The 72,089-nt window shown below is 41.2% G+C and overlaps 1 protein-coding gene and 1 pseudogene across 3 annotated transcripts; one reads left to right on the top strand and one right to left on the bottom strand.

The window, feature by feature from the left end:
* Nucleotides 1-17,759: 17,759 nt before the first annotated feature.
* LOC116884798 (cytochrome P450 4A12) lies at nt 17,760-52,109 on the bottom strand. 3 transcript variants are annotated; one of them, XM_032886033.1, is made up of 13 exons: nt 51,921-52,109; nt 51,577-51,591; nt 50,243-50,375; nt 49,597-49,641; nt 49,039-49,166; nt 26,159-26,283; nt 25,689-25,843; nt 25,169-25,275; nt 24,884-25,074; nt 24,650-24,783; nt 23,708-23,772; nt 23,484-23,560; nt 17,760-17,928 (listed from the first exon to the last, which is right to left on the bottom strand). In XM_032886033.1, exons 1-13 carry the CDS (start codon nt 52,107-52,109, stop codon nt 17,760-17,762), a joined length of 1,533 nt encoding a protein of 510 aa, XP_032741924.1. The 3 variants fall into 3 exon arrangements, with proteins under 3 accessions (XP_032741924.1, XP_032741923.1, XP_032741925.1); XM_032886032.1 differs by lacking the exon at nt 51,577-51,591 and having other exon boundaries at nt 50,243-50,384; XM_032886034.1 differs by lacking the exons at nt 49,597-49,641; nt 51,577-51,591 and having other exon boundaries at nt 17,826-17,928; nt 23,484-23,542; nt 23,707-23,772; nt 50,243-50,384; nt 51,903-52,109.
* LOC116884891 lies at nt 47,173-47,558 on the top strand (annotated as a pseudogene).
* Nucleotides 52,110-72,089: the final 19,980 nt, after the last annotated feature.

Here is a 72,089-nt window from a genome sequence, read left to right as displayed (position 1 = left end):
GTTCTTTGTATATTTTGGATATAAGCCCTCTATCTGGTGTAGGATTGGTAAAGATCTTTTCCCAATCTGTTGGTTGCCGTTTTGTCCTAACAGCAGTGTCCTTTGCCTTACAGAAGCTTTGCAGTTTTATGAGATCCCATTTGTCGATTCTTGATCTTAGAGCATAAGCCATTGGTGTTTTGTTCAGGAAATGTTCTCCAGTGCCCATGTGTTCTAGATGCTTCCCCACTTTTTCTTCTATTAGTTTGAGTGTATCTGGTTTGATGTGGAGGTCCTTGATCCAGTTGGACTTAAACTGTGTACAGTATGATAAGCATGGATCAAAATGCATTCTTCTACATGCTGACCTCCAGTTGAACCAGCACCATTTGCTGAAAATTCTATCTTTTTTTCCATTGGATGGTTTTGGCTCCTTTGTCAAAAATCAAGTGCCCATAGGTGTGTGGGTTCATTTCTGGGTCTTCAATTCTATTCCACTGGTCTGTCTGTCTCTGTACCAATACCATGAAGTTTTTTTTTTTTTTTATCACTATTGCTCTGTAATACTGCTTGAATTCAGGGATAGTGATTCCCCCAGAAGTCTTTTTATTGTTGAGGATAGTTTTAGCTATCCTGGGTTTTTTGTTATTCCAGATGAATTTCCAAATTGTTCTGTCAAACTCTCTGAAGAATTAGATTGTTATTTTGATGGGGATTGCATTGACTCTGTAGATCACTTTTGGTAAAATGGCCATTTTTACTATATTAATCCTGCCAATCCATGAGTATGGGAGATCTTTCCATCTTCTGGGTTCTTCTTCAATTTCTTTTTTCAGATGCTTGAAGTTCTTATCATACAGATCTTTCAGTTGCTTGGTTAAAGTTACACCGAGGTATTTTATATCATTTGGGACTATTATGAAGGGTGTCGTTTCCCTAATTTCTTTCTCGGCTTGTTTCTCTTTGGTGTAGAGGAAGACTACTGATTTATTTGAGTTATTTTTATAGGCAGCCACTTTGCTGAAGTTGTTTATCAGGTTTAGTAGTTCTCTGGTTGAACTTTGTGATCCCTTAGATATACTATCATATCATCTGCAAATAGTGATATTTTGACTTCTTCTTTTCCAATCTGTATCCCATTGATCTCCTTTTGTTGTCTGATTGCTCTGGCTGAACCTTCAAGAACTGTATTGAGTATGAAGGGAGAGAGTGGGCAGCCTTGTCTAGTCTCTGATTTTAATGGGATTGCTTCAAGTTTCTCTCCATTTAGTTTAATGTTAGCTACCAGTTTGCTGTATATGGCTTTTACTATGTTTAGGTATGGGCCTTGAGTTCCTATTCTTTCCAGGACTTATGGAGTATCTTGGTTTGTCCATCTATGTTAATTGAGAGCTTTGCTGGATACCTGGGCTGGCCTTTGTGTTCTCTTAGGGTCTGTGGGACATCTCTCCAGGATCTTCTGGCTTACATAGTCTCTGGTGAGAAGTCTGGTGTGATTCTGATAGGTCTGCCTTTATATGTTACTTGACCTTTTTCCCTTACTGCTTTCAATATTCTTTCTTTGTTTTGTGCATTTGGTGTTTTGACTATTATGTGATGGGAGGATTTCCTTTTCTGGTCCAATCTATTTGGAGTTCTGTAGGCTTCTTGTATGTTTATGGGCATCTCTTTCTTTAGGTTAGGGAAGTTTTCTTCTATGATTTTGTTGAAGATATTTACTGGTCCTTTGAGCTGGGAGTCTTCACTCTCTTCTATACCTATTATCCTTAGGTTTGATCTTCTCATTGACTCCTATATTTCCTCTATGTTTTGGACCAGTAGCCTTTTCTGTTTTACATCATCTTTGACAGTTGTTTCTTTGATTTATATGGAATCTTCTGCTCCTGAGATTCACTCTTCTATCTCTTGTTTTCTGTTGGTGATGCTTGTATCTATGGCTCCTTGTCTCTTCCTTTGGTTTTCTTTATCCAGTGATGTCTCCCTTTGTGCTTTCTTTATTGCTTCTATTTCCATATTTAATTCCTTCACCTGTTTGGTTGTGTTTTCCTGGAATTCTTTCAGGGATTTTTGTGTTTCCTCTCTATAGGCTTCTACTTGTTTATTTATGTTTTCCTGTGTTTCTCTAAGGGAGTTCTTTATGTCTTTCTTGAAGTCCTCCATAATCATGATCAAATGTGATTTTAAATCTTGATCTTGCTCTTCTGGTGTGTTTGGATATTCATTGTTTGCTTTGGTGGGAGAATTGGGTTCCGATGATGCCATGTAATCTTGGTTTCTGTTGCTTGGGTTCCTGCGCTTGCCTCTCACCATCAGGTTGTCCCTGGTGTTACTTAGTTCTGCTATTTCAGACTGTCCTATAGGCTTTTGTGTCAGGAGTATTGTAGACCTGTTTTCCTGTTTTCTTTCAGCCAGTTATGGGAACAGGGTGTTCTGGTTTTAGTCGTGTAGTCTTTCCTGTCTACTGGTCTTCAGCTGTTCCTGTGGGTGTGTGTCCTGTGTCCACCAGGCAGGTCACATGGAGCGGAACAGTTAGGCTTACCTGTGGTCCTGGGGCTGAAGTTGCTCCTGGAGGGCTGCTTTTGAGCTCTCCTTGAGTGTGGCAACCAATAGGCCTGCGCCACCTTTTCCCATGTCCCCCATGCACCGGGGTCCCAGATGGTGTTAGGTGTTTTCCTTTGGAGTCAGAAATGTGGGCAGAGTGTAGTCTCTTCTGGCCTCCCAGGCGTGTCTGCCCCTCTGAAGGTTTATCTCTCCCTCCCAGAGCATTTGGGTGCAGAGAGCTGTTGACTGGGTCCCTTCAGGTCCAGGCGGTGTTTCAAGATGTGGTTTTAAATCCAAAATCTTGCTTTTCTGTTGTGTTGGGATATCCAGTATTTGCTTTGGTGAAGAACTGGGCTCTATTGATGGCAAGTAGTCTTGGTTTCTGTTGCTTAATTCTTGTACTTGTCTCTGTTGTCAGCTGGTCTTGTTGTCTCTGACAGTGGCTTGACCATGTTGTAATCATGTGTGTCAGCACTCCTAGAAACTGACTCTCTCCCAGCAGGATCAGGATACAGAGAGCTGTGCCACACGGTCAGCTAAGGGTGCAGTTGGAAACTGGAAGGATCCTGTACTAGTCTGCTCCTTAGTTAATATGTTCAGATGGCTCCAGGTGGTTTCTTCTTGGACCAGGAATGTGATGAGAAGTGATGGTCTCCCCTGTGCTCTCAGGATTGTCCAAAGTTTGAGAGTCCAGGTCTCTTACCTCAGGATCTGGTCACAGAGATCTGTGGGGTCTGGTCAGCTCTGGCCACAGACAGAAACCAGAAGGATCCTGTACCAGATTTTTCCCGGGTTTCAGTGTCCTGAGGGCTCCAGGTAGGTCCCTTAGAGCAGAACTTGTGATCTTACCTCTGCTCTCAGGAGTGTCAGAGCTCCTGGATACTGTCTTTCAGCTCTGGGCACAGGCAGAGACCAGAAGGATCCTGTCCCTTACTCTATTCTTTCTATTCTTAAGTCTTCCTGAGTGTGTCTCCATTCAGACACTTAGCAAAGAGCATTGTACATCAGAGATGGTGATGCAAGTGGATGAATGATGATGCCCGTCCCTGTCTCTCAGGAAGCTCCTTGTGATCATTGTTCACAGTTCTGTATGTAGATGCCAGGTTCTGTCCTAGACCCTGTTATAAAGGGAATACTGTTCTTGGTTGCTAGGAGCTCCTGGTACTGGGTGTACACAGTAAAGAACAGAGTTAAATCGATCCTGGTAAAGAGGGTAGTACTCACATTACTACATGTTTGTCCCTCCAAGTCATCACTTCTAGAAATTACCTTAGACTCCAGAAAATGAATCTACTTTCACCCTGTACCTGACATCATCCCTCCACAAGAAAGGCAGGCCCTATATTTTTATGCCCTGGCTTATTCAAGACCTGTATATTGACAAATAATAAGTCCCCCAGCAAGAAATTGTGCACTTATCTCGGAGGAGGTAAACTGAGTAGTCCACAGATCACATGCTCATCATATAACAGCTTGTGTCTTCTTATCTTTAGGGCATTCCCAAAAAATGCCCTATAGGCATGGGGTGGGGATGGGAAATGCTGGAGAGACTTGATGATCTATTGTCTGTGCAGGTAGTATTGGGCTGCTTTGAACAGCAGCAGCAGCAGTAGGCCAAGCAAAGACAACATTTGGAGGAGTCCAGAGATGCCAAACACAGTTGTGATATGTCTGAGCTTAAAGATACTCATAATAAAATGTTCTGTAGATCACTGACTGTTGCTGATTTCCTTGAACACACACATTTAAGTATGGCATAGCCTGTCCTACCTGCTGTGGGAGGGGAAAAGAAGAGGCCAAACATTGGCTTCATGGTCCAGAGATGATTGATAACTAGAAAGATCTACTTTGTCAGATACTGAATTGAATTCAAAAGTTATTAGATTTGATCTCCGGGCTCGTCAGACCACATTTTCCTACAGTGTCATGGTTATGAGCAAGTACTTTGCAGCACATGTCTGTGCATCTGTGAGCTCTGTCTGTGGGTTTCTGGGCTTCGGAAAAGAAATGCTCAACTTCTAGTGATGAGACATCTCTCTTCATCCATGTTAGCTTGGTCTTCATAGCTGGGATTTCTGCTAAGGTGTATATGCTGCCCAATCAGTACTCTTCAAAGTGACTGTGTCTTCATATCCCTGTATCCTCTAAGTCACACAGTAGCCAGGCTCATTCCTTACCACCCCACAGTTCAAGACTTGATTTTCTTCCTCTCAACAGTCTTTATTGTTTATTTATTTATTGGTTATATGTATAAGCAGAAGTGTTTGTATGGGTGGGTAAGCTCATGTGAGTGTTGGTACCCGTGGAGGTCGATGATGTTAGTTCCTGTGGAGCTAGAATTTTGGGTCCTCTGTAATAGCAGTAAGACTCAATTTCCAAGCCATCTTATTATCTCCTCAAATGGACATTTTTTAAAAACATTTCTGGGTGTTTTCAAATCCTCACATTTCCCTTTGGACTCACCACACTGTCCGGATGGAAACAAATCTTGTGTTTGTCTTACTCCTCCCTATCATGTCTGAGACCTGGTGTATAATACAGGATTACTAGGGTGTCTTTGAAGATGATGAGACCTTCCTTAGGAGGTATGGTTCCAGAAACATGAAGGCCACCAAACCAACTGAAGCCAGTGATGTTTGCATTCTTGTCTCTTGAATTGAGGAATAAAATTTATAGGCCACAGAGGATGAACTTTAGAGCTTTTGTAAAATATTTTTATTATTTTTTAATTTTTCTAATGAGTTTAAAGGAGAGGAAGGGGGAGAGAGGGACAGAGAGAGAGAGAGAGAGAGAGAGAGAGAAAGAGAGACAGAGAGAGACACAGAGAGAGACTGAGAGACAGAGATAGAGGAGAGACAAAGAGAGAAATAGTAGCTTCCATGTAGAATAAGGAGGGTTAACATTAAGCTGTAATCTCAGGGATTTTGTTTTTACATAGAATTTATGGAAAAAAAAACAATGATGTGGGGAAGAAGCTGAGGCCAATCAAGTGTCTCAGTTCCTGTTTCATAATCACAAACAACCTCAGGCAGATAATAAATGGAGATGATAAACGAAAAAGAGCAAAAGCTCTCTGAAATTCCTAGCCTCTAGCAAGGGATTCATATTCTAATTTTACCAATGGCTAATAGGTGTAGTTGTTTGTTACCATGACTTGAAGGGTGAAAATGAATAAGTTGGTGTGTCCAGCGGAATTTAGTCATTGAGAGACTGAGTTTTCATTGGACACACACAGACAAATACACACACACACAGGCACACATGTACACACATGTGCACACGCAGAAGCACACACACGCACACACACACATATATATGTTTATGTATGTAACATTTTCCCTGGTACTGGTGTCGACCACTTTCTGTCATGATCCACGGCTTCTGGAGAAGGAGTTAGTCCACTCAGAAGGCTCAAGGTCCAGATCAGCCTCACTATACAAGGAGTTAGTAATTTACCCTCTCCTTGCCTCAGTGACTTTTTTAACTGGGTGAGATACTTAAATGTTCATTAAAAAAATCCAAAATGAACTTAGTCACTAATTAACTCCAGAATTATTTCTTGAGTTCAAAGTTGGTAAATTCTGAGAAAAATGCATGTTAGGGCCATCCGGGAAGAATGAACTGTCCAGCCAGGATGAGTAAGGCAAAAACAGAATAAACAAGGTTTCAAAGGTTACTGGTTCTCCTACCAGCCAGTGCTCAAGATGGGTCCCAACAGTTTATGAAGATTATATCTAAGAAGGTAAGAGGTGGCAATAGTTTTGTCCCCGGAGTCCTTACCTTCACTTTAAAATAAGAGAGATTGTTTTACTCCAGAGAATTTCCAACTTTCAGACTTCAGACAGGAAGACATAAAAACATTTGAGAGAGAATTCTTCAGAAGGCAGCTCTTCCACTGCTAACCTGAGCCTCCCGCCATCTCAGTGTTACCTCCAACATTCCCCTTCTTCACCGTCTACTGCAGCTGTGATAATGTTAATCATCATAGAGCCCCCGTTTTCTTTCTTCTCTGAGTCCTGAGTTCTGGCAAAATCAAGAACAGAAGGGACATGCAGCTATCTCTTCTCTGCCGCTAACCTCTCCCCTTGCTCTGTGGCAGTTTCCTACTGATGAATGAGTAATCAGGCATGGTACACACATAATGAAATCTTATCCAATTGTGAAGAAAAATGAATTGTGCAGAGAAACGAGTAGAACTTAAAAATGGATGTACTGAGGAGTGAACAAGGGCCAGAAGAACAAATGTCACTGGACTTTTATATGTAGATTTTAGCAGCACCTCTGAAGAGTATTTTTTGGAAGTCAGGAAAGTAGGAAGGGAGAATTGAAGGATTCATTCAGGAAGTAAGGATAACCAAACAGAGGTAAAATAAAAGTAACCAGGGAGAATACTGTGGGTTGTAAGGCTTAAGCAGGTAGAAGAGGTAGGAGGTGTGGGAGAATGAGAGTGAGGGAAGGGTGGATGACAGGGATGAGGGAGAATGAACAAGTGGCCAGGTCAGGCTCAGCTTCAGGAGGGCCCTGAGAAAGGCTGGAGTGGGAATGGCACTGATTCAATAATGACTCAGAGTCAATAGTCAATGCAAACTGTCAGTTCAGGTACTCTCTCTGTTCCTGAAGGTTCTCATCATTCTTCCTTCTTATCCTTCCTTCCTTCTTCCTTATCTTTCTTTTGCCTTCTCCTCTTTAATGATTCTTTTTACTTCTCTCCTCTCATGCTTTACCCCTCTCCCAATCAGAGAGCCTAAACCCAGTCTTTTGTTGACTAAAGTTACCCCCATCAGAGCTTTACGCATTATTAATAATATTTTCAGAAAATTTTAAATTTACATAAATTCTATGAGTCCCAGATCAATAGTTCCAACCCCTGCTTCCTTAAAACAGAAGCTAAACATAGGGAAAGCACATTTCCTTATAGGTTTACACAGCCTGTTCTTCATGGGGATCTGAACACAGTTCTTGGTGTTTTCTGGTACAGCAGACGGCAGTCCTTAGTAACAACTTTCATGTAAGAACAGAAAGGTGACAGACTACTTAGGTTGAAATGACTTCTTACAAAGTTTTGAAATTTATGCAAGTAAAGCAGCTAGTTCTCTCTAATATCTCTTTAGGCATCATCCTCATATATAGTCAGCATACATAGGTATATGTAATATGTAATTGGTATATATTACTGTACTATGTGTATATATATTATATATGTGAATTACAGGCATCATTTTTTTTCTATTTTGTATGAGATCATTTGAGATTTTCCCTTTATTCTTGTCTCTATTTGTCAAGTAGTCTTTAGTGGATACAGAGTACATTTTCAATATGTCAGAACAGTTTCCCCCCAAGTTTTAAGTCCATTTTTTTAACCCCCAAGAAATAGGAATTAGCATAATCAGGGTCTCCCACTATGTCTCCACAAACATAATTTGGATGTGCTGTTTCTAATGAAAGCCAAAACAGAACAAATAATTAGATTAAAAACAACAGCATCAATTTAGTGATTTATCAGTTAGCAATTCACTTCAATGTATTGAATAAATGCTGAGCTCACAGACACCATGCCTAGTGTTCCCGCATTAATTGGCTTCTGCAGCCTTGGACATGGCTGGCCACTGTCTTTGGCTACATGATTCGCTTTCCTTGGTGCTAGGGACACACACTTTCCCGTTTCTTTATCTCTTTCCATTTCCTCTTCTCCTACCCTCCCTAGATGTTGACTCTGATAGAGGTCTCCGATCCCTGTTTCCATTTTTTTCTGACAGTCTCCTTTGGTTCATGACTGGTAACCACCAGTTTTATGATAATGATTCTTAAATCTGTAACCCTAGCTCGGTTATCTTGCAGAATTTCAAGGTCTATGAAGACCTGTATCCTGTTGCTCTTGCTTTCTGTATATGACTCTTACCTCAAAGGTGGTCTGAGCCAGCCACTCCTGTTCTCATTCTACCCAACAGCAAAAGACCAAAGGACAATGAGAAGGATGCAGTAGAGGTAAAAATATATTATACAGGCATCATTTTAAATGTTGATAGGTACTTTCTTTTAAATTCTAACTTACGTCCTTTTCAAGTAATACTGCAATGAATATTAATTCTCAAGTCTTCACTTTAGTACCAGTTTTTAGGTCCTGTCCCATGCACGATCTCTTGCCGGCAAGAAACACGCGGGTACATAGAAATCTTTGTTGTGACCAAACTTTTATTAATACCTTAATGAGAAGCCCTGTCGCGCCAACATGGTGTGCTTATATACACCCTAGCGCGGTGCATCCACACCTGATTGGTCGCTTACTCATGATCTCATCAGGCACGCCCCGGAATGGGCAAAGACCTGGCACGAAGGCACTCTTGCACATGTGCACAGTTAATTTCCCGATAGGGAGTCGGCTGGCACAGCGAAGGCTAGCGCCATCTTGTCTAGCTCAGCCTTCCACGTGGGGCGCAGTGGAAGCCAACGCCATCTAGTGCTGGCGAATGTTATTGCAGCCCTCTACATCTCCCCCTTATCTTTTTATTAATTAATAACAGTAAATTATTGTCTAGGCTGGTCTAGGTCCCCACAGTTACGTCCATCTGCTGTGGCTCCTGTCTTAGGTCGTTCCTCTATGTCACAGCCTTATCCGTCGAAGGGTAACCCTATTGCCACCGGGCCCCGTGTCTTAGATTGGTCTGTGTGTGAGGAAAGTTGTCCGTCTCTGGATACCACAGTGCTGTGTGACAGTAACTGATAATGACCTAGGGCGAACTCTAAAAAGAGGCCAGCCAGAAGGTGAGTTAGTGGGGAGATCGTGATCACCCTATCGCGTGCAATGAGGAAACCTCAGCGATGTAGAAGGGCTGATCAAAGGAATCTTGAGTCTCTCTCATCCCAGTGTAATGGATCCACAGATCCATGGGGTGCAAGAGCAGAGAACTCAGATACTGACTAATTTTTGAAGATAGATAATCAAATTTTAGGGGAGGCCCCTTGTTCAAATGGCCACAAGTGCTTGAGTGATAACGGCCTTGTCACGTTTCTGTTGAGATCTGAGTTTGCAAACCAACCATAGTATGAACACTAATCCACAGCATAGGGCTGCACCAAACAGAGCCACCCCCACCCATTCCTTGAAGTACTAGGAATCCAAGTCCAAAGAGGCAGTGTGAGGGCTAGAGGTAGTTTCCGAGGGATCCATCTGGGAGTCATTTCTAGGCGTCAGAATTCTCCGTGTCAGTCGTTCTGGTAACCAGAATGGGTTGTCTTCTTCCTGTGGGAAAACACAAACCGCTCCCCTGGATCTTATTAAAATAGGATCCGGGCCTTTCCATAGACCAGTCAAAACATCTTTCCATTTTATCATCTCTTTTGGTCTATCAGGCTCTGAATAGTGACGTTCGGCCACAGTATGGCCTTGGGCATCAAGATTTAAAAAATTAAGGGTGAAGAGTGCCATGGAAACAGCTACTCTTGGTACTGAGGGTAGAGCCTCCTCGACTCCCCCTTTTTGTTTAATTAAATAGGATTTGAGAGTGCGATGGGCACGTTCTACAATGTCCTGTCCCTGAGGATTATACGGGAGACCAGTCAGATGAGTCACTTCCATCTGGTGGCAGAATTGTTGAAATTTTTGAGAAGTATAAGCTGGTCCATTGTCTGTCTTAAGGAGTTTGGGTTTACCCCAAGCGCTCCACGCCTTGAGGCAATGTTGAATTGCATGTGAGGCCTTTTCTCCTGTTAGAGGTGTAGCAAACATAATGCCAGAGCATGTATCAATAGAAACATGTAGATACTGAAGTTTTCCAAAAGAAGGGATATGAGTAACATCCATTTGTCAGACCTGTAGCGGTCGGATTCCTCGTGGGTTAACTCCCACATGTGGTACAGGAAGGAACTGACAACAATTTTGACATTGGGTAACTATCTCTCTAGCTTCTTTTTTAGTCAAAGCAAATCGGCGGCGTAAAGTTTCAGCCGTCACATGAAATCGTCTGTGAAATTCTTTTGTTACGTCTAATTGAGGGGACAAGGCAACTGTAATCACTCTTGTAGCTTTGTCCGCTAGGTCATTTCCGTGGGACATTGGCCCAGGAAGGCTCGAGTGAGCTCTAATATGTGTTATGAATACAGGGGATCTCCTGTTGAGAAGGGTAGATTGAATTTGTTGAAAAATTTGAGCAAGTTTGCTGGAAGGCCTGATTAATCCAGCCACCTCAAGAACCTTAACTGTATTAACCACATAGGAGGAATCTGACACAATGTTAAGCGGCCTGGGAAGGTCTCGAGGACCTCTAGCACCACTAAACATTCTACAACTTGAGGTGAGGTTTCATTATACTGCTTAGATACTACCTTATTATTGACCACATAAGCACCTATACCAGTTTTTGACCCATCTGTATACACTACAACCCCGTCAACAAGTGGTTTCTGAGACATTATGTGTGGGAACACAATGGCTTGGCTTAAAGCAAATTGTAGGATCAGGTGTTTTGGATAATGATTATCAATCTGTCCAGCAAAGGAAGTAACTAACACTGTCCAAGCATTTGAGGTAGCAGCTAATGTTTGAACCTGAATGGCTGTATATGGTATTATCAAAGTTTTGGGTTCTTTCTCAAAATGAGTAATAGCTGCCTTCAACCCGCGGAGTGTAAGCTGAGCAACAGCATTGGGATACCAGTCAATAATCTTAGCAGGAGATGTATTGGGATGGATCCATAATAAAGGCCCATCCTGTCACAAGACAGCTGTTGGCAATTGTATAATTTTGAAAACACACAAATCAAAAGGTTTGGTTTCATCAATGTGCTGCAACTGAGCATCCTGTAAGGCTTTTTCTACAACTTGTAAGGCCTGGTTTGTGGCTGGCGTCAATGCTCTCGGAGAGGAGATATGAGAGTCCCCTTCCAAAATATCAAATAAAGGTTTCAACTCAGCAGAGGAAACCTTTAAAAATGGTCTCAGCCAATTTATATCTCCCAATAATTTTTGGAAGTCATTTAAGGTATGTAAATGATCTCTGTGAATCTCTAATTTCTGGGGAACTATTTTTTCAGGATAAATGACCGATCCTAGAAATGAGCCAATTTCTGCAATTTGAACCTTTTCTGTAGCGACCTGTAGTCCCCATTGTCCCAATGTTTTGATTAAGATGGGATATGAGGTCTGTAAGGTGGTTATATCTTTATCACACGCTAAGATATCATCCATGTAATGAGCCAGAAGCAAAGATGGAAATTGCTTCCTTATAGGTTCAAGGGCTCGTTGCACATATAGTTGGCAAATAGTGGGGCTATTGGCCATGCCTTGAGACAGGACCTTCCACTGAAATCTCTTATCAGGTTCAAGATGATTAATAGCTGGTATAGTAAATGCAAACCTCTGTCTGTCTTGTGGACACAAGGGGATGGAAAAGAAACAATCCTTAATGTCTATAATTATTATTTTCCATTGCTTAGGTAAGGCAGAGAGTAAGGGTAGGCCTCATTGGATCGAGCCAAATAAACGCATCTGTGCATTAATGGCTCTCAAATCATGGAGAAGTCTCCATTTTCTTGATTTTTTCTTTATCACAAAAATAGGAGTATTCCATGGTGAAATGGAGGGTTCTAAATGACCAAGCTGTAATTGTTCATTAACCAATTTAGTGGCAGCTTCTAATTTTTCAGAGGATAGATGCCATTGAGGAACCCACATTGTCTTCTCCGTGAGCCAGGGTATGGGCATAGAACCCTCAATGGCACCTAGGAAAAACACAGGCCCTGCCTTCTTATATTACCTTCTTGTGGGACCGGTTCTAATTTTCCTTGTTCCCTTTTTCCTAATCTCTTCCCTTTCTCGTAGCCCATTCTCTTCATAATCTCGACAACTTGTCGAGAGTACTCGTTGGTCAATGTCAGACCTAGACCCTGTAAGACATCCCTCCTCCAAATGTTAACAGGAAGAGGGAGGACATAAGGAATAAACCTTCCTGATTGGCCTTCTGGAGCATGCCAGATCAAGGAGCATGAGCTGATAGTGGGGCTGACCTCATACCCTAGTCCTTGTAAGGAATGGGATGATTGAGTGACAGGCCATGCCTTAGGCCACCACTTAGAGGAGATAATGTTCTTATCAGCCCCTGTATCCAGAATTCCCTTAAAAGTTTTCCCTTCTATATTCAACTCTAAAGAGGGTCTGGAATTAAGGTCCATCATTAGATAAGCAGAATCAGTCCCGGAAGAGCCAAACTTTGCGGTGCCTCTAGGGACCCCGGAAGAAGGAAAATGATCATGTAAGCTTGGAAGAATAATCAACTGAGCAATCCTGTCACCTGGGGAAATGGAAAAAACGCCTTGAGGGCAAGAGCAGAGAACTTGAAGTTTTCCCGTGTAATCTTGATCTATTATTCCAGGGTGAACAATAAGTCCCTTTAAGGTTAAGGAGGACCGTCCCATAATAAAGGCAACACTTCCCACGGGTAGGGGGCCTTTGTAGTCAGTGGGGACAGGTTGTACACCCATCAGTGGCATTAATATGAATTGGGTGGTGGAACAGAGGTCCACTCCTGTTGAGCCTCTTGTGGCTCTGTGAACCGTGGTGTCCGTCTGTTGTAAGCTGGAGTCCCATATGTTTTGGGGCCCTGAGACCTGGGGCCCAGATACCCATTTTTTGGAATGTTTTCACCCCCTTCTGCCTGGGGAGGCCCAGGCTGAATAAGCCTGCCTCTGATATCTTTAACTGAGCGACACTCACTAGCCCAATGATAGCCTTTCCCACACTTAGTACACAGTCCTGGTGCTCTCTTCCTAGTGAGGGCTCGACACTCCCTTTTCAAATGTCCTGGTTTGCCACAGTTATAGCAGACCTTGCGATCACCTGTACCTGAGCACTTTTGGCCCTGTAGGATAGCAGCTGCGAGGCTGGCATTAGTAAGTGGGCCTCCAAGTTCTCGGCAAACTCTCAGCCAGTCCTGTAATCCTTTGCTCTTCCTAGGTGTAATAGCTGCTCTGCATTCCTGTGTGGCTTGTTCGTAGACCAACTGTTCCACTAAAGGCATTGCCTGTTCAGGGTCTCCAAAGATCCTGCCTGTTGCCTCCGTCATCCTAGCCACGAAGTCTGAGAATGGCTCCTAGGGGGCTTGTATGATTCTCGTTAAGTGTCCCCCGGACTCTCCCTTCCTGGAAAGTGCCTTCCACGCCTTAACGGTGGCAGCGGAAATTTGAGCATATGCTCCCCAGTCATAGTTAGTTTGATTATTGGCATATTGCCCTTGTCCTGTTAGCAGGTCAAGCGTCCAGTCTCTCTGATTGCCTTCAGCAATGGCATTCACTTTGGCTTGTGCCTGAGAGGCGTCATACCATAAGGCTTTCCATTCCATGTATTGTCCCATATTAGGGAGCCCAGCCTTCACTGTTGTCTGCCAGTCTCCTGGAGTCATGGCCAGAGTAGCAAGCCTTTCGACTTGAGCAATAGTAAAATTGGCACTAACTCCATAGTTACGGACCGACTCGGCAAGTTCCTTAATTTGAACATATTCTACTGGTGCGTGAACACGGCCTCCATCGGCGGCCTCAAACACCGGGAATGCCTGTTGTATCTTTTTCTGTTCCTCTTTAGTGAGGAAGGAATCTGAGTGAAATCTCTCCATATAAGATGGAGAGGCGCTGGGACTTATAGGCTGGGAAACCGCATGGTTTCCGCCTCCCACTTCCTTTTGTTTACCCAAGCTGTTAGCTCGTTGTTCATCTGGGTAGTATCTTTCTTTTTCACAGCGAGCTGCCTCATCTTCTAAATCCTCTCCCTCAGAGGAGCTAACCTCGTCTGTCTCTGAGCTATCAAGCTCTGAAGTCTTTGAATCCTTTACCGGATAAAGACTTCTGCTTTTCAAGACCTTTTTCTCCCTTCTCTGTTTTATCTCACCCGGGGCGTTTTTTCCCCACTCTCTCGCTTCCACATTGGAAGGGCCTTTTTTCTTAGGTGCATCTTTTCTCTTTAAGCTCTTTAATTCGTTATTTAACCCTGTTTCTGACGTGCCACCTCGCCCTTCCCCCAATGCTCTCCGCTTTGCTATTACAGCTGGGCAGTTCTCACACGACCTCTGACACCGTTTGGCAGTAACTAGAAACTCAAAGGTCAATAGAAACAACCCGAGGGTGGCCAGAGCAACCATAAAGGTTCCTGCCACATCCGGCAAAGGAGTGAGCTGGAACAGATCAAGGCTAAACATGGTCTCTCAGAGTCTTACCCCCACTCACAGCTTCTGGATTTCTTCTGTGAAACGGAGGCTCCCCTTGGCGCCGGCGATGATGTGGCTTTTTTGTTCCGGGTTCTCGGCACCAAATGTCCCACACGCGACCTCTCACAGTCAAGAAACACGCGGGTACATAGAAATCTTTGTTGTGACCAAACTTTTATTAATACCTTAATGAAAAGCCCTGTCGCGCCAACATGGTGTGCTTATATACACCCTAGCGCGGCGCATCCACACCTGATTGGTCGCTTACTCATGATCTCATCAGGCACGCCCCGGAATGGGCAAAGACCTGACACGAAGGCACTCTTGCACATGTGCACAGTTAATTTCCCGATAGGGAGTCAGCTGACGCGGCGAAGGCTAGCGCCATCTTGTCTAGCTCGGCCTTCCACGTGGGGCGCAGTGGAAGCCAGCGCCATCTAGTGGTGGTGAATGTTATTGCGGCCCTCTACAAGGTCCTTTGGGCATGGGAGTCAAGTTACTGCCCAATGTTCTATAGATTTCAGAGGAACTGCTGTCTTGGATTCCAAGTGGCATATCAATTTAGCCTTACCTGTAACACAAAAGAGCTCCAATGTAGCCACATTTTGCCTAACATTTTTTATTTCCCCTAAATACATTATGACAGTCACTCAAAGTCACTTTTAATTCTCATTTTCTGATGCCTAAATCCAGTGAAGCATAAGTTCTTGCATATCCACTGGTCATAGCCACACTTTTTATGATGAAGTTTCTGTTAAAGTCTTATGCCTGACATTGCATAGGTTATACAGTTTTGTTATTGAGCATAAGACTTTCCTATATGTTCTCGTTTTCCATGATGAACATATCCTCTGCTCTGATGTGGGCTACTTAACTATCCAGTCTAGTTTTAGTTTCTCTATGTATATAACATAGGGCCCAGGTCACCCTACGTTATAGGTAACACTGTTTTCTCTCTATCAACTTCTCCATTTCTTGGGTCAATGTCAGGTTACTACCTGGCCCATCCATCTTGGGCTTGAATACTGACACTTGCTTTTGTGTGCTTCAGCTCCTTTTTGCACTCCCACATCTAGGTGATAATGAAGGTGAGATGCCTTGGCTGTTCTGAGTGTGGTCACTGTGAACTTCCTCATATGACGCCAAAGTAACTGCCAATATCCTGTGCATTCTCAACTCATGTTTCTACCTTATTTTGCGGGCCAAGTACCGATGCTCAATCTGACCGTCTCTATCCCTTCTCAGAACATGGGTGAACTAATCTATCTACCTGAAAAGCCAAGGAACTGGGAGAAACACCCTGCCTAAAAGTAGTCAAACTGGGGTGAAACCTACTCGGAGACACAGAAAATGATATCAATCCCAAGCATAAGGCCTCAGAGGGTTCTGTCTATGGCACCCAGGTTTCTGACCTATATGAAATTTTGAAAAACAAGAAATTTGTGTCTACAAGTAACAAGGGAAGTAAGGTCAAAGTCAAGTGAGGTGTTAGAAGCAGAGGCAACATCCCAGGGAACTTATCACAAATGCATGGGTTATGTATAGGCAACACTGCCCAGGGTCATGAGCCCCAACATTCAGGCAGTAATGATCTATGGGCAGGATTGATGAGTTTCTTTCTCTTTCTGAGTTGTCAGAGAGCAAGGGAGGAGGCAGGTGGTTAACAAGAAGACCTGTGTGGGAGGATCTGCTTGGGATCTTCCAGTTGCAAGGCCTATTTGCCCTTCTGAGCAGCTGCATTCACCAAGCCTTCAAACACTAGTGTGAGGCAAGCTGCCCCATGGCATGGCTAAGCTACACTATCTTCTTAGTATTATGAAGAACAAGATTCTTGATGCTCATGTGACTGACCAAACTTGACACCATTCTTGCTCATCCCCAAAGAGGCTCTGACTTGGTGCACTTCTGAAGAATCACATGTGAGTGATATTAATCCCTTAATAGCCTGGGGTTCAGATTATTTTTCCATAAGAAGTGTGTTTCTTTCTCTGAGCTCTCAGACAAAAGCCCATTGTCTAAGCTTAGTGACAGAAGAACATAAAATTGTGTGAGTATAGTTATCAAATGTCACATGGGTTAGCCCTCCTGGAACATGTAGAATCCATATTGCCAGTCTGGAGGGGATACATAATACCACAGAGCACATGTCACCTTCATTCCTAGCCTCTTAACCTCCTAATGACTATTTTCCCACTAGTCTCTCTCTCTCTCTCTCTCTCTCTCTCTCTCTCTCTCTCTCTCTCTTCCCTCCCTCTCCTTCAAATAGTAAAGGAACAACACACCACGTTATGAATTTTATTGCAGGGGAGAGACAAGACTCTTAAAACATAAGCTGGTAGGTAGAGAATTTGAAGGTGAGATTTATATGGATAGAAGAGGTGACAGTCAGAGAAGGAATGTGTTAGGTTGCTGGAACAATGGCTCTTTCAGATATGCATGTCCTAATCTTGTCAGAATCAAGAACATGACCAGTATTACCACTTTATGCACAAAGTATACATACACATTGACAAGATGGAGAGATGACCTAGAGACAGAATAAGAGATGCTTAAAGATGGTGTTGGATTTTAACACTCAGATGGGCTTTTGCAACCTAGGAATGCAGCTATAGGTGATGGAAAAGGTAAAAGAGGCACAGAAATAACCAAGGGCAATGGTACTGCAATGACCTTAGCTTTATTCTAACGAAATCATAAAAAATACCTGATATCTAGAATTATAGGGCACATTTCAGCATAGGCAAACAGTAGAATGGAAGGAAATATGCAGAAAACAAGTCAGGGTGTAATTTAGGGAGATCATTAAGGTCAAAGGTCAAACATGAAGTCAGGTAGGGGACAAGTAGAGAGAAAAGCTGGTAGAAATTCCAGAAGTTGAGATAGAAAGACTGACAGACAAGGAGACCGGAAGCACAGCAGAAGGTGGGTGGAGGTGAACAAGGTGAGAAGAAAGAATGAGATGTGAGCAGATGGGGGTGGGGACAAGAGTGAGTGACAGAAAGACAAATGGCAGACAGCATGCTCTTGGAGCTGTCTTGTGCTGTGAAGATTATTGGAGCTTTTTGAGACGCAGGTAGATCCCATTCTTGGACTTCAACACAAGTCTTGGTATGGGGATTGGGATCCTGGTGGGATCTGGCAGCAGCTCAAAGCGGAGCAGGGTCAGGGCCACGGCCACCTTCAGTTCATTCATGGCAAACTGTTTCCCAATGCAGTTCCTAGGTCAGAAAGGTGCAATAAAATAACTGTCCTCAGGTTCTATTGTGAACTGTGTAGGCATTGTCCTCTGTGCCTAACAGAATGGGGCATCTAGGACAATCTTTTATAGGTCTCACCTTGACCCCTTTCCTTACAAGTCAATTGCACATATATACATACCTCTCCCTTGGACCTTAATTCTTGCTGTCCTTTTCTTTTATTGTCTTTTTTACTTTGGGGTTATAATTACAACCCTTCTCCCTTTCCTATCTTCTTTCCAAACTCTTCCATATAACCACCTAATCACTGCCACTCTTCTTGTTTCTCCTCACATAGTCCCTCTTCTTATCCCCCACTTCTCAGAGAGGTTTGAGCCCCTGCCCCCCAGTATCTCCCTACTCTGGCACACCAAGTCTCTGTAGGCTTAGGCATACCCTCTCCCATTGAGGCCAAACAAGGCAGTCTACTTAGGGGAACATATGTCACAGACAGGCTACAGCTTTAGGGATAGCCCCTGCTCCAGTTGTTGTGGGACCCACGTGAAGACTGAACTGCACATCTGCCTCATATGTGTGTAAGGGGGTTCATTTCAGCCTGTGTAGGCTCTTCAGTAGGTGGTTCAGTTTTTGAGAGCCCCCAAGGGTCCAGGTTAGTTGACTCTGTTGATCTTCCTGTGGAGGTCCTATGCCCTTTGGAGCCCTCAATCAAGCTCCATCCAATGTTTGATTATGAGTCTCTGCATCTGTTTCAGTGAGCTGCTGGGTGGAGCCTCTCAGAGGACAGATATGCTAGGCTCCTGTCATTAATGTCCTTTATTGCTGTCTTTATCTTTCACAATTCCCCCTGTATTCTACGACTGGCTCTAATCCTGCTTTGAGAGGCAAGGAATCATCCAGTTCAGACCAACCAGCCCTCTTAGTAGCATTCTTTGACTAGTTGACCCCTATCTTAAGAGTTTCTCATCCACAGTGCTCAGGACAACATGGGGAGGGGTGGATCACACTCTTAGGAATCATTGTCTTGGGGGCAAAGTCAATATGGTTCTAACCTAGGAGTCATATGCCAATGGAGAAATTCCTAGAAAACATATGGGCTAGGGGTCCTCAAACTCCTCCCACTCAGTGGTCAGACTCCAGTTCCTCCTCAGTCCACAGGACCTATAGGCCTTTAATTCTATTTCAGTACAGCCCCTGTATGTCACCACCCTCAGTTTTCTGCCTGGACTTATCTGGTTCCTCTCATTTCTCTCTCTCTTAATATTGACCATTCTATTCTACCAAACTAATAGGATGGTGTCTAGATGTCTCAGCTGCAATCACACCTCCTGTAAGTTATCCCCTCCCCACCTCCTACTATTCCAGCCCATACTTATCTCAGCAAATGTTGAGGCTGAGGAGAAACACATTCTCTCTGTCCTTCTCTCTGTGTGTCTCTCTTTCTCTCTTTCTGTCTCTCTCCCACCCTGTCCCTCTCTCTGTATCTCTCTATGTCTCTGTCCTCTTACCTCCCCCCGCCCCACCATACATGCTCAAGCTCAGAAAAATGAGCAGCAATTCCTCATCCTCTGTCAAGTTGTGCCATTGGTGCACTTCATTGGAGGCCACAGCTCAGTCCAGGACTTAGAACAGTATTAGGAATATTGATCATTCTACTAACTTCTCAGTGAGTAAAGGACAATATGAAAAAAGAAAGAAATTATGTCTGTTTCCCACAGGTGTGGCTGATTCTGTAGATGAGCTTTCTGTTCTTAGCATTCTTATTTATAATAGCCAGAAGCTGGAAAGATCCCAGATGCCCTTCAACAGAGGAATGGATACAGAAAATGTGGTGCATCTACACAATGGAATATTACTCAGCTAGCAAAAACAATGACTTTACGAAATTCATAGGCAAATGGATGGTACTGGAAAATGTCATCCTGAGTGAGGTAACCCAATCACAGAAAAACATACATGGTATGCACTCATTGATAAGTGGCTATTAGCCCAAATGCTTGATACTCTAGATGCACAGAACACATGAAAATCAAGAAGGATGTCCAAAATGCGAATGCTTCACTCCTTCTTTAAAAGGGGGACAAGAATACCCTTGGCATGAATAGGGAGGCAAAGTTTAGAACAGAGGCAGAAGGAACACCCATTCAGAGCCTGCCCCACATGTGGCCCATACATATACAGCCACCCAATTAGACAAGATGGATGAAGCAAAGAAATGCATGCTGACAGGTACCGGATGTAGATCTCTCCCAAGAGACACAGCCAGAATACAGCAAATACAGAGGCGAATGCCAGCAGCAAACCACTGAACTGAGAAGGGGACCCCAGTTGAAGGAAACAGAGAAAGGACTGGAAGAGCTTGAAGGGGCTCGAGACCCCATATGAACAACAATGCCAAGCAACCAGAGCTTCCAGGGACTAAGCCACTACCCAAAGACTATACATGGACTGACCCTGGGCTCCAACCTCATAGGTAGCAATGAATAGCCTAGTAAGAGCACCAGAGGAAGGGGAAGCCCTTGGTCCTGCCAAGACTGAACCCCCAGTGAATGTTATTGTTGGGGGGAGGGTGATAATGAGGGGAGGATAGGGAGGGGAAGCCCATACAGAGGGAGAGGGGTTAGGGGGATGTTTGCCCAGAAACCAGGAAGGGGAATAACAATCGAAATGTAAATAAGATGTACTAAAGTTAATAAAGATAAAAAAAACAATAACAGTCCTCAGGTTCTATTGTGAGCTGTGTAGGCATTGTCCTCTGTGCCTAACAGAATGGGGCATCTAGGGCAATATTTTATGGGTCTCACCCTGACCCCTTTCCTTACAAGTCATTCGCACATGTATACTTCTACCTTGGACCTTAATTCTTGCTGTCTTTTACTTTTATTGCATTTTTTACTTTGGGGTTATAATTACAACCCTTCTCCCTTTCCTATTTTCTTTCCAAACTCTTCCATATAACCACCTAATTCACTGCCACTCTTCCTGTTTCTACTAACATAGTCCCTCTTCTTATCCCCCACTTCTTCTCCTCAGAGAGGTTGGAGCCCCTGCCCCCCAGTATTTGCCCACTCTGGCACACCAAGTCTCTGTAGGCTTAGGCATACCCTCTCCCATTGAGGCCAAACAAGGCAGTCTACTTAGGGGAACATATGTCACAGACAGGCTACAGCTTTAGGGATAGCCCCTGCTCCAGTTGTTGTGGGACCCACGTGAAGACTGAGCTGCACATCTGCCTCATATGTGTGTAAGGGGGGCTCATTTCAGCCTGTGTAGGCTCTTCAGTAGGTGATTCAGTTTCTGAGAACCCACAAGAGTCTAGGTTAGTTGACTCTATTGATCTTCCTGTGGAGGTCCTATGCCCTTTGGAGCCCTCAATCAAGCTCCATCCAATGTCTGATTGTGAGTCTCTGCATCTGTTTCAGTGAGCTGCTGGGTGGAGCCTCTCAGAGGACAGATATGCTAGGCTCCTGTCTTTCATGTTCTTTCTTGCTGTCTTAATCTTTTACAAATACCCCTCTATTCTGAGACTGACTCTAATCCTGCTTTGAGAGGCAAGGAATCATCCAGTTCAGACCAGCCAGCCCTCTTAGTAGCAGTCTTTGACTAGTTGACTCCTCATCTTAAGTTTCTTATCCACCAGTGGGAATTTTACTGCTTAGGGCAACATGAAGAGGGGTGGATCACACTCTTAGGAATCAATGTCTTGGGGGCAAATTCAATATGGTTTTAACCTAGGAGTCAGATGCTAATAGAGAAGTTCCTAGAAAACATACCAAGTTAGGGGTCCTCAAACTCCTCCCACTCAGTGGTCAGACTCCAGTTCCTCCTCAGTCCACAGGACCTATAGGCCTTTAATTCTATTTCAGTATAGCCCCTATATGCCACCACCCTCAGTTTTCTGCCTGGACTTCACTGGTTCCCCTCAATTCTCTCTCTCTTAATATTGACCCTTCTATTCTACCAAACTAATAAGATGGTGTCTAGATGGCTCAGCTGCAGTCACACTTCCTGTAAGTTATCGCCTCCCCACCTCCTACCTTTCCAGCCCATACTTATATCAGCAAATGTTGAGGCTGAGGAGAAACACACTCTCTTTCTGTCTATCTCTCTGTGTGTGTCTCTGTGTCTCTCTCTCTCTGCCCCTCTCTCCATCTTTCTCTCTGCCTCTCTCCCACCCTGTCCCTCACTGTATCTCTGTCTGTCTCTGTCCCTTTACCCCCCGCCCCCATACATGTTTAAGCTCAGAAAAATGAGCAGCTATTCCTCATCCTCTGTCAAGCTGTGATATTGGTGTGCTTCTATGGAGGCCACAGCTCAGACCAGGGCTTAGGACAGTGTCAGGAATGTCCATCATTCTACTAACTTCTCAGTGAGTAAAGGATAGTATCAAAGAAGAAAGAAATGATATCTGTTTCCTACGGGTGTGGCTGGATCTGTAGATGAGCTTTCTGTTCTTGCTGCTGAACTGGAGGCACTTTTGTTACAGCATAGGAATTAGGCCAAGAAAAATAAATTTAATAAATACTTTTGTGTTTGGATTTTACTAATTTTAAAAATTAAAATTCATTAGAGTACACAAAAGGTAACCTTTTACGGTAATTGAACTACCTGATTCTCTTCTATTTGTCAATGACCTCATCACGATTTCTAACTGAGCCCTAAGAGGAAGTGTTCACCCCTAGGTAAACTTATCCTAGATAAACAATATGCTCACAGCCTGCTCTATGATAATTGATTTGGCATGGTAGAAGTCACAGAACTGTGGACAGAGAATGCATTCCTTGTCTTCATTACTTCCTTGGCATTTTGCATTCTACAAGATGATTGAGACCTTCAGCCTTTACTCATTTCTGAGCAGCTCTCTGCACTGTAACTTTCTAGCTCAACAGCTCTTTCAGGCATGTTTGTTAGTGTACACATTAGTACATGTTATGCAAGGTTATGTCTCATATACTCTTCCCAATTTCCAAAGCTGGTAAGTGGACCACAGCCCTACAGTGTAAACTTCTCTCCAAATTTTGCTCATTGGGATTCCAGACGTATTAATATGCAGTAGAAATTTTGTTGGGCTAGAAAATAAACTATATAGAAGCAGACTCATTGGTATCCACCCTACCACAGTGGGCTCTCAACTTTTCCATACATGGCTTCAACACAATTCTAAAAACACAAAAAAGTGTTTTTATAGTCATTGTTGATCGATAAATTAAACAGAAGTGGCAGGATGTGTTGAGAGTAATGGAGACATACATTCATCCTTTAACATATGTAAAAGATGAGGGAAACAAATGCCTGAGAGCCAGTTTGCACAAGAAAGCCTAAGTATGAAGATGCATATTCTAGAAATGGTGAAAATTTCAACATACACTGAAGTTAGAAGCACACACTGATGCAAAGTGTAGTCTGTCAAATCCCCAAGATGCACCCTTAAATACCAACTCTTTTGGGGGACACAGAAAATGACCCCCACCTGCAAGCACCTGAAGATGTCACATAGGAACCCAGGGAATCACAGATACTGTATATGTACCCAGAGACTACCCTTGTCTCCATTCCTTACACAAAATGTAACACCTCACCTTGCTCCTCCTGAGAAGGGCAGGAATGAGTGGCTGTGTCGGGAAGACTCTGGTGCAAATCGATAAGGGTCAAACACCTGCAGTGTGAATACCAGATTCAGGGTAAGCAGAAATCAAACTCCTGCTTTTGACTTATGAAGGAACCAAATGATCAGGAGTGAGAGTTGGGGAGGGTGTTGGTCCTGAGATATCTTCCCGTGACCTTCTCCCATCTCCCATTTTACCTCTGGATTTGGCCACACAGTTGGGTTGTGATGAAGGCCATAAATGTAGAGCATGACTGTGATACCTGTGAGTGAGTGGTACAAAGAAAGACTTGTTATGCCGATGGGTAGGGCACTAGCTCCCTTATTCAGCAGAGAATATGCACACACACACACACACACACACACACACATGGTCTGCATGCTGGAATCATCATTTTGATCACAGAGACGTAGGATGGGCTGAAGTAGGTAAAGCACTGAGTGTGAGTTACTTGTCTAAAACCATGAGCCTGGGTGTTAGAAAAAGAAAGCATTTGAGAATCACTATTATATTAAGTAAATAATAACTCTCTTTCATCAAATGCCTTTCCTGAGTCTCTGGCACACTCAAAATTCACAGGCAGCTTCCAAAAGCAACTATTGTATGCCCATTTTTAAGATAAGATTCTGGAGCCTCAGCAAACTGATTACCTATTCTTGTTCACACAGCTTCACTGTGGCACAAGGGGAAATCATGCCCAATGATAATAGATTATGTGGTTATTTTTCTACCATGATACGGAACTATCAGGTGAGCTCTCCCATCAGCTTGAGGAATCCTCAGACAATGGAATATGTTTCATCCATGACATATGAATTCCTGAAATTTCTCATTTGCCTTCACCCACAGAAAGAAACATATCTTCCAAACACTTGTCTAGTACATTTTGCATGGAGTAATAATTTAGAAACTAATGCCTAAAGGCTCAAGTTCAATATAGAGATTGGCATTTATTTCCTGAGATTTTTCTGAAGTCTAACTGTATGTAAAGCACTTCACACACTGCCTTCTAACTTAAAGTAAAATTCCTTCCAACACTACTGATAAGACATGGGAAATCCATTAGAGATTTCACTAGTTCAAAACTGCTGAAGAACCTTCTTCTTTGTCCCTGCTGAGATGGTCTGGGGACTCCATACCTTTGGGTAAAGAGCGTCCATCCGGGAAGGTGACAGGTGTGCTGAGCATTCTGCTCACAGATGGTACAGGTGGGTAGATCCTCAGAGCCTCCTTGATGCACATGGTGGTATAGGGCATCTTGTCCAGGTCGTCCCTGAAACGAGGCCCATCTGAAAGTCACACAGAGCTAGGACAACCAGGAGCTTCCCATTAACAGAAGACAGAAATCTCATCCATATTGAGCTCCCACTCACCAGGTGATAGAAGCTCCATCTCCTAGGAGACTCTGGATCTCCTTCCTGCATCTCTGCTGGTGTTCAGGATTTGTGGCCAAAGCATAGAAGATCCAAGAGATACCGCTAGCTGTGGTGTCATGGCCCTCGAACATGAAGGTATCCACTTCAGCACGCAGGTCCTTATCAGATAAGCTGCTTCCATTTTCTATCTGGATAAGGCCACAGATGAGAAAGTAATGTTTTCTTTTTATTCTGTGATTCTAGACCAAGTCTCAAGTCTCTCATGTGGTTTCCTACACTCACTCTGGCAAACAGAAGGATGTCCAGGAAATCCAATCGTCTTTTCTGCTTAACCTTTTCCAACTCTTCCTCGTCCTGAAGTTGAGCCTTCCTTGATTTGATCACTTGGTCTGTCCAAGCATAGTAGATACCAGGCAGAGATGAAAGCACCATTCCTAAGAGGCCCATGTGCCCTCTTTCCCGACCTCTACTCCCCTAGAGGCTGGGATGCATATGGCTCAGGGTTGGTTAAGTTGTGAGAAGCCAACGCACCTGACAGAGACTAGGCTGCCCCTCGGGATAACAACTAGAGAAGATCTTTTTGGATCTTGCTGGGATGATTTTACTTAATAGCACCAATGTGATGCCTCAAGTAATCACTACATATCCTACACCTTAGCTTCCTTGTGCTAAGAAAGTACCCAGATGAATTCATCTTTCATTCTCTAGAGGGCCAAAAGACCTGTCTCAGCCTCAGAGATTTTGGTGGGCCTATTTAGGCTGACCCTGGTAAAAGAGGGCAGAGAAAAGAACCAGACAGAACCTGTGTAATCATGGGCAAGTTGCCAGGCACTGCGGGCCTTGCGGCCATTAGAGGTCAGACTATAGATGATGTCATTCTGGTGAAAGATGTTCCGTATACGGAAAAAAGAGAGGTAGTTCAGGTCCCCAACTGCCTTGATGTAGGACTTGTATTTTCTGTGAACACAAAAGTACAGAACAGTGGTAAGGAGATAAGACACAAAGACAGAGCAATAATTCCCTTAATTTGGACAGAGATAATACTAGGATGCATGTTGTTTCTGTGTTCTAACCCCTGTAATCACCAGGTCTTTAGAAGATGGCATGGCCATTCAGGCTTCCACCTGTCTGGAAATCTGTGGTGTATCTGAGGCAGGGTAGAGATTCTTGTGTTTTGTGGATGTTAGTATCTAAGCTGTTCCATCTGCTTCTCAGATGAGGCCACACTAGTTGGCAAGACCAAAGACTCTATAGTTCAGCAGTATTACTCACCTGTCCAACTGGACACTGCTCTCTTGACTGAAGGCACACTTCATGATGGTGTCCAAGGTCATCAGGGTGATGTGTTGGAAGATCTCCAGGGTGGAATCCTGTCCAACAATCTGTTCCCATTTATCCTGTAATGGAAGTAGAGAACTGACTTCACATCTCCCAGAAGACTGGTGATAACTAGAACAGACTCATTTCCTTCATCTGTAGATATGACTTTATGATTCCCTGTATCAGAGGTTGTGATGGCTGATTTTCATTGTCAACTTAGTTAAATTAAGAAACAGCAAAGGGACTCCCTGTGAACACAGGGTGTTCTGACCAGGGAAGTAGGTAGGCTAATTGCATATGTTTTTTTCTCTTCTGTAGATCTTCACTTCTTCCTCCTTTCCTCTAAGTCCAATCCCCTACTTTCATACCCAGCTCCTTACAGAATTTTCTTCTCACTTTCTGCCCCCATCCTGGAGGAACACCCTGCTTTCCTCCGTCTTCTAAAACCCTTCAAGCCCATCTAATCCCAAGTCTCATGTCCCAGTACTCAAAAACAGATTTTACTTGGAATCCCCAGTGCTCATAGCTATCAGGATTTCTAAGTGGCAAGAAACAACCACAACATTCTCCTAAAAAAAAACATAGAGGAAACAGAAACTGGAAACAGAAACTGAGGAATAAATCACCTATTCAACAAAGACAAGATTTGTTATCATCACCTAGGACTCTAATCTTCCCAATCCCAGTTGCCTCGCTGCCAGCATAAAGCCACAAACAATAACAGCCAGGACAATCTGTCCTGCAACTCTCCACAGCTGGTCCTGAATATTACAATGTAGTTAAAGTACAAGTACAAGACCTTGAAGTACTCTTTATAAATGCAATAGAGGTCCTTAAAGAGGAAACAAACTCCTTAAAGAAATCTATGAAAACACAGCAATACGTGGAAGAAAATGAACAAAACCACTTAAATCCTGAAAGTGAAAATAGAATCAATAAGGGAAACTGAGGGGACTGGAGAGATGGCTCAAATGTCAAGACCACTGACTGTTCTTCCAGAGATCTTGAGTTCAATTCCCAGCAACCACATGGTGGCTCACAACCATCTGTAACGGGATTTGATGCCCCTTTCTGGTGTGCTGAAGACAATTACAACATACTCATATACATAAGTAAACAATTCTTTAAAAAAGAGTTCATCTTAAAAAAAAAAAACGAAAGAAAAAAAACTGAAGGAAATCTGTAAATAAAAAATTTAGGAACTTCAACGGGAACCAGAGAGGCAAGACTCACAAACAGAATACAAGAAGTGGAAAAGAAAATCCCAGGCACTGAGAACACAATAGAAGAAATGATACATCCGTCACAGAAAATCTTAAGTCTAAAAAGTTCCTGGGACAAAACATCCAAGGAATCTAGGATACCATGAAAAGACAGAATCTAAGAATAATAGGAAAAGATAAGGAAAAAAAAACTCAGGTCAAAGTGAGATAATTTTTCAACAAAATCATAAAAGATAATTTCCCGAATCTAAAGATGGAGATGCCTATCAGTGTATAAAAAGCACACAGAACTCCAAATACATATAACAAGAAAAGAAAGTCCCCTCGGCACAATACTCAAAGTACTAAATTACAGAACAAAGAAAAACTATTAACAGCTACAAAAGGGAAAGTCCAAGTCACATATAAAGTATTAGAACTGCACCTTACTTATCAGTGAAAACTGGACAGCAGGAACTGGATAAATGTGCTTAAGACTATATAAGATTAAAAATGCCAGCCCCAGCCAAATGTTCAATAACCTTGGATGGAAAAAAAAAGACATCCCATGGTAAAAACAAATTTAACTTCTATTCTTTCTTCAAATCCAGTCTTACAAAAGGTGCTAGAAAATAAACTCCAAGCTAAAGAACTACATCCAAGAAAACACAGGGAACAAATTATCTCAAACCAGTAAAGTCAAAAAAGGGAAACATGCCCCCCCACAATTACCATCACTAGCAACAACAACAAGAAAATGATAGGAATCAAAAATTATTGGTTATTTATATTTCTCTACATCAACTCTCCGAATTCCCCAATAAAAGGTCTAAGAGAGTGGATGTGAAACAGGATCCACACTTTTGCTGTATTCAAGCAACAAATATTAACATCACCTCAAGGTAAATGGTTGGAAAAATTTATTCTGAGCCAGTGCACCTAAGAAACAAGCTGGTGTGCACATTTTTATATCTGACTAGATAATCTTCAAACAAAAAGTAATTAGAAGAGGTAGGAAAGAACACTATGTACTTGTTAAAGTCAATAACCCTCAAGATGACATTATCATTCTTACCATCTATGCCCCAAACACAAGAGCACTCAAGTGTATAAAAAAATTACTACAGCTTAAATCACATATTAATACAACCACACTGATAGTGGAAGACTTTAATATCCTACCCTCACCTGTAATCCACACCAAAATAAACAGAAACTATGGCACTTACTGCTATTATAATCCAAATGGACCTAATGTATTTACAGAACATTTCATCTAAAGCCAAAAGAATAGACCTTATTCTTAGCATCTCATAAAACTTTCTTCATAATTGGACACATATTCAGAGAGAAAACAAGTCCCAAAATATACAAGAAAACTTAGATAACACCCTGCATCCTATATGATCACCACAGGCTAAAGCTGCATACCAGCAACAATAGAAGCACAGAAAACTTACAAACTCAGAGAAGCTGAATAACAAAAAGTGTGTCAAGACAGAAATTAAGAATGAAATTGAGGCCTTACCTCTTTGAACTCAGGATACTATTATATTAGTCTTCTCTATAGCTGGAAAGATGGCTTAGAGGGTGAGAGGGCTTGCTACTCTTCCAAGGTGGCTGAATTTGCTGATACTCACCTGTAATATCAGCTGTCAGCTCTAGGTCTGATGCTCTCTTCTGCTCACCTCTCAAACACACACACACAGCACACATACACACACACACACACACACACACACGCACACACGCACACACACACAAGCACACACACACAAGCACACAAACACACTAGCCCATACAAGCACACACAGACATATACACACACACATACAAGCACACACACACACACACACACACACACAAACACTATACTAAATAAAACAAAGAATAAACATACATTTAAAAAATTACAACTCTTCTCCTGGTTTCCAGAATTCCAATAAAAGTATCTTGACATGTGTAATTATTATTCAAGCATAAAAGATATGTTTTGAACTCAGATCTATTTTAACCATTCTTCCCATTCTTGTAGGCCACATAAATTAATATAAAACAGAAAATAAAATATCAGCTTGGTGTTTCCTAAAATCTACTTTTGTTATTCAAAGATTATGTTCATAAATTAGTATAAATTAGCATAAAATGCTTATCAATGAAAGTGGTAATTACATTAAAGTATGGTAAATTGGAAGACTTTTAGACTATAAATCTCTTCAAAATGATACATTCTATTCCTTTAAATATTGTACAGCATTTGCATTATCTGGAAGAAATTGCCTTGTGCCTAAGAAATACCTACATTATTGTATTATTTCTGGTTATATTCCTCATTATGTACTTACAAATTGTATGAGTGTTCTCTAAATAATGTATATCTGTAATGAAAAGTTGCAAAAAGTTAATTGTCAAACAGTGCGGGAAAAAAAGGAAAGAAATCAAAGTCTTTCTAGAGTTGGACAAAAAGGAACACACAATAAACACAAATGTACAGGACACAATAAGGCAGTGCTGAGGGGGTAAGTTTATACTACTAATTGCCTACATAAAAAAATTGGAAAGATCCCATAATAGCAACTTAAAACACTAGAAAATTTTAGGACAAAAAAATAAGGAATGACACCCAAAGCCATAGGCAGCAAGAAATAATCAAACTCAGAGTTGAAGTCAATAAAGTAGAAACAAACAAAAATATATAGAGGACCAAGAAACAAACAAGCAAACAAACAAAAAACCAAACCAGAATTGTTTCTTTGAGAAAATCAATAAGATTGACAAACCTTATCCAAATTATGAAGGCAGAGAGAGATGATGCAATTGAACAAAAATAGAAATTAAAAAGTGGGTATAACAACAGACATTTAGGAAGTCCAGAGAATCATAAGGACATATTTTAAAAACCTGTGCTCTACCAGATTGGAAAATCTAAAAGAATTGGATATCTTTCTCAGTACTTACTACTTACCGAAGTTAAATCAAGACCAGATAAGCAATTTACATAGAACTACAACCCTTACTAAAATAGAAGTCATTAAAAGCCTCCCAAAACAAACAAATGCCCAGGGGTAGGTTTAGCATAGAATTCTACCAGACTTTCAAAGAATAGTTATTGCCAACACTCCTCAAAGAATGACACAAAACAGAATTTTGCTGAATTCTTCTTATGAGACCACAATTATTTACCCTAATAGCCAAATCACAAAGAACGAAAAAGGAAAGGGAATTATAGACCAATTTCCCTTATAGATGAAAAAATACTCAATAAAGTACTTGTGACTGAATCCAAGAACATACAAAAAAAGATTCTACCATAATCGAGTAGGCTTCATACCAGAGATGTAGGGGTGGTTTAGCATATGAAAATCAGTCAATGAAATCCATAATGCAAACAGACTGAAAGGCAAAACTCAGACAATCATCTCATTAGAATCAGAATGGGACAATGACAAAATTCAACATCCCTTTATAATAAAAGTCCTGGAGAGATCAGAGATATACGATCAACATAAAAAAAGGAAGTTTACAGCAATCCCATAGCCAACATCAACTTAAGTGGAGAGAAACTCAAAGCAATTCTACTAGAATTATGTTGTCCACTCTTTTCATACCTATTCAATATAGCACTTGAAGTCTTAGCTAAAGAAATAGGAGAACTAAACTATATCCAGGGGATACAAGTAGAAAGGGAAGAAGTCAAAGAATCTATATTTGAAGATGACATGTTAGTATTCATAAGTGACTCAAAATTTTTCTCCAAGAAACTCCTACAGCTAATAAACTCTTTCAGTAAAGTAGCAGGATACAAAGCAAACTCACAAAAAATCAGTAGCCCTGCTAAAGACAAGTAACAGACAGTCTGAGGAATAAATCCTGGAAACAACACCTTTTGCTATAGCCTCAAATAATAAAAATATCTTGAAGTTCCTCTAACCAAGAAGGACTTGTATGATACAAACTTTAAATCGTTGAAGAAAGAAATTGAAGAAGATGCCTGAAGGTGGAAGATGTCTCATATTTATGGATCAAAAGGATTAATACAGCAAAGTGGACATCCTACCTAAATCAATCTACAGAGTCAATGCAATCCCCATCAAAATTTCAACATAATTCTTCACTGATTTTGAAAGACAATTCCCAGCTTCATATAGAAGCACACACATACACATTCACTCACCTCCTCACACACAAAATAGAGAGCTATGTAAACCAATTATGAATAATAAAGAAGGGCTGGGGCTATCACCACCCTTGATTTCAAGTTTTACTGTAAAACTATAGTTTAATAAAAACAGCATGATACTGGCACAAAAAACAGGCACATTGATCAAAGGGATCAAATTGAAGACATGAGCATAAATCCACATACCTATGGACACATGAATTTTTTTATATAGAAGCCAAGGATACCCACTGCAACAAAGATAGCACCCTCAACAAATGGTGCTGATCTAACTGTGTGGCTATATGTAAAAGTATCCAAATTGATCCATACTTATCACCCAATGCAAAACTGAACTCACAGTTGATCATGATGATAAAGGACTTCAAGAAAGACATGAAGAACTCTCTTAGAGAAACTCAGGAAAACATAAATAAACAAGTAGAAGCCTATAGAGAGGAATCACAAAAATCCCTGAAAGAATTCCAAGAAAACACAATCAAACAGTTGAAGAAATTAAAAATGGAAATAGAAGCAATAAGGAAAGAACACAGGGAAACAACCCTGGATATAGAAAACCAAAGGAAGAGACAAGGAGCTATAGATACAAGCATCACCAACAGAATACAAGAGATAGAAGAGAGAATCTCAGGAGCAGAAGATTCCATAGAAATCATCGACACAACTGTCAAATATAATGTAAAACTGAAAAAGCTACTGTTCCAAAATGTATAGGAAATCTAGGACTCAATGAGAAGATCAAACCTAAGAATAATAGGTATAGAAGAGACTGAAGACTCCCAGTTCAAAGGACCAGTAAATACCTTCAATAAAATCATAGAAGAAAACTTCCCTAATCTAAAGAAATAGATGCCCGTAAACATACAAGAAGCCTACAGAACTCCAAATAGATTGGCCCAGAAAAGAAAATCCTCCAGTCACATAATAGTCAAAACACCAAATGCACAAAATAAAGAAAGAATATTAAAAGGAGTAAGGGAGGGGTTGGGGATTTAGCTCAGTGGTAGAGCGCTTGCCTAGCAAGTGGAAGGCCCTGGTTTCAGTCCCCAGCTCCGAAAAAAAGAAAAAAGAAAAAAAAAGCAGTAAGAGAAAAAGGTCAAGTAACATATAAAGGCAGACCTATCAGAATTACAGAAGACTTCTTGCCAGAGACTATGAAAGCCAAAAGATCCTGGACAGATGTCATACAGACCCTAAGAGAAAACAATGCCATCCCAGGTTATTGTGTCCTGCAAAACTCTCAATTAACGTAGATGGAGAAACCAAGATATTCTATGACAAAACCAAATTTACACAATATCTTTCTGCAAATCCAGCAATACAATGGATAATAAATGGTAAAGCCCAACATAAGGAGGCGAGCTACACCCTAGAAAAAGCAAGAAACCAATCGTATGGCAACAAAACAAAGAGAAGAAAAGCACACAAACATAATCTCACATCCAAATATGAATACAACAGGAAGCAATAATCACTATTCCTTAATATCTCTCAACATCAATGGCCTCAACTCCCCAATAAAAAGACATAGATTAACAAACTGGATATGCAACGAGGACCCTGCATTCTGCTGCCTACAGGAAACACACCTCAGAGACAAAGACAGACACTACCTCAGAATGAAAGGCTGGAAAAGAACTTTCCAAGCAAATGGTCGGAAGAAGCAAGCTGGAGTAGCCATTCTAATATCAAATAAAATCAATTTTCAACTAAAAGTCATCAAAAAAGATAAGGAAGGACACTTCTTATTCATCAAAGAAAAAAATCCATCAAGATGAACTCTCAGTCTAAATATCTATGCTCCAAATACAAGGGCACCTACATACGTAAAAGAAACCTTACTAAAGCTCAAAACACACATTGCACCTCACACAATAATAGTAGGAGATTTCAACACCCCACTCTCATCAGTGGACATATCCTGGAAACAGAAATTAAACAGAGACATAGACAGACTAAGAGAAGTCATGAACCAAATGGACTTAACAGATATTTATAGAACATTCTATCCTAAAGCGAAAGGATATACATTCTTCTCAGCACCTCATGGTACTTTCTCCAATATTGACCATATGATTGGTCACAAAACAGGCCACAACAGACACAGAAAGATAGAAATAATCCCATGCGTCCTATCAGACCACATGGGCTAAAGCTGGTCTTCAATAACAATAAGGGAAGAACGCCCACATATACATGGAGGTTGACCAATGCTCTACTCAATGATAACCTGGTCAAGGAAGAAAGAAAGAAAGAAATTAAAGACTTCTTAGAATTTAGTGAAAATGAAGGTACAACATTCCCAAATTTATGGGACACAATGAAAGCTGTGCTAAGAGGAAAACTCATAGCTCTGAGTGCCTGCAGAAAGAAACAGGAGAGAGCATATGTCAGCAGCTTGACAGCACACCTAAAAGCTCTAAAACAAAAAGAAGAAAATACACTCAGAAGGAGTAGAAGGCAGGAAATAAGCAACTCAGACCTGAAAGTAGAAACAAAAAGGACCATACAAAGAATCAACAGAAACAAACGTTGGTTCTTTGAGAAAAATGTACAAGATAGATAAACCCTTAGCTAGAATAACAAGAAGACACAGAAGTGTGTCCAAATTAACAAAATCAGAAATGAAAAGGGAGACATAACTACAGAATCAGTGGAAATTCAAAAAATCATGAGATCCTACTTACAAAAGCCTATATTCAACAAAACTTAAAAACCTGTAGAAAATGGACAATTTCTTAGACAGATACCAGGTACCAATGTTAAATCAGGAACAGATAAACCAGTTAAACAACCCCATAACTCTTAAGGAAATAGAAGCAGTCATTAAAGTTCTCCCAACCAAAAAGAGCCCAGGTCGAGATGGGTTCAGTGCAGAATTCTATCAGACCTTCATAGAAGACCTCATACTACTATCCAAACTATTCCACAAAATTGAAACAGATGGAGAACTACTGAATTCCTTCTATGAAGCCACAATTACTCTTATACCTAAACCACACCAAGACCCAACAAAGAAAGAGAACTTTAGACCAATTTCCCTTATGAATATCGATGCAAAAATACTCAATAAAATTCTGGCAAACTGAATCCAAGAGCACATCAAAACAATCATCCACCATGATCAAGTAGATTTCATCCCAGGCATGCAGGGATGGTTTAATATATGGAAAGCCATAAACGTGATCCATAATATAAACAAACTGAAAGAACAAAACCACATGATCATTTCATTAGATGCTGAGAAAGCATTTGACAAAATTCAACACCCCTTCATGATAAAAGTCCTGGAAAGAATAGGAACACAAGGCCCTTACCTAAACATACTAAAAGCCATATACGGCTAACCAGTTGCTAACATTAAACTAAATGGAGAGAAACTTGAAGCAATGCCACTAGAATCAGGGACTATACAAGGCTGCCCACTCTCTCCCTACTTATTCAATACAGTTCTTGAAGTTCTAGCCAGAGCAATTGGACAACAAAAGGAGATCAATGGGATTCAGATTGGGAAAGAAGTCAAAATATCACGATTTGCAGATGAAATGATAGTATATCTAAGTGATCCCAAAAGTTCCACTAGAGAACTACTAAACCTGATAAACACCTTCAGAAAAGTGGCTGTCTATAAAATAAACTCAAATAAATCAGTAACCTTCCACTACACAAAAGAGAAACAAGCCGAGAAAGAAAATAAGGAAACGACACCCTTCATAATAGTCTCAAATGATATAAAATACCTTGGTGTGACTTTAACTAAGCAAGTGAAAGATCTGTACAATAAGAGCTTCAAGCATCTGAAAGAAGAAATTGAAGACTTCAGAAGATGGAAAGATCTCCCATACTCATGGATTGGCAGGATTAATACAAGAAAACTGGCCATTTTAACAAAAGTGATCTACAGATTCAATGCAATCCCCATAAAAATACCAATCCAATTCTTCCAAGAGTTAGACAGAACAATTTGCAAATTCATCTGGAATAACAAAAAACCCAGGATAGCTAAAACTATCCTCAACAATAAAAGGACTTCATGGGGAATCAGTATCCCTAAACTCAAGGAGTATTACAGAGCAATAGTGATAAAAAACTGCATGGTAGTGGTACAGAGACAGACAGATAGACCAGTGGAATAGAATTGAAGACCCAGAAATGAACCCACACACCATGGTCACTTGGTTTTTGACAAAGGAGCCAAAACTATCCAATGGAAAAAAGATAGCATTTTCAGCAAATGGTGCTGGTTCAACTGGAGGTCAACATGTTGAAGAATGCAGATCAATCCATGCTTATTACCCTGTACAAAGCTTAAGTCCAAGTGGATCAAGGACCTCCACATCAAACCAGATACACTCAAACTAATAGAAGAAAAAGTGGGGAAGCATCTCGAACACATGGGCAGTGGAGAAAATTTCCTGAACAAAACACCAATGGCTTATGCTCTAAGATCAAGAATCGACAAATGAGATCTCATAAAACTGCAAAGCTTCTGTAAGGCAAAGGACACTGTGGTTAGGACAAAATGGTAACCAACAGATTGGGAAAAGATCTTTACCAATCCTACAAGAGATAGAGGTCTTATATCCAAAATATAAAAAGAACTCAAGAAGTTAGACCGCAGGGAGACAAATAACCCTATTAAAAAATGGGGTTCAACACATGGTATGCACTCATTGATAAGTGGCTATTAGCCCAAATGCTTGAATTGCCCTAGATGCACAGAACACATGAAACTCAAGACAGATGATCAAAATGCGAATGCTTCACTCCTTCTTTAGAAGGGGAACAAGAATACCCTTGGCAGGGAATAGGGAGGCAAAGATTAAAACAGTGGCAGAAGGAACACCCATTCAGGACCTGTCCCACAGGTGGCCCATACATATACAGCCACCCAATTAGACAAGATGGATGAAGCAAAGAAGTGCAGGCCAACAGGAACCGGATGTAGATCTCTCCTGAGAGACAGAGCAAGAATACAGCAAATACATAGGCGAATGCCAGCAGCAAACCACTGAACTGAGAACGGGACCCCCGTTGAAGGAATCTTAGAAAGGACTGAAAGAGCTTGAAGGGGTTCGAGACCCCATATGAACAACAATGCCAACCAACCAGAGCTTCCAGGGACTAAGCCACTACCCAAAGACTATACATGGACTGACCCTGGGCTCCAACCTCATAGGTAGCTATGAATGGCCTAGTAAGAGCACCAGTGGAAGGGGAAGCCCTTGGTCCTGCCAAGACTGATCCCTGGGTGAACGTAATTGTTGGGGGTAGGGCAGCAATGGGGGGAAGATGGGAAGGGGAACACCCGTATAGAATGGGAGGGGAGGAGAGAGGGGGATATTGGCCTGGAAACCAGGAAAGGGAATAATATTCAAAATGTAAATAAGAAATACTCAAGTTAATAAAAAAAAAAGATAAAATAATCAGGAATGGTCCAAAAAAAGAGGGGGGGTCAGAACTAAACTAAGAATTCACAGCTGAGGAATGTCGAATGGCTGAGAAACACCTAAAGAAATGTTCAACATTTAGTAATAAGGGAAATGCAAATCGAAACAACCCTGTGATTTCACCTCATACCAGTGAGAATGGCTGAGATAAAAAAACTCAGGTGACAGCAAATGCTGGCGAGGATGTGGAGAAAGAGGAACACTCTTCCATTGTTGATGGGATTGCAGACTGGTACAACCATTCTGGAAATCAGTCTGGAGGTTCCTCAGAAAATTGGACATTCAACTACTGGAGGACCCAGCTATACCTCTCTTGGGCTTATACCCAAAAGATGCCCCAACATATAACAAAGACACATGCTCCACTATGTTCATAGCAGCCTTGTTTATAATAATCAGAAGCTGGAAAGAACCCAGATGCCCTTCAACAGAGGAATGCCTGCAGAAAATATGGTACATCTACACAATGGAATATTACTCAGCTATCAAAAACAATAACTTTATGAAATTCATAGGCAAATGGATGGACTGGAAAATATCATCCTGAGTGAGGTAACCCAATCACAGAAAAACATACATGGTATGCACTCATTGATAAGTGGATATTACCCCAGATGCTTGAATTGCCCTGGATGCACAGAACACATGAAACTCAAGAGGGATGACCAAAATGGAAAGGCTTCACCCCTTCTTTAAAAGGGGAACAAGAATACCCTTGGGAGGGAATAGGGAGGCAAAGTTTTGAACAAAGGCCGAAGAAACACCCATTCAGAGCCTGCCCCACATGTGGCCCATACATATACAGCCACCCAATTAGACAAGATGGATGAAGCAAAGAAGTGCAGGCCAGCAGGAACCAGATGTAGATCTCTCCTGAGAGACTCATCCAGAATACAGCAAAACCATAGGGGAATGCCAGCAGCAAACCTTTGAACTGAGAACGGGACCCCTGTTGAAGGAATCAGAGGAAGGCCTGGATTAGCTTGATGGGGCTCGATACCCCATATGAACAACAATGCCAACCAACCAGAGCTTCCAGGGACTAAGCCACTACCCAAAGACTATACATGGACTGATCCTGTGTTCCAACTGCATAGGTAAAAATGAATAGCCTAGTAAGAGCACCAGTGGAAGGGGAAGACCTTGGTCCTGCCATGACTGAACCCCCAGTGAACATGATTGTTGTCGGGAGGGTGGTAATAGGGGAAGGATGGGGAGGAGAACACCCATTTAGAAGGGGAGGGGGAGGGGCTAGGGATATGTTGGCCCGGAATCTGGGAAGGGGAATAACAATTGAAATGTTAATAATTAATACTCAAGTTAATAAAGATATAAAAAAAAGAATTACAGGGAAACACAACTAAAGAGGAGAAGGAAATGAACAAACCATCCAGGAGTTAAAACAGAAATAGAAACAATAAAGAAAGCACAAAGGGAGACAACAGAAGATAACATAGAAAACATTGACACAACTGTCAAAGATAATGTAAAACAGATAAATCTACTAGCCCAAAACATACAGGAAATCCAGGACACAATGAGAACATCAAACATAAGCATAATAGGTATAGAAAAGAGAGAAGATTCCCACCTTAAAGGACCAGTAAATATATTCAACAAAATTATAGAAGAAAACTTCCCGAACCTAAAGAAAGAGATGCCCATAAACACACAAGAAGCATACAGAACTCCAAATAGATTGAACGAGAAAAGAAATTCCTCCTGTCACATAATAGTTAAAACCCCAAATGCACAAAACAAAGAAAGAATATTAAAAACAGTAAGGGAAAAATGTCAAGTAACATATAAAGGCAGACCTATCAGAATCACACCAGACTTTTTGCCAGAGACTATGAAAGCCAGAAGATCCTGGACAGATGTCATACAGACCCTAAGAGAATACAAATGCTAGCCCAGGCTACTATATCCAGCAAAACTCTCAAGTAACATAGATGGAGAAACCAAGATATTCCATGACAAAACCAAATTTACACAATATATTTCTACAAATCCAACTCTACAAAGGGTAATAAATGCAAAAACCCAACACAAGGAGGGAAACTATACCCTAGAAAAAGCAAGAACGTAATCTCCTTGCAACAAAACCAGAAGAGAAACACACAAACGTAATTCCACCTCCAAATACGAAAATAACAGGAAGCAATAATCACTGTCGCTTAATATCTTTCAACATTGATGGAGTCAGTTCACCAATAATGACATAGAGTAACAGACTGGATAAGTAAAAAGGACCCAGCATTTTGCTGCCTACAGGAAACACACCTCAGAGACAAAGACAGACACTACCTCAGAGTAAAAGGCTGGAAAACCACTTTTCCAGTCCAAAGCAGCAAGCTGGAGTAGCCATTCCAGCATAGAATAAATTCAGCCAAAAGTCATCAAAAAGATGAGAAAGGACACTTCATATTCATAAAAGAAAAAAAATCTACCAAGATGAGCTCTCAATCCTAAATATCTATGCTCCAAATACAAGGGCACCTACACTTATAAAAGAAACCTTACTAAAGCTCAAACACACATTGCACCTCACACAATAATACTAGGAGAATTCAATACCCCACTCTCATCAATAGATAGATCATGGAAACAGAAATTATACAGAGTCATAGAAAGACTAACAGAAGTTATGAACCAAATAGACTTAATGGATATTTATATAACATCCCAATCTAAAACAAAAGGATATACCTTCTTCTCACCACCTGATGTTACCTTCTCCAAAATTGACCATATAATCTGTAACAAAACAGGCCTCGACAGAAACAGAAAGATAGAAATAATTCCACGCATCCTATCAGATCACCACAGATTAAGACTGGTCTTTAATAACAACAATAATGACAGAGAGCCCACATATACTTGGAAGTTGAATGGTGCTCTACTCAATGATATCTTGGTCAAAGAAGAAATAAAAAAAAACAGAAAAGAAATTAAAGACTTATTTGAATAAAATGAAAATGAAGGTACAACGTACCCAAACTTACAGGACACAATGAAAGCTATGCTAAGAGGAAAACTCATAGCTCTGAGTGCCTGCAGAAAGAACCAGGAGAGAGCATACATCAGCAGCTTGAAAGCACACCTAAAATCTCTAGAACAAAAAGAAGCAAATACATTCAGGAGGAGTAGAAGGCAGGAAGTAATCAAACTCAGGGCTGAAATCAAACAAGTAGAAACAAAAAGGACTATACAATGCATCAACAGAACCAAAACCTGGTTCTTTGAGAAAATCAACAAGACAGATAAACCCTTAGCTAGACTAACCACACGGCACAGAGAGTGTGTACAAATAAGAAAATGAGAAACGAAAAGGGAGACATAACAACAGAATCAGAGGAAATTCAGAAAATCCTCAGATCCTACTACAAAAGCCTATATTCCTCACAACTTGAAAATCTAGAGGAAATGGACAATTTTCTAGACAAATACCAGGTACTAAAGTTAAATCAGGAACAGATAAACCATCTAAAAAAATCCCATATTCCTAAAGAAATGGAAGCTGTCATAAAAAGTCTCCCAACCAAAAAGAGCCCAGGACCAGATGGGTTCAGTGCAGAATTCTATCAGATAGAATTCTATGAAGATAGAAGACCTCATACCAATACTATCCACACTATTCCACAAACTAGAAACCGATAGAGTGCTACCGAATTCCTTCTCTGAAGCCACAATTACTCTTATACCTAAACCACACAAGGACCCAACAAAGAATGAGAACTTTAGACTACTTATGAATATCGACACAAAAATACTCAAAAAATTCTTACAAACTAAATCCAAGAACACATCAAAACAATCATCCACCATGATCAAGTAGGCTTCATCCCAGGTATGCAGCAATAGCTCAATATATGGAAAACCATCAATGTAATCCATTATATAAACAAACCCAAAGGTAAAAACCACATGATCATCTCATTAGATGCTGAGAAAGCATTTGACAAAATTCAACAGCCTTCATGATGGAAAGAACAGGAATTCAAGGCCCATATCTAAATATAGTAAAAACCATATACAGCAAACCAGTAGCTAACATTAAACTAAATGGAGAGAAACTTGAAGCAATCCCACTAAAATCAGGTTCTAGACAAGGCTGCCCACTCTCTCCCTACTTATTCAATGTAATTCTCGAAGTCCTAGCCAGAACAATCAGACAAGGAAATGAGGTCAAAGAGATACAAATTGGAAAGGAAAAATTCAAAATATCACTATTTGCAGGTAATATGAGAGTATACTTACGTGACTCCAAAAGCTCCACCAGAGAACTACTTAAACTGATAAACAACTTCAGCAAAGTGACTGGGTATAAAATTAACTCAAACAAATCTATATCCTTCCTCCACTCAAAGAGTAAAAAGGCTGAGAAAGAAATTAGGGAAACGACACCCTTCATAATAGTCCCAAAGAATATAAAATACCTCATTGTGACTTTAACCAAGCAAGTGAAAGATCTGTATCATAAGAATTTCAAGTCTCACGTGCTCCACTATGTTCATCGCAGCCTTATTTATAATAGCCAGAAGCTGGAAAGAACCCAGATGCCCTTCAACAGAGGAATGGATACAGAAAATGTGGTACATCTACACAATGGAATATTACTCAGCTATCAAAAACAACGATTTTATGAAATTCGTAGGCAAATGGTTGGAACTGGAAAATATCATCCTGAGTGAGCTAACCCAATCACAGAAAGACATACATGGTATGCACTCATTGATAAGTGGCTATTAGCCCAAATGCTTGAATTACCTAGATGCCTAGAACAAATGAAACTCAAGACGGATGATCAAAATGTGAATGCTTCACTCCTTCTTTAAAAAGGGAACAAGAATACCCTTGGCAGGGAAGAGAGGCAAAGATTAAAACAGAGACTGAAGGAACACCCATTCAGAGCCTGCCCACATGTGGCCCATACATATACAGCCACCCAATTAGACAAGATGGATGAAGCAAAGAAGTGCAGACCGGCAGGGGGCGGATATAGATCGCTCCTGAGAGACACAGCCAGAATACAGCAAATACAGAGGAGAATGCCAGCAGCAAACCACTGAACTGAGAATAGGACCCCGTTGAAGGAATCAGAGAAAGAACTGGAAGAGCTTGAAGGGCTTGAGACCCCATATGTACAACAATGCCAAGCAACCAGAGCTTCCAGGGACTAAGCCACTACCTAAAGACTATACATGGACTGACCCTGGACTCTGACCTCATAGGTAGCAATGAATATCCTAGTAAGATCACCAGTGGAAGGGGAAGCCCTGGGTCCTGCTAAGACTGAACCCCCAGTGAACTAGACTGTCAGGGGGGGGGCGGCAATGGGGGAGGGTGGGGAGGGAACACCCATAAGGAAGGGGGGAGGAAGGGGATGTTTGCCCGGAAACCGGGAAAGGAATAACACTCGAAATGTATATAAGAAATACTCAAGTTAATAAAAAAAAAAAAAAAAAAGCAAAAGAATTTTTATTAACTGATATTCAAAGACTTAGGCCTCAGAGACACAATTTATGTACCTTAGCTAGTAATTGTTCCCAGAGGAATGATATTTAAAATTGTGTTGTGTACTTTTTATAAATTATTCCCCTGATCAAATAACAATTTCCTATATGTTATTTCACTAAGATCAGCAATGGCATTCATAACATTAAACAGAATGAACACTCTTTTAAGTCCTTAGCCAACTTTCTCAATTAAAAAAAAAGCTTAAAAAGCCTTTAAAAAAAAGAATTTCAAGTCTCTGAAGAAAGAAATTGAAGATCTCAGAAGATGGAAAGATCTCCCATGCTCATGGATTGGCAGGAATATAGTAAAAATTGCCATTTTACCATAAGCAATCTATAGATTCAATGCAATCCTCATAAAAATTCAAATTCAATTCTTCATAGAGTTAGAAAGAACAATTTGCAAATCCATTTGGTTTAACAAAAAACTCAGGATAGCTAAAACTCTCCTCAACAATAAAAGAACTTCTGGAGGAATCACCATTTCTGACCCCAAGTAGTATTACAGAGCAATAGTAATAAAAACTGTATGGTATTGGTACAAAGATAGGAAGATCGATCAGTGTAATAGAATTGAAGACCCAGAAATGAGCCCCCACACCCATGGTCACTTCATCTTTTACAAAGGCGCCAAAACCATCCAATGGAAAAAGATAGCATTCTCAACAAATGGTGCTGGTTCCACTGGAGGTCAGCATGTAGAAGAATGCACATCAATACATTCTTATCACCCTGTATAAAGCTTAAGTCCAAGTGGATCAAGAACCTCCACCTCAAACCAGATACTCTCAAACTAATAGAAGAAAAAGTGGGGAAGAATATCGAACACGTGGGCACTGGGGAAAATTTCCTGAACAGAACACCAATGGCTTATGCTGTAAGAGCAAGAATTGACAAATGGGACCTTATGACCCTGCAAAGGTTCTGTAAGGCAAAAGACACTGTCATTAGGACAAAATGGCAACCAACAGATTGGGAAAAGTTCTTTACCAATCCTACATCCTATCGAGGGCTCATATCCAAAATATACAAAGAACTCAAGAAGTTAGACTGCAGGAAAACAAATAACCCTATTAAAAATGGGGTACAGAAAAAGATGGGGTACAGAGCTAAACAAAGTACTCACAGGTGAGGAATGTCGAATGTCTGAGAAGCACCTAAAGAAATGTTTGACATCCTTAGTCATCAAGGAAATGCAAATCAAAACAACCCTGAGATTACACCTTACACCAATCAGTATGTCTAAGACGAAATACTCAGGTGACAGTAGATGCTGGCGAGGATGTGGAGAAAGAAGGACGCTCCTCCATTGTTGGTGGAATTGCAAACTGGTACAATCTCTCTGGAAGTTAATCTGGAGTTTCCTCAGAAAATTGGACATTGCACTAACTGAGGACCCAGCTATACCTCTCCTGGGCATATACCAAAAAGATGCTGCAGCATACAACAAGTACACATGTTCCACTATGTTCATAGCAGCCTTATTTATAATAGCGAGAAGCTGGAAAGAACCCAGATGCCCTTCACTAGAGGAATAGATACAGAAAATGCGGTAGAGGTACACAATGGAGTACTACTCAGCTATCAAAAAAAAATTCATGTAATTCACAGGCAAATGGATGGAACTAGAAAATATCATCCTGAGTGAGGTAACCCAATCACAGAAAAACACACATGGTATGCACTCATTGATAAATGGGCATTAGCCCAAATGCTCGAATTACCCAAGACGCAACCCAGACCATGTGAAACTCAAGAAGGATGACCAAAATGTTTCACCTGTTCTCAAAAAGTGGAACAAAAATATCCATAGGAGAGGAGGGGGAGGCAAAATTCAGGGCAGAGACTGAAGGAATGGCCTTTCAGGGCCTGCTCCACATGTGAGATATATATGGATGAAGCTAAGAAGTGCATGCTGGTAGGAACCAGATATAGATCTCTCCTGAGAGACACAGTCAGAACATGTAAATATAGAGGCGAATGCTAGCAGCAAACCCCTGAACTGAGAACATGATCACAGTGGAAGGAATTAGAGAAAGGACTGAAAGAACTGAAGGGGCTTGCAAGCCCATAAAAACAATAATGCCAACCAACCAGCACTCCCAGTGACTACACCACTACCCAAAGACTGCATGGACTGACCCTGGATGTGTAGCAGTGAATAGTCTTGTTGGGGCACCAGTGGAAGGGGAAGCCCTTGATCCTGCCAAGGTTGGACCCCCATTGTAGGGGATTGTTGTGGGGGGTGGTAAGGGCGAGTGGATGGGGAGTGGAATACCCTGGGCTGATGGACAGGAAACCGGGAAAGGGAATAACATTTGAAATGTAAATAAGAAATATCCAATTTAATAAAAATGGGGAAAATGAGCAGTTATTCTACAATACCATGTGGTGGATGTAATCAGATTTACCCAGTTGTCCCATCTCCATTAAGGTAGATATAATCTGGACTCTCCGATCTCATTTTCTTGCTACTAAGGGTCTGCTGGCATAGAACAGACAAGGTCTCATGGGTTGAATGTGGCCCACCACATGCCTTATAAATATCCATGGATAAATGGATGGATGAGTACTTCGTTCAACTACACAGGGAAAATTTCCACCCCAATATAATAATCACACCAGCTTACTAGACTGTCTTTTTTAATGAGTATTACATGTACACACACACACACACACACACACACACACACACACACACACACACCATACCAAAAAAATAAAAATAAATGTTCAAATCCTTAGCCATCAGGGAAATGCAAATCAAAGCTACTTTCAGAAGAAAACAAGTGACAACTCACGCTGGTGAGGATGTGGACTAAGGGGAACAGTCATCCATTGCTGCTGGGAGTGCAAACTTGTACAGACACCAAGGGAAGCGGTGTGATAGTTCCTCAGGAAGATAGGAATTGATTTATCTCAAGACCTAGCTATCCCACTCTTGGACATATATCCAATGAATGCTTCATCTTACTACAGAGACACCTCTAAACCATGTTCATTGCTGCTCTACTCAAAATAGCCAGAAATTGGAAACAATATAGATGTCCTCCAACAGAAGAATGGATAAAGAAAATGTACATTTACACAATGAAGTATTGCTCAGCCATTAAAAAGTGACATCATGAAGTTTTCAGGTAAATAGATGGAACTAGAAAAAAAATCCTGAGTAAGATATTCTAGACATAGAAAGACAAACATGCATTTTCTTATGTGTGTATATCAGCCGTGAAGTCAATGATAACCAAGCTACAGTCCATAGAACTACAGAGGGTAGGTATAGAGTAAAGGACTAAAGGGAACAGATAGGTCTTGCTAGGAAAGAGAAATAGAATGGATAGAGACGGATAAAGGGGCGGGGCTGGATCAAGTGGGTAGGGGGAGGGGAGAGGAAGTTGTGGGAGGGGATATGAGGAGAGACAGATAAATTAAAGGGCATTTGAGGTGTACTATGGAAACTTAATACAATAGGAACTTCCTAAAATATATGCATGTATGAAGATGATCTAAAAATCTTCAAATAAGAAAGGAGACTGAGTCCCAACTAGCCATCTCTTGTTACTGAACAAAGATTCCATCACAGGGATTGGGGTTCTTCTATGTTGTTGGCCAAAGTGACCTGGCAGAAATCCCCAAACAACCTAGGCTTTTGCCAAGACTCTAGGTTGTTCTCTACAAACTGGCTCCATTTCTGAAGATAACACCTATATAACTCATTGATCATGCAGATGTCAAGCTGGTGCCTACATAGAGCCTTCACCCTATGTTCCATCATCTTCAGTAGAGGAAAGTTCTCCGCATGATATGAGAAGGGAAACATAAACAACAAACCAGCCATAAGCTTCCTATCTACAATGATGTACTACTTGCAAGAAATGCTAAGGCAATGGTAGCACAAAGCTTGTGGGCACAAGTAACCAATGTCTTACTTGACTTAAGGCCCACTCTACAAGATGGAACCTATATTCAACACTGCTTGGCTTACCAAGAACCTGAGACCAGAAAGTCCAGAGACCTACGGTAAAACCAGATAATATTGGTCTAAAAAATGAAGGAAAAATGTAGTGATAAAATGACTCCTAATGACTGATATTCTGCTATATTCATAGACCAATGCCTTGTTCAGCCACCGTCAGTGCAGCCTTCCCCAGCTGCAGATGGGAACATAGAGGCCCACAGCCAGACATTATGTAGAGAGTGAAAGACCTTGGAACACTTATCCTTAAGTGAGTTTTCTCCAACAAATCCCTCCCTTCAGAGCTCAGGGAACCCCACAGAGGAGGAGGCAGAGTCTAAGAGCCTGTCTTTACTTGGTTACAGTTTGGTGGGGTTTTGGGGGGTTTATTGTTTTCATGGTTGGGGAGGAATTGATGTTATACTGGTTTTTTTTTTCATTTGAGAGAACTTGAGGTTGCGTGGGTAATGAGGGGGAGATGATCTGAAAAGTCTTTTAGGAGGGAAAGTAATGATTAAAAAAGACTTAAATTTAAAGATTGCTTTAAGAATGACACAGCTCCAACTGTCAATGCTGGCATTAATTGGGCTGGACACTTTCTAATTCAATTTCCTTCCTGCTCCAGGCCCTTCTGTATCATTGCCCCCTTCACCTTGATTCATGTTCAAAAACTATGAAAACACAGAAATCCTTACAGTAAATGGAGAATTAGTGTTCATTTAGAAAAAGAGGAGCATATTTTTATCCAACCTTAGGATTTCTTCATAATTATTCTTGTATCTTGACACATCATCAGAATAGTAAAAGAGCCATGGAATTTGTACTTGGTGAAGCAAACATCATGTATCCAGGGCTAATTCTCCTGCATCTAAGCTTTACCCTGCTGCAGAAGATACAGTTGTTGCAATCATGGCAGAAGGAAAGAAACAAGCTTTATATTGGAATCCTGAAGGTATCTGCAGAAGATTTTGAGACAGTCAACAAAGGAAATTAGCATTGAAAATATCTATTATTTAAATAAGGTGTTATGGCATATGAATATATAAAAAAGAGCCTCAAAAGAATGTGCTTGGGTAAATATGGATATTGTGCTATATCTGTTTGTGTCTGTTTGTGGCAGCATGAAGAAAATACCCCTTCAGCTATGCTGAATTCTTCAGTCACTAAAACAAATAAACACTGCTATAAACAATAAAAATATAAGTAAATAAATACATTTTAGGAATCCCCCCCCCAAAAAAAAACAGAAAGAAAAGACCAACCAAGTTCTTTATTGAGGCACACCTTTGAGTGTTGCTGTGTAGGCATGAGCAGAATCTATGTAGAGAGTAAGAACTTCTGTGGATGAGAACACAATACTCCATGGGCTAGGATTCTAGACTAAATAGAAAGGGAAAAGGAGAAAGCCAAGGAAGTGTTTGTCTTCCTCTTTCTTTTCTTGGTTGGGATCATGAAACAACTACTCATGTTTCGTCCACCTCAATGGACTGTATTCCTTAGAACTATGAGCTAAAACTAACCCTTCCTCACTTTGGCACCTCAAGGCTAAAATCATATAAACCACAGACGTGACTAATACAGACATATTTTAGAAAATTAAGTGTAAAACAATATCTGATACCCATTTGTCATAGAATTTATAAAATTAAACATGTCTTCACTTTGAATTTTGTAAATCAGTTACAACTTTTCAGGGGATGAAAACGACATGAGGGAATCCTTCATTTTTCTGATAGATGAATGAAACTTGGGAAGAACTGATGGAAAATAAGGGAAACTCAGATATGAGAATAAAAGAGTTAAGGAAAAGGAAGCCCATGGTCCTGCCCATGTGTTTCTAATGGGAATCTTTGGTCTTTAACTCTTTCTCACTCATCAAAAGTTTAATGAGTGCTATAAAGTAAAAAATGACAGTCATACAGGGTATGGGGGTGCCTCACATTTTGTTGTGAGAATGTGGCCCTGGTGTGCAATTCACCGTATGTGTCTTTCAATTCTATGTCGAAGCTCTGGGCCCCAGGACAGAGTGACATGTTTGAGAATATCCCTGGTTACTGAAGGTGCCATACTCAAGACATACAAGGAAGAGGTAAAGGCAACATTGCTGTCTGGTAGGATTCACCATTCATCAAGCATGCTGTTAGACTCGGCCATGTACCCACTATGATTTCTCTTTTCTTTTCTTCTCTCCTCTCCTCTTCTCCCCTATGCCCTTCTTCCTATCCCTCCCTCTTTATACTTGGTCTTCTTTGACTTCTGAGGAACCTATTTCACACCATGAATTGTGTGTTATTCCATATGACTGTGTGATTTTTTTTTTTTGGTAAAGAGTAGAATCTGACTTTGTGTTGTGTTGTCAGTATGTTGTAGGCATGAGTGTGAAATATAGAGACAGAAAGGAGAGAGGGAGACAGGGGCACACACACACACACACACACACACACACACACACACACACACACAGAGAGAGAGAGAGAGAGAGAGAGAGAGAGAGAGAGAGAGAGAGAGAGAGAGAGAGAGACTCACCAGCATTATACGAACAGAGTCTGCCATGATGCCCACATAAGGTTTCAGAGTGTCATAGTGGAAAGCTGGAGTCAACATTCGTCGGTGCTGGAACCATGTCTGTCCATTCAGCAGAAGCAAACCATACCCTGAACAGAGATGGTTGTGTGAATGCGTGTATAAGCAATGGTATTAGAAGACTGGGGGCACTTTCGAGAGACAAACATTGGAGGTCTTGGAGGAATAGGAAGACAAATAAGAGTGGAAAACAACTAGTACTTTTCAACACATTTTCCTCAGTTGTTCTGGTACATATGATGTGATCCTTTATCTACAGGATAAAGATTCAAAATAGTGAAGGAAGGATGTATACATGTCAGGCTGAGAATGTTCATAAAAAGGTGGTCAGAAACACAAGGAGGAGGTTAATGTCTGGTTAGAAAAGAAACTAGGTTAAGTGTAAAATCACATCTTGAAGATAATGGCCCATCTCCCATTATTCTCAGTGAGTCAGGATAACGTTCTGGACAAACTCAAGTGGAGAGTGAACACAATTGACATTTATATGGCTGTACATACCAATCCAGGGAGCTAGAAATCTGTACGAACGATGGGATTTTGGGTCTGTAAAAACAGGAAGGCATTAATTAGAAACAAAGATGGCTCCAGATGAGACCAGAGAGAGACCTGAAATCTTGTCAAGGCTCCCTGGCTGTTTACCCCATGCTACCTCCCTTTGTCTTCCACCCCCTTCTACCCACCTTGACAGTTTGACTTAGGAATGCAACCAGAAGTTCTTCATCCCCAGGATTAGAATGATAAATTAGCAAGCAATGTAGATTATTATATCCTAGACTCCAAGGATTCAAACCTTGTGGTTGGTTTTACAGCAGTGGCTTGGTTAGCTCCATGATAACCATGAACAGAACCAACTAGATGATTCAAAGTCAAGGCACCATACATATGACATTTACTTTTATATATAACTGACCACACAAATTTAGTTCAAAGAGGTAAATGAATTGAATCCATGCTACTCTTTTAATGTTGCAGTACTAAATACAAGCTAGTATTAAGTAAATATTGCTGAGTATAGGCTAGGAAAAAAATGAAAGGCACTGTTTTGGCATTAGTAACTGAACCACCACTTCTTTCTGTAACTTCATGGACCCAGGCATAAACCCAGACTAGAAGATCCACAATGATGATGGAGTTCCACTCTCACCTGATCTCCCCAGAATCAGCTTCATGTAGTCAGGGTCATACACTTGGATTCGCACATTGCTCCCCCAGAGCCACTGTGGACAGGCACTTGGGAAATTCTTTACCCGTGTTAGAATATCTTGAAACTCCTGGTCCTTTGGGATCTGATATCAGTAGAAAAATGAGATTGGGGATTTAGCTCAGTGGTAGAGCGCTTGCCTAGCAAGAGCAAGGCCCTGGCAAGGCCCTGGGTTCGGTCCCCAGCTCCGAAAAAAAGAAAAGAAAAGAAAAAAAAAAAAAAAGAAAAATGAACCATTGGAAATACTTCATGCCATTTATGGTGGGTTATATTTGTAATCCTAACATAACACTTAGGAGGCTGAAGCCCGAGGATCTCTGCTGGTATGAGGCCAATATAGGCTACATAATCAGTTCGAGGCAAGCCTGGGCTACTTTGTAAGACATTGTCACATAACAAAACAAAACAAAAAGCAAACAAACAAAACCCCCAGAGTAAAATTTAAAAAATCTTTTGTTTTAGTTATTGGTTCTAAATAGAAGGCAGAACACCATGGGGATCTAGTGAGGATGATTTAACAGAACCTAGGACTGGAGCAGAGTTTTATGGCCTATCTGTGGTATCATTCAGACCTTTGCTCTCTTCTAGGAACTGATGTGAGTCAGATGCTGTGGTCCTATTAGATGAAGCTGTGTTCCCCAGTATCTGGCCTGAAAACCTGAGCTCTGGCTCAAATTCCACATACTCTCATCTCCTCTTAAATGTAGTCAATATACAGCCCTTGTCATATGCTTCTCCCTGAATCCTTTGACTTAGTTCTGTGTCTATCCTCTCAGAGGTAACAGTTTAAGCCCTTCCTTGCCCCTGGGCTTCTTTTTCTCCTCTCATTCCTGGAGATTGCCCAATTTTGCCAGGCTCTTGGTTGGGCACTGAGGTGTACAGTGCTCTTAGCAACATGGAGCATACACTACAGGGTATGCAGGAGGAGGGCTCATAAACAAATGGACTTCGAATAACAGTGCATCGTTAGCAATGGACCCTCACATCTGAAGAACCACTTCTATGACCATCAGGTTTTCAACCTATAAATCATTTACCAAGGCAGCTCTTTCACTCTTATGTAAACATATAGGGTCAGCTGCTTTACCCAGTGACAAAGTGAGTCCCTTTAGGACACCAGGCACCTCTTGTGATTCCTGCCTTTTGTGATTCCTGCCTGTTGTTACCCTACACAGGACAGATTCTACCACACTTGTAGCCATGTTCTCAAACAATCTCTGTGCCAGGGTGGTGGTGGTGGTGGTGGGGAGGATAACAGAGAAACGGGGGCAGGGAACCACCAAGAAGCTCAGCTTATTTAGAACAGGTAAGGTTGCAGGTGTTGCTCAGCCTGGAAAGAAAAAGGCTGAGGTAGGACCAACCACAAGCTTCCAAGTCTGGGGCTCTCAGAACAGATGATAGATCTGCCTAAGTGAGCATCAGAGCTGACAGTAGCAAGACCAGGGTCTTTGAGCAGTGAGCCCCTGTTGCTGGAGTAAGTTCAGCTTGAGCTGTGTCCCATCCCTGCCTGTCCCATAAAGAAACATTGCTTTATAACAAACTCTGTTTTGTAAGTTTGATGCTTATTCTCTGAGAGCCCCATCCTCCCTGCTCTCCCACCCACCCTCTCTTTCCTTCCTACCTTATGCCCAAAGAACCAGTGAGAAGGTGGGGATGGGAACTGCTGGGTAGCTCTGAGTAACCATCGCCTGTGCAGGTAGAACTGGGCTGTCTTGAAGAGCAGCAGGAGCAGGCTGAGCACAGTGGCTATTTGGAGGAACCCAAGGATGCTTCCTGGGAATATGGTGAAGCTCAGAGCCGAGCCACTCATGATACCACAGCTTCTGGATCACCGACTGTCCTTCTCTTTCACTGAACACCCTCATGTTTGCAAATCCAGAAACATTGCCCCTCCTACTTGTGGGCGGGAGATGGGTGAGAGTAGAGCTTGATTTCAAGTCCAGGGTTGATGAACCTGTACAACCTCCTTTGGGAAGCAGTGAAATGTAAGACATATCATGTGACAGTGATAAGTGTCACTTTATCCACATAGCTCACAGATATTTGTGAAAGAGCTGCAAAAAGCAGATGGAAGATTAATTGAAGGAGTTCATGATTTAGTTCATTAAAAATTCATTAGAAGTGGATTTTGTATAATATTTAAGATTTTAGGGATGGAAAATTATGACAAATATGTAAATTGAAGGTTTAGGTGGGACTCTTTGAAAGCATGTAGTGCTACAGGATGTCCTAGCTGTCTCTTCCAGGATCTCTGAGGTACTCCCCTGGTCTTGGAACATTCACCATCCAATCATGACTTACAGTGATTGTGCTGGTGAAAGGTGCATTGAACTTGGATTCAGGAAGTTTAAAACTGAGGTCAACCCCATGATATATGCAGCCAGCAACGTCACTTCCCTGAGTTCAGTGTCTTTTCTTGTAACATGTGATCTTTGTGCCTTTCTAGATATCTAATATAATACACTCTGGGTTTTTTTCCCACTACTAAACAAATTCCACAAATAATTGTTGAACTGACAGTCTTGTGATCAATGGTAGAAAACAGTATTTGTGAAATAAATTTTACAAAGGTTGCATTGGAGGAATGGTATGTTGTGTTAGTTATTTCCTGTGGCTATGATAAAATACAGTAACCAACATAACTTATAGAAAGAGAACTAATTTGTACTTTTGGATCCAGAGGGATCCATGTCTATCCTGGCAGGGAAGCCTGGTGGATAGATCAGGAATCTAAGAATTCATATCTTCAACTACAAGCATGATGTTGTTGAGAGAGAGAGAGAGAGAGAGAGAGAGAGAGAGAGAGAGAGAGAGAGAGAGAGAGCGCTAGAAGTGGGGTGAGCTCTGGATTAAATCTCACTATGAATGGTGCATTTCCCTCAGAAAGGTTTCATCAACTCCCCAAACCACACAACCAAACACAAACCACTCTTTCAAAAAGCTGAGCATATGGGGGACATTTATCATTTAAACCACCACACATGTCTATCATAGAAGGGAACAATTAAAACATACGGATGACTCTTAACATGATTTTCTAAGATCAACCAGGAAGTTCCAAACAAAAGACACTCCAGAAAGAGTCCCATGAAGGTGACTCTCCTGAGGCTGTACATTCCTGCTCTGTCACCCTCCCTAATACTTTTTCCCAACACACATTCTTAATTGTCTTACGTCTGACAGTTGTCTTCTCTTTTCTCAAATTGTGAACTCTGTCAGAACCCATGCAGCAATGCATACCTGAATTTACTCAATACCCCCAGTTCTGAGATTATTTTCATTTTGAGTTCTTCAAACTCAGTCTCATAACTGCTAACATGAGCTGAACATACTTTGTTTAAAGGAACTATCTGCACTTGTTTTCTCTTTTAACTACCTAAAAATTTAAACGCCACAATCTGAAGTAGAAAGCCTAGGATGATTCAGACAATAAGATTTGCAGCCAGGCAGTCTGGGTCAAAAAAAAAAAGTAAAGTATTACTATGGAAAAGCAAGCACTACTTTGAGCAATTGTTCCATGTAGCAGCTCTGATTGTAACAGGATCATTCTGTTCATTATACTTTTTCAGTGTTCAAGTGGCAAGAAGATGTGGCCCATTATAAACCCCACATGCTGGCATGAAAGTTGTTCTCTCCCTATCCAGAAAAGCTCCTATTAGAAGATATACAGCAAGCCCGTGGCTGTGTGCAGTCTGTGGACCCAATGCTCATGCAGAATTCTGGAGGACTTTTGGAAACCTTACAACAAAGTAATGAATACAGAGTGTAGGGGGCAGAGAGATGCCTCATGGTTAAGAGCACTGGCTGCTCTTCCAGAGGTCCTGAGTTCAATTCCCAGCAACCCTAGGGTGGCTTACAACCATCTATAACTTTAGTTCTAAGTGATTTGATGCTCTCCTCTGACACAGACATATGTGCGGTCAAAATTTTCATACACATATAATAAATTAAAGTGGAATTTAGAATTGTGCATTGACTATGAATTTTATTAAGACTGTAACTTAGTCTCACATGTCCTTATGTATTGTGTGGGATGATGGGCAGTTCTGTGACTTCTATGATCACTAATAAATACTGACTAATTACAAGAATGACAGAAATTAAATGTAGAAAGCTTAAGACTGATGATGTCTGAGTTCAGCTTCAGTTACTGCAGTTTAACAGGAAATAAATGTTTTCATTCCTATGTGCTTTCAGATTTGTTTTATTTGGCAAAGGCAAAGGTGGCCCAGCTGGTTCCCAGGGCTGCAATTAAAGGATATTTTCCTCTAGATTGATCACATCAGTATGTTTTTTATTTTTGATTTTGGAAAACTTGAATTTGATCCCAGCACAAATTTATATTACATATAATCTAGCTGGTACCTGAACCTCACTGATCCTGGCCCACAGCTCCCTGCTGCCAAATGCCCTGGGAGGGAGAGCTCATCGCTCAGACAGGTGGGCACTCCTGAGACTGCAAGGCAGGACAGACCGCCAGTACTGCCCAACTTTGTCCACGTCACTGGCCCAAGAGGAGACTGTATGGGACCTCTAGGAACAGGAAGATAGGGCCACTGAAGTAGCAGGAGCCGTGTGGCACAGACTGCACCCGGATCGGAAGGGACCCAATCAAACAGCTCTCTGAACCCAAATCCCATGGGAGGGAGAGCTAGACCTTCAGAGGGGCAGACATGCCTGGGAAACCAGAGGAGACTACTCTCTGTGCACATTTCTGACTCTACAGGCAGACACCTAGTTCCATCTGGGCCCCCTGTGCACAGATACCCCAGAAAAGGAAGGGCAGGCCCTCCTGGTTTCTGCCCTTAAGGAGAGCTGAAACCTAGCCCCAAGTAGGGACTTCAGACCCAAGGCCAGAGGTAAGACCAACTTTTCAGCTCCAAGTGACCTGCCTGGTGGACTTAGGACAAATGCCCACAGGAACAGCTGAAAGCCAGTAGACAGGAATGACTACAAGCCTGAAAACAGAACACTCTGTTCCCATAACTGGCTAAAAGGAAACAAGGAAACAGGAAACAGCTCTACAGCACTCCTGACACACTGGCTTATAGGACTGTCTAGCCACTGACAGAAATAGCAGAACAAGGTAACACCAGAGACAACCTCATGGTGAGAGGCAAGTGCAGGAACCCAAGCAACAGAAACCAAGACTACATGGCACCATCGGAGCCCAATTCTCCCACTAAAGCAAACACTGAATATCCAAACACACCAGAAAAGCAAGATCTAGTATTAAAATCACATTTGATCATGATGATGGAGGACTTTAAGAAAGACATAAAAAACTCCCTTAGAGAAATACAGGAAAACACAAGTAAACAAGTAGAAGCTCTATAGAGAGGAAACACAAAAATCCCTGAAGGAATTACAGGAAAACACAATCAAACAGGTGAAGGAATTGAAAATTGAAAGAGAAACACTAAAGAAAGCACAAAGGAGACAACCCTGGATATAGAAAACCAAAGGAAGAGATAAGGAGCCATAGATACAAGCATCACAAACAGAATACAAGAGATAAAAGAGAAAATCTCAGGAGCAGAAGATTTCATAGAAATCGACACAACTGTCAAAGATAATGTACAACGGAAAAACATACTGGCCCAAAACAAACTGGAAATCTAGGACATAATGAGAAGATCATAGGTATAGAAGAGAGTGAAGATTCCCAACTCAAAGGGTCAGTAAATATCTTCAACAAAATTATAGAAGAAAACTTCCCTAACCTAAAGAAAGAGATGCCCATAAACATACAAGAGGCCTACAGAACTCCAAATAAATTGGACCAGAAAATAAATTCCTCCCATCACATAATAGTCAAAATACCAAATGCGCAAAAGAAAGAAAGAATATTAAAAGCAGTAAGGGAAAAAGGTCAAGTAACATATAAAGGCAGACCTATCAGATTTACACCAGACTTCTCACCAGAGACTATGAAAGCCAGAAGATCCTAGACAGATGTCATACAGACCCTAAGAGAACACAAATGCCAGCCCAGGTTACTCTATCCAGCAATACTCTCAATTAACATACATGGTGAAACCAAGATAGTCCATGACAAAACCAAATTTACACAATATCTTTCTACAAATCCAGTGCTACAAAGGATAATAAGTGGTAAAGCCCAACATAGGGAGGCAAGCTACACCCTAGAAAAGCAAGAAACTAATAGTTTTGCAACAAAACAAAGAGAAGACAAGCACACAAACTGAATCTCACATCCACATACGAAGATAACAGGAAGCAATAATCACTATTCCTTAATATCTTTCAACATAGGTGGACTTAATTCCCCATTATAAAGACCCAGTTTAGAAACTGGATACACAATGAGGACCCAGCATTTTACTGCCTACAGGAAACACACCTCAAAGAAAAAGACAGACACTACCTCAGAGTGAAAGTCTGGAAAACAACTTTCTGAGCAAATCGTATGAGAAGCAAGCTGGAGTAGGCATTTTAATATCGAATAAAATCAATTTTCAACCAAAAGTCATCAAAAAAGATAAGAAAGGACGCTTCATATTCATCAAAGGAAAAATCCACCTAGATGAACTCTCAATCCTAAATATCTATGCTCCAAATACAAGGGCACCTACATACATAAAAGAAACCTTACTAAAGCTCAAAACACACATTGTATTTCACACAATAATAGTAGGAAATTTCAACACCCCACTCTCATCAGTGGACAGATCATGGAAACAGAAATTAAACAGAGACATAGACAGACTAAGAGAAGTCATGAACCAAATGCATTTAATAGATATTTATAGAACATTCTATCCTAAAACAAAAGTATATACCTTCTCACCACCTCATGCTACTTTCTCCAATATTGACCATATAATTGGTCATAAAACTGGCCTCAAGAGATACAGAAGAAATAATCCCATGTGTCCTATCAGACCACCACAGGCTAAAGCTGGTCTTCAATAACAAAAAGGTAAGAACACCCACTTAGACATGGAAATTGAACAATGCTCTACTCAAATGATAACCTGGTTAAGGAAGAAGTAAAGAAAGAAATCAAAGACTTTTTCGAATTTAATGAAAATGAAGGTACAACATAACCAAACTTATGGGACACAATGAAAGCTGTGCTAAGAGGAAAACTCATAGCGCTGAGTGCCTGCAGAAAGAAACAGGAGAGAGCACATGTCACCAGTTTAACAGCACACCTAAAGGCTCTAGAACAAAAAGAAGCAAATACACCTAGGAGGAGTAGAGGGCAGAAAATAATCAAACTCAGAGCTGGAATCAACCAAGGAGAAACAAAAAGGACTATACAAAGAATCAACAGAACCAAAAGTTGGTTCTTTGAGAAAATCAACAAGATAGATAAACCCTTAGCCAGATTAATGAGAGGACACAGAGAGTGTGTCCAAATTAACAAAATCAGAAATGAAAAGGGAGACATAACTACAGAATCAGAGGAAATTTGAACAATCAGCAGATCCTACTACAAAAGCCTATATTCAACAAAACTTGAAAATCTGCAGGAAATGGACAATTTCCTAGAGAGATACCAGGTACTGAAGTCAAATCAGGAACAGATAAACCATTTAAACAACCCCATAACTCTTAAAGAAATAGAAGCAGTCATTAAAGTTCTCCCAACCAAAAAGAACCCAGGTCCAGATGGGTTCACTGCAGAATTCTATCAGACCTTCATAGAAGACCTCATACCAATACTATCCAAACTATGCCACAAAATTGAAACAGACGGTGTACTACCGAATTCCTTCTATGAAGCCACAATTACTCTTATACCTAAACCACACAAAGACCCAACAAAGAAAGAGAACTTTAGACCAAATTTTCTTATGAATATTGACGCAAAAATACTCAATAAACTTCTGGCAAACCGAATCCAAGAGCACATCAAAACAATCATCCACCATGATCAAGTAGCCTTCATCCCAGGCATGCAGGGATGGTTTAATATACGGAAAACCATAAACGTGATCCATAATATAAACAAACTGAAAGAACAAAACCACATGATCATTTCATTAGACGCTGAGAAAGCATTTGACAAAATTCAACACCCCTTCATGATAAAAGTCCTGGAAAGAATAGGAATTCAAGGTCCATACCTAAACATAGTAAAAGCCATATACAGCAAACCAGTTGCTAACATTAAACTAAATGGAGAGAAACTTGAAGCAATCCCACTAAAATCAGGGACTAGACAAGGCTGGCCACTCTCTCCCTACTTATTCAATATAGTTCTTGAAGTTCTAGCCAGAGCAATCAGACAACAAAAGGAGGTCAAGGGGATACAGATTAGAAAAGAAGAAGTCAAAAATCACTATTTCAGATGAAATGATAGTATATTTGAGTGATTCCAAAAACTCCACCAGAGAAGTACTAAACCTGACAAACATCTTCAGCAAAGTGGCTGGGTATAAAATAAACTCAAATAAAGCAGTAGTCTTTCTCTACACAAAGAGAAACAAGCCGAGAAAGAAATTAGGGAAACGACACCTTTCATAATAGTCCCAAGTAATATAAAATACCTCGGTGTGACTTTAACCAAGCAAGTAAAAGATCTGTATGATAAGAACTTCAAGCCTCTGAAGAAAGAAATTGAAGAAGACCTCAGAAGATGGAAAGATCTCCCATGTTCATGGATTGGCAGGATTAACATAGTAAAAATGGCCATTTTACCCAAAGGGTTCTACAGATTCAATGCAATCCCCATCAAAATACCAATCTAATTCTTCAGAGAGTTAAACAGAACAATTTGTAAATTCATCTGGAATAACAAAAAACCCAGAATAGCTAAAACTATCCTCAACAATAAAAGGACTTCAGGGGAAGCAGTATTACAGAGCAACAGTGATAAAAACTGCATGGTATTGGTACAGAGACAGACAAATAGACCAGTGGAATAGAATTGAAGACCCAGAAATGAGCCCACATACCTATGGTCACTTGATTTTTGACAAAGGAGCCAAAACCATCCAATGGAAAAAAAGATAGCATTTTCAGCAACTAGTTCTGGTTCAACTGGAGGTCAGCATGTACTAGAATGTGGATCGATCCATTCTTATCACCCTGTACACCTTGTACCTTAAAGAGATCCAAGTGGATCAAGGACCTCCACATCAAACCAGATACACTCAAACCAATAGAAGAAAAAGTGGGGAAGCATCTCCAACACATAGGCACTGGAGAAAATTTCCTGAACAAAATACCAATGGCTTATGCTCTAAGATCAAGAATCAACAAATGGGATCTCATAAAACTGCAAAGCTTCTGTAAGGCAAAGGACACTGTGGTTAGGACAAAATGGCAACCAAGAGAGTGGGAAAAGATCTTTACCAATCCTACAACAGATAGAGGGATTATATCCAAAATATACAAAGAACTCAAGAAGTTAGACCGCAGGGAGACAAATAACCCTATTAAAAATGGGGTTCAGAGCTAAACAAAGAATTCACAGCTGAGGAATCCCAAAGGGCTGAGTAACACCTAAAGAAATGTTCAACGTCTTTAATTATAAGGGAAATGCAAATCAAAACAACCTTGAGATTTCACCTCACACCAGTGAGAATGGCTAAGATCAAAAACTCAGGTGACAGCAAATGCTGGCGAGGACGTGGAGAAAGAGGAACACTCCTCCATTGTTGGTGGGATTGCAGACTGGTACAACCATTCTGGAAATCAGTCTGGAGGTTCCTCAGAAAACTGGACATTGCACCACCTGAGGACCCAGCTATACCTCTCTGGGGCATATACCCAAAAGATGCTGCAACATATAACAAAGACACGTGCTGCACTATGTTCATAGCAGCCTTTATTTATAATAGCCAGAAGCTGGAAAGAACCCAGATGCCCTTCAACAGAGGAATGGATACAGAAAATGTGGTACATCTCCACAATGGAATATTACTTAGTTATCAAAAACAATGACTTTATGAAATTCATAGGCAAATGGATGGAACTGGAAAATATCATCCTGAGTGAGGTAACCCAATCACAGAAAGACACACATGGAATGCACTCATCGATAAGTGGCTATTAGCCCAAATGCTTGAGTTACCCTAGATGCATAGAACACATGAAACTCAAGACGGATGACCAAAATGCGAATGCTTCACTCCTTCTTTAAAAGGTGTTGGGAGCAGCCTTGAGATGGCGAAAGCAGCCTTCAAGTTAAAAAGCAATTGTGTTCTAGCCTTATGCTAGAATAATAAGCAATAGTCTTCAGGTTAAAAAAGAATTATATTTTGGCCTTATGATAGAACAAAAGCAATAGCCTTAGGTTAGACAAAAGCAGCACCTGCAGCTCTACATAAATTCAATAGATAGCATAAATCTAGGGTGTCAGATCACTGAGTACCGTGGTCAGGCACTGATGGTCAGGTCACTAAGCAACCCACCCTGCTGTTCCCCCGCTTGGCCGAGTTACCCAGCCAATATCCTGGTTATCAAGCCAGGCCCATTCTTTGTGGTCACCCAACCCCTCCCCACATTTTGCTTCTACCAGTATATCTTCAGCCTGAGAAAAATTAAAATTGTCAGCTTGATTAGACTTCTTGACTTGCTGTCTGTTTTTGCGCCTCTTGTCCCCATTCTCTCCTAGGTGGACCCCAGACCCTGGTCAGAGCTGCCCCAGTGGACGGGGAAAAAAGGAACAAGAATACCCTTTGGGAGGGATTAGGGAGGCAAAGTTTAGAACAGAGGCAGAAGAAACACCAATTCACAGCCTGCCCTACATGTGGCCCATATACATATACAGCCACCAAACTAGACAAGATGGAGGAAGAAAAGATGTTCAGGCGACAGGAACCGGATGTAGATCTCTCCTGAGAGACACAGCCAGAATACAGCAAATACATAGGCGAATGCCAGCAGCAAACCACTGAACTGAGAACGGGACCCCCGTTGAAGGAATCAGAGAAAGGAGTGGAAGAGCTTGAAGGGGCTCGACCCCATATGAACAACCATGCCAACCAACCAGAGCTTCCAGGGCCTAAGCCACTACCCAAAGACTATACATGGACTGACCCTAGGCTCCAACCTCATAAGTAGCAATGAACAGCCTAGTAAGAACACCAGTGGAAGGGGAAGGCCTTGATCCTGCCAATACTGAACCTTGAGTGAACGCGATTGTTGGGGGGAGGCGGTAAATGTCGGGAGGATGGGGAGGGGAAGTCCAAATAGAAGGGAAAGGGAGGGTTTAGGGGGATGTTGGCGTGGGAAACCGGGAAAGGAATAACAATCAAAAATGTAAATAAGAAAAATACTCAAGTTAATAAAATAAAAAAAATAAGTGGCTATTAGCCCAAAACTTGGATAACCCAAGGTACAATCCACAGGCCACATGAAGCTCAAGAATAAGGACAAATTGTGGATGCATTAGTCCTTCTTAAAAGGGGGAACGAATATTCTTAGGAGGAGATATGAAGACAAAGTTTGTAGCAGAGACTGAAAGAGCAGCCATTCAGAGCCTGCCTCATATGGGGATCCAACCCATATACATACAATCACCAAACCCAGGCAATATTGCTGATGCCAAGAAGTGCATGCTGACAGTGCATGGTGCCAAGAAGTGCATCCTGATGTAGTTTTCTCCTGAGAGGCTCTGTCAGAGCATGACAAATACAGAGATGAGTGTTCACAGCTAACCATTGAACTGAGAACAAAAGTCCCCATTGGAAGAGTTAGAGAAAGGATTGAAGGAGCTGAAGGGGTTTGCAACCCCACAAGAACAACAATATCAACCAACCAGAGCTCCCAGATACTAAACCACTACCCAAAGAGTACACGTGGACAGACCCATGGTTCCATCTGTATATGAAGCAGAGGATGGCTTTGTTCAGCACCAATGGGAGGAGAAACCCTTGGTCCTGCCAAGTCTGGAACCGCTAGTGTAGGGAAATGTCAGGGAGAGAGGCAGGAAGGGGGTGGGTGGGACAGGGTTAACACCCTCATAGAAGAAGAAGGAGGTAGGGGAGGTGATAGGAGGCTTTTGACTGAAACCTGGAAAGAAGATAACATTTGAAATGTCCATCTTAAAAAATTCCATTAAAAAAGGCAGTAAGGAAAAAAGATCAAGTAACATTAAAAAAAGCAGACCTATCCATATTACACCAGACTTCTCACCAGAGACAGTGATAGCCAGAAGACCCTGGGCATACATCACACAGATCCTAAGAGAACACAAATGCCAGGCCAGGCTACTAGATCCAGTCAAACTCTGAATTAACATAGATGGAAAAACCAAGATATTCCATGACAAAACCAAATTTACATGATATCTTTCCATAAATACAGCCATACAAAGGATAATAGATGGTAAACTCCAACAAAGAAGGGAAACTCCACCCTGGAAAAAGCAAGAAAGTAATCTAATTTCAGCTACTCCAAAAGAAGATAGCCACACAAACATAACTCCACCTCTAACAACATAAGTATCAGGAAACAACAATCAGTGGTCCCTAATATCTCTCAACATCAACACACTCAATTCTGTAATAAAAGGACATAAACTAATGGGAGATAGAGTTTTAAATTAGCCCAAAACTCAGCAACGGGACCTGACTCAGGAAGACAGATTAAAAATGCAAGACAACTACTTCGCTTATCACCCAGTGTGAGTAACTGTTCTGCCCCTGTGATGTTTGTTTAAGCCCCCATTGTGCCTTCCAGCCATTTTGTCCTGCAGAGAGCATTCCTGGAAGCCAGCAGCCCAAGCCTAACCAGATGTGTTTCAAATGCAGATTCTTCATCAACTCTGACAAACTTTTACCCTGACAGGACAAGAGATAAAAATAATGAGGACCTGAGGACTGGACCCTTCTCCTGATTTAGTAGCTCTGTTCCAGGAACCAGGGGGCCATAAAACCTCTTGGCATCCCCTTATCTCCTGGAGCCATAAAACAATCCTGTAACTTGTGGTATCTTTGACATCCCCTCACCCCCTGGGGCTCACAGCCTCTTCCTTTAAATACTCTTTCTCCCAGCCTCTCATGGTCGAACTCCAATGCCCCTGCGTGGGATATGAGTCTTGACCCCAGTGCACCGGTTCCTATCGATAAACCTCATGTGATTATAGCAAGGATGGTCTTGTGTGAATTTTTGGGGTCACGTCATCCCGAGACTTGAATGAGGGTCTCCCCACTCTGGGGATCTTTCACTAATAGACTGGTCGTGTAAAGAGGACCCAATATTTTGCTGCATACAGGAAACACACCTCGGTGACAAAGACAGTAAAAGGCTGGAATACAATTTGTCAAGCAACTTACTAAAAAGCTCAAATCACGCATTGCACCTCACACAATAATAGTGGGAGACTTCAACACCCCACTCTCAGAAATGGACAGATCATGGAAACAGAACATAAACAGAGACACAGAGAAACTAACAGAAGTTGTGAACCAAATGGATTTAACAGATATCTATAGAACATTTCACCCTAAAAGAAAAGACTATACCTTCTTCTCATGGTACCTTCTCAAGAATTGAACATATAATCAGTCACAAAACAGGCCTCAACAAATACAAGATGATTGAAATAATCTGATGCATCCTATCACATCAACTCGGACTAAGGTTGGTCTTCAACAACAACAACAACAGAAAGCCCACATATACATGGAAGTTAACAATGCTCTACTCAATGATAACTTGGTCAAAGAAGAAATAAAGAAAGAAATTAAAGACTTTTTAAAATTTAATGAAATTGAAGACACAACATACCCAAACTTATGGGACACAATGAAACAGTGCTAAGAGGAAAACTCATAGCGCTGAGTGCTTCTAAAAAGAAACAAGAGAGAGCATACATTAGCAGCTTTACAGCATACATAAAAGCCTAGAACAAAAAGAAAATACACCCAAGAGGAGTAGACAGCAGGAAATAATTGAACTGAGGGCTGAAATCAACAAAGCAGGAAATAATTGAACTGAGGGCTGAAATCAACCAAGTAGAAACAAAAAGGACTATACAAAGAATCAACAAAACGAGGAGCTATTTCTTTGATAAAATCAACAAGATAAACAAACCCTTAGCCAGAATAACCTGAGGGCACAGAGAGTGCATCCAAATTAACAAAATCAGAAATGAAAAGGGAGACATACCAACAGAATCTAAGAAATTAAAAAAATCATCAGATTTTACTACAAAAGCCTATGTTCAACAAAACTGGAAAATCTGGATGAAATGGACAATTTTCTAGACAGATACCAGGTACTAAAGTTAAAACTGGGTCAGTTAAACCATCTAAACTGTCCCATAACTCCTAAAGAAATAGAAGCAGTCATTAAAGTCTACAAACAGAAAAAAAAATCTCAGGACCTGATGGGTTTAGTGCAGAATTCTATCAGACCTTCATAGAAGACCTAATACCAATACTGTCCAAACTATTCCACAAAATATAAACAGAAGGAACACTACCCAATTCCTTCTATGAAGCCACAATTTCGCTTATATCTAAATGACACAAAGACCCAACAAAGAAAGAGAACTTCAGACCAATTTCCCTTATGATATTGATGCAAAAATACTCAAAAAAACTATCCTCAAAAAAGTAACCTCAAAGGTAAAAAAAAAAAAAAAGTGATCATTTCATTAGATGCTGAGAAAACATTTGACAAAACTCAACACCCCTTCATGTTAAAAGTCATGGAAAGATCAGGAATCCAAGGCCCATACCTAAACTTAGTAAAAGCAATATATAGCAAATCAGTAGCCAACATCAAACTAAATGGAGAAAAACTTGAAGCAATACCACAAAATCAGGGATGAAACAAGGCTGCCAATCCTCTCCCTACTTATTCAACATAGGACTCAAAGTCCTAGTCAGAGCAATCAGGCAATAAAGGAGGTCAAATGAATACAAATTGGAAAGGAAGAAATCAAAATATCACTATTTGCAGGAGATATGATAGTTTACTTAAGTATACTATCATATCTTCTGCAAACAGTGGCTTGACCCTCCTGTAGACCTGTTTTCTTTGAGCTGTATCTGGGACGAGAGAGATCTGCTCTCAGGTGCATAGGTGCTCCTGGCAACTGTCTTTCAGCTCTCAGGGCAGCCAGAAACCCGAAGGGTCTTGCCCCTGACTGCTCCGAGGTCCTTATGCCCAGAGGACAGAGATGGCAGTAGGCAATTTCCTCTCGGTTCAGGAATATGAGCAGAAAGTAGTTGACTCCTCTGAGTTCTCACACTTCTGAGGGTGCAGATCTGTCCCCCTTGGGATTTGAGTGAAGGGAGCTGTGGGATTGGTTCAGTTTAGTCCCAGGCACAGGCAGAAATCAGCAGGTTCCTGCAGCTGACTTCTTTTTTCTTTTCTGTGAATAATGAGATAGGAGTTTTTTAAACCCTTAGAGAATATAGGGCTACAGTTAACATAGCTCAACATAATAAAAGCTATATATAGAAACCCACAGCCAATATCACACTAAATGGGGAGCTTGATGCAATCCTACTGAGGTCAGGAATGAGACAGGGATGTCCACTATCTCCATTCCTAATCAATATTGTGTTCAAAGTACTAGTTGAGGCAATAAGGTAAGGGAACAAAGTTAAAGAGAAACAAATAAAGAAATCAGACTATCCCTATTTGCAGATGTTATGACACATATCACATACATACCTATAGAGATTCTAAAACTTCTATCAGTAAACTTCTAGAAATAAAAAAATAAATAGTGACAAATACAAAATCAGCTTCCACAAATCAATGTCTTGCCCGTAGATCAACAACAGAAGAGAGGGGGGTTGATAAATAGATCTTGGACACATGCAATTCCATTCTCAATAGCCTCAAAGAAAATAAAATGTCTAGGAATAAAATTAACCCAGGAAGAGAACTTCTACAATAAAAGCTTTAAGACACTGAAGAAATAAAGACATAGAAGTTTTAAGCACATCCCTTCCTCTTGGATTAGTGGAATTTGTATTTTGAAAACTACCATTTTACCAAAAGAAACTTAGAGATTCAATGCCATACCAATTTTAAATACCCCTATCTCATTATTGACAGAAAAGAAAAAAGAAAAAAAACTATCTTAAAATTCAGATGGAATCATAAAAGACTAAAACAATCCTGAACAAAAAGATCAATGCTCTGAACTGAACACAGTTCCCTGCACCCAAATCCCATGGAGGAGACAGGAGATCTGAATTCCCAGAAGTACAGACAATCTTGAGACTTCAGGACAGACCAACACTTCTGCCAACTTCTGCCCACATTCCTGGCCCAAGAAGAAACTGCATAGTGCCTCTGGATATAGGAATATAAGAGAAGTCAGCAGCAGGAACCTGCTGGTTTCTGCCTGTGCCTGGAACTGAACTGAACTGATCCCACGACTCCCTGCACCCAAATCCCAAGGAGGACAGATCTGAACCCTCAGAAATGAGGACACTCTGGAGAACTCAGAGGAGTGAACGACTTTCTGCTCATATTCCTGAACCAAGAGGAAATCGCCTACTGCTATCTGCGCCCTCTGGGACCTAGGAGCGGTCAGGGGCAGGACCCTTTGGGTTTCTGCCTGCCCTGAGAGCTGAAAGCCAGTTGCCAGGAACACCTATGCACCTGAGAGCAGAGCTCTCTCTTCCCAGATACAGTTCAAAGAAAACAGGTCTACAGGAGTGCTGACACATAGGCCAACAGGAGGGTCAAGCCACTATTTGCAGATGATATGATAGTATACTTAAGTGACCCCAAAAGTTACACCAGAGAACTTCTAAGCCTGATAAACAACTTCAGCAAAGTGGCTGGATATAAAATTAACTCAAACAAATCAGTAGCCTTCCTCTACTCAAAGAATAAACAGTCTGAGAAAGAAATTAGGGAAATGACACCCTTCAAAATAGTCACAAATAATATAAAATATCTCAGTGTGACTCTAACCAAGCAAGTGAAAGATTTATATGACAAGAACTTCAAGTCTCTGAAGAAAAAAATTGAAGAAGATCTCAGAAAATGGAAAGACCTCCCATGCTGATAGATTGGCAGGCTTAATATTGTAAAAATGGCCATTTTGCCAAAAGCAATCTACAGATTCAATGCAATCCCCATCAAAATTCCAACTCAATTCTTTATAGAATTAGAAAGAGCAATTTGGAATAAGAAAAATCCCAGGATATCAAAAACTATCCTCAGCAATAAAAGAACTTCTGGGGGAATCACCATCTCTGACCTCAAGCCGTATTACAGAGCAATAGTCATAAAATCTCTACGGTTTCGGGACAGATAGAGGCAGGTAGATCAATGGAATAGAAATAAAGACTCAGAAATGAACCCACACACCTATGGTCACTTGATCTTTGACAAAGGAGTTGTCCCCTCCAGTGGAGAAAAAAAGATAACATTTTCAACAAATGGTGCTGTTTCAACTGGAGGTCAGCATGTAGAAGAATGCAAATCAATCCACTCTTATCTCCCTGTACAAAGATCAAGTCCAATTGGATCAAGAACCTCCAAATCAAACCAGATACACTCAAACTAATAGAGAAAAAAGTGGGCAAGAGCCTTGAACACATGGGCACTGGGGAAAATTTACCGAACAGAATACCAATGGCTTAGACTCTAAGATCAAGAGTTGACAAATGGTACATCATAAAATTGCAAAGATTCTGTAAGGCAAAGGACACTGTCATTAGGACAAAACAGCAACCAACAGATTGGGAAAAGATCTTTACCAATCCTACATCTGATAGAGGGTTAATAGCCAATGTATACAAAGAACTCAAGAAGTTAGTCTATTTCATAGACTCAAATAACCCTATGAAAAAAATGGGGCACAGAGCTAAATAAAGAATTCTAAACTGAGTAATATCGAATGGCTGAGAAGTACCTAACCAAATGTTCAACATCATTGGTCATCAGGGAAATGCAAATCAAAACAACCCTGAGATTCCACCTCACACCAATCAGAATAGATAAGATCAAAAAACAGGCTACAACAGATGCTGGCGAGGATGTGGAGAAAGAGAAACACTCCTCCATTATTGATGGGATTGCAAGCTGGTACAACCACTCTGGAAATCAATCTGGAGGTTTCTCAAAAAATTGGACATAGTGCTACCTGAGGACCTAGCTATACCTCTCTTGTGTATTTACCCCAAATATGATCCAACATATAACAAGGACACATGCCCCACTATGTTCATAGCAGCCTTATTTATAATAGCCGGAAGATGGAAAAGTCCCTGGTGTCTCGCAACAGAGGAATGGATACAGAAAATGTGGTATATCTACACAATGGAGTTCTACTCAGTTATTAAAAACAATGACTTCATGACATTCATAGGCAAATGGATGGAACTAGAAAATATCATCCTGAGGCAGGTAATCCAATCACCAAAACACACATATGGTATGCAGTCACTGATATGTGGATATTAGCCCAAAAGCTCAAATTGCCCAAGATACAGTCCACAGACCACATAAAGCACAAGAAGAAGGACAACCAGAATGTGGATACTTCATTCCTTCTTAGAACTGGGAACAAAAATAATCATAGGAGGAGATATGGAGACAAAGTCTGAAGCAGAGACTGAAAGAAAGACCATCTGACACTGTCCCACCTGGGGACCCAGCCCATATACATACAGCCACCAAACCCAGACAATATTTCAGATGCCAAGTAGTACAAGCTGACAAAAGCCCAATATAGCTGTCTCCTGAGAGACACAGTCAGAGCGTGGCAAATACAGAGGCGAATGCTAGCAGCAAGCCATTGAACTGAGAACGGGACTCCGCTGGAGGAAACAGAAAAAGGATTGAAAGAGCTGAAGGGGCTTGCAACCCCATAAGAACAATGCCAACCAACCAGACCTCCCAGGTACTAAACCACTACCCAAAGACTATACATGGACTGAACCATGGCTTCAACTGCATATATAGCAGAGGATGGCCTTGTTGGGCACCAATAGAAGGAGAAGCCCTTGGTTCTGCCAAGGTTGGACCCCCCAGTGTCTGGGGGGGCAGGAAGGTGTGGATGGGAAGGAGAATACCCTTATTGAACAAGGGGAGGGGATGGGATAGGTGGCTTATGTCCAAGAAATCGGGAAAGGGGATAACATTTGAAATGTAAATAAAATAATCCAATAAAAATGTCAGTGTTAGAGGTCTTAAGGCACACATTGCAAAACCATAATGATGAACAACAGTCTGACACTGTCACACAAACATGTAAGCCAAAGAAAGAAAAATCAAAGAACCAGACATGAGTACACAGATCATGAGCCACTGAATATTTAACCGAGATTTCAAAAACATAAGCTAGAGAACAGAATGCGTCTTCAACTACATTAGTGCAGGGATAGCTGGAAATCCACATGCAGGCAAATGAAATTACACTCATATCTATTACCTTGGCAAAACACCTTCCTCCAACAAAATCCAAGGCCTAAACATGAAATCTGAAAACAGTGACATAGGTGCAGAAAAAGACTTTCTAAACAAGACTCCATTTGTCCAACAATTAAGGCCAAAGGTTGGTAAGTAGTGCTTCGTAAAACTTCTATGTGTCTAGAGAAACAGTCAATAGATGAGGAATAACCATATAGGATAGAGAAAAATCTTCATAAGCAACACCTCTGACAAAGGGTTAATATCCAAAGGATATAAAGAACTCAAAACGGAGCTAAAAAACATGACCCATTTAAAAACTCAGCCTGGTATATGAACAAAATGTTCTCAAAAGAAGATTAAAAACAGACAGACATACAAAGGCTAAGAAATACTTCAAAAAAAAAGTTAGTCATCCATAGCAATTAGGGAAATGCAAATCGAAACAACATTAAGAGTTCAATTTACTTAATCAGAATAGCAAAGCTAAAAAAAAACCAACCGACAAATGCTGGTGGTGGGTATAGGAAAGGCTGAGGAACCCTCAGCCACTGCTGGTGGGACTGCAAACTGGCGCCACCACTCTGGAAATCTGTGCAATCAGGTAATCTACCTGTACCGCTCCTTGGCCCATGACCAAAGGACTCCACAGATGCTTGCTCAGCCTTGTTCACTGCTGCTCTCTTCACAACAGCTAAGGAATGGAAACAGCATAGATACCTTTCAACCAATTAGTGGATGATGAAATTATGTATACACTGTGGAATACTATTGATCTGCGAAGAAAAATGAAATCATGAACACTGCAGGTAAATAGATGGAACTAGAAAAGGTCATATTGAATGAAGTAACACAGACCCAGAAAGAAAAACCGCTAGATGTTCTCTGTCTCTCATTTGGGGACCATTATCAGTTTAGTTGTCTGAATGAAAATACCCCCCCCACCCCAGACTCAGAGGCATTGTTGAAGGCATGGCATTGTTGAAGAAGGTATGGCCTTGTTGGAGAAGGTATGGCCTTGTTGGAGAAAGTGTGTCATGGAGGGGGGGGCTTTAAGGTTTCAGATACTCAAGCCAGGCAGGCCCAGTAACTCACACTCTTCCTGCCACCTGCTAATCCAGATGTAGAAGTCTCAGCTACCTCTCCAGCTCTCTGTCTGCCTGCATCATGCTGTTTCCCGCAATGTTTCCCACCATGACAATAATGAACTAAATCCCTGAATTGTAAGCCAGCACCAGCTAAATGTTTCCTTATAGAGTTGCCATGGTCATGGTGTCTATTCACAGCAATAGAACCCCTAACTCAGACAGGCTGTCTTCCTCATATTGGCTATAGCACTGCTGAGAGATGACTGAAGGTTTGCAGGTGTAACAAAGCAGAAGAATATTTTTCCCAGCAGGGAGCAGGTCCTTCATTTCATTCCTGGACATCACCAGAAGAAGAAGAAGAAGGAAGAAAAGGAAGGACAGAAAAGAGACAGTTGATCTCCTCATACTACCAGAATAATCCTCACTAGCACAATCTGAGTTAAAAGAACCATCCCAATTACAAGGCACTGAGCTTTAATGCCCCCAAATAAAAATGTGAAGTGTGTGTGTGTGTGTGTGTGTGTGTGCGTGTGTGCACGTGCGCACATGTACGTGCACACACTCACTCACACACGTGTACCTTTGTAAGTCTATTGCCACCATGTAGATACATGGGACTGCAGAAGCCAGAAAGAATCAAATTCTATGAAACGAGTTAACTGACAGTGTTGCTGGAAACCACAGCCCAGGGTCCTCTGCAACAACAGGAAATGCTCTTTATGACTGCGCCATCTCTCCAGTGCCCACAACATAAGTTTTTATTGGTGTTTGGCTCATAGCCTGACCTTACTTGCTATCTACTCAGGAGATCTTTCTTGAGGTGCCCATTAGACAACAGACTGGATTATCGTTAATCACAGACGTTGTCCCTCACTCGATTCCACGCAAGGAAAACCAGTGTTTGCTGGTTTTGTTTCCCTCTGGCTCTCCACCCACAAAGGTTGGTTTTATCAGGCGGAGAGCTTCGATTAATAATTTTTAAATGATGGAAAATTCTTCCTCTGTGCTGGCTAGTTTTATGTCAACTTGTCACAAGCCCTAGTTATCTGAGAAGGGGGACCTTGGTTGGGGAAGTGCCTCCAGAAGCTCTAGCTATAAGCAGTCAAGCCTACATTTTCTTAATTAGTGATTGAAGGGGGAGGGCCCAGCCCATTGTGGGTGGGGCTACTCCTGCACTGCTAGTCCTGGCTAGTCCTGGCTTCAGGGCTGAACAGTGATGTGCAAGTGTAAGCCGATTAACCCTTTCCTCCTCAGGGCTCTTTGCTCATAGTGTTTCATCACAGCAGTGATCAGCCTAAGACACCATCCTATGTGATCTAGGGTAAATGACTCAATTGTTAAAGAGACTCAGTTACTTTTGCTGAAGTATTAAACACCACCCACTCCTG

This window comes from Rattus rattus, chromosome 15 (genome assembly GCF_011064425.1).
Source record: "Rattus rattus isolate New Zealand chromosome 15, Rrattus_CSIRO_v1, whole genome shotgun sequence".
Lineage (NCBI taxonomy): Eukaryota > Metazoa > Chordata > Mammalia > Rodentia > Muridae > Rattus > Rattus rattus.
Note: the sequence above shows the minus strand (reverse complement) of the source record. Positions and strands in the feature narration are given on the sequence as shown.

Bases quoted from the DNA above. Each gene is read 5' to 3' on its own strand.
- LOC116884798 (XM_032886033.1), bottom strand. From the start codon at position 52,109: ATGAGTGGCTCGGCTCTGAGCTTCACCATATTCCCAGGAAGCATCCTT. The intron at 25,075-25,168 runs GTGAGTGTAGGA...GGCCTTATCCAG, and splicing joins ACATCCTTCTGTTTGCCAGA to ATAGAAAATGGAAGCAGCTT. The intron at 23,773-24,649 runs GTATGGAGTCCC...ACTCACTCACAG, and splicing joins TGGACGCTCTTTACCCAAAG to GTATCACAGTCATGCTCTAC.